The sequence below is a fragment of the Spermophilus citellus genome, assembly GCF_964194105.1.
Source record: "Spermophilus citellus genome assembly, chromosome: 11".
NCBI lineage: Eukaryota > Metazoa > Chordata > Mammalia > Rodentia > Sciuridae > Spermophilus > Spermophilus citellus.
In genome coordinates this window covers 110,708,489-110,780,577 of record NC_138192.1, presented here as the reverse complement: position 1 = coordinate 110,780,577, position 72,089 = coordinate 110,708,489, and the positions used below count along the sequence as shown (strand labels likewise).

The 72,089-nt window shown below is 36.7% G+C and overlaps 1 protein-coding gene across 3 annotated transcripts; it reads left to right on the top strand.

The window, feature by feature from the left end:
* The first annotated feature begins 31,385 nt into the window (after positions 1 to 31,385).
* On the top strand, positions 31,386 to 70,840 carry LANCL1 (LanC like glutathione S-transferase 1). 3 transcript variants are annotated; one of them, XM_081261668.1, is made up of 10 exons: positions 31,386 to 31,495; positions 31,739 to 31,835; positions 42,151 to 42,268; positions 55,336 to 55,543; positions 63,144 to 63,279; positions 63,843 to 63,989; positions 66,683 to 66,865; positions 68,512 to 68,688; positions 69,119 to 69,191; positions 69,807 to 70,840. In XM_081261668.1, exons 2-10 carry the CDS (start codon positions 31,755 to 31,757, stop codon positions 69,881 to 69,883), a joined length of 1,200 nt encoding a protein of 399 aa, XP_081117794.1. In that variant the 5' UTR covers positions 31,386 to 31,495; positions 31,739 to 31,754; the 3' UTR covers positions 69,884 to 70,840. The 3 variants fall into 3 exon arrangements, with proteins under 3 accessions (XP_081117794.1, XP_081117793.1, XP_081117795.1); XM_081261667.1 differs by having other exon boundaries at positions 31,397 to 31,521; XM_081261669.1 differs by having other exon boundaries at positions 31,398 to 31,835.
* Positions 70,841 to 72,089: the final 1,249 nt, after the last annotated feature.

Sequence of the window (72,089 nt, the reverse complement as noted above, 5' to 3'; positions counted from 1 at the left end):
ACATAAATATATTATATGATACAACAATACTACTGCTAGTTTTCTACTTGATAAATGACATGAAAAGAAATATGTTCTCACCATGACTTATACATGTATATCCATAGAAACATTATTCATAATAGCCAAAAATGTAGGAACAATCCAAATATTCATCAATTTATGAGTGGATAAATAAAATAGGATATATTAATACAAAGGGATACTACTCAGTCAAAAGAAAGAAGACTCTATTGATAAATTCTATCACATGGATAAACCTAAAAAATTTCATCCTAACTAAAAGAAGCTAGATGCAAAAGGCACTATATTGTCCAATTCCAGTCAGATAAAATATCCAGAAGAAGCAATCTATAAAGTTGAGTTTAGCTGTTTGAACTGGAGGTAGGAATAAAGATTGACAGCAAATGGCCATGCGTTCTTTTGGAGATTGATAAAAATGCTCTAAAACTGGATAGTAGTGATGGTTGCACAACTGAACATGTATCGAAAATCATTGGATTGTACATTTAAATGCATTGATGTTATAGTATGTAAGTAACAACTTAAGAAAGCTCTTTAAACAAAGGGTAAAACTTCCATTTTTTACTAACAGGGGCTGGATATACTTTCCCACACAAAACAACCAAAAAATAGCATAAATAAGATAATAGTTTTCAAGACTCTAAGAAATAGGTAACCAAGGATAGACTTCACATACTGCATACAAATGGTTGCCACACCTTAGTGTCTTGAAGATTTTTCTGGCTTTAGTTGAGGGAGAGGGGACTGACACAATGTTCAGTAGACCCCTAAATTTCAGAACATGAAACTGGGTCCAAGGGACAAAAGCAAGTAGAGTTCTTAGCAGAGTTATCACCATAGAGTGAGTTACCCCAAGAGAACTTTGGAGGTCTACAGACGGTGTTTTTCAAGTATTCAACATTGACATGTAAGGAACTTTCCCAAAATCAGGGGGGGAAACCACCTCAAAATATCAGACTAAAAATTTTCATAATCGACTGGGTTTTAGACATAGTCAGAAGAGTCATTTTTCAATAGTGGGGGAAGAGCTAACCCTAGACTAAAGGTAGTTAGTTTCACCTCAGACAATGTAAGAGCAACACCTGTAAGAAGTCAAACTGTTTTCAGGTAACTTCTTTTGTGTTCTAGAACAAAGCTCAGCAATATTTATATGAATACAAACATCTGTAGGACAAAATAAGTCACAATGTCTGACACCCAATCAAAAATTACCCGAAATGCAGTGAAGCAGGAACACATGACTCTTCCAAGGGCAGCACCCACAATGACCTAAGGACTTGCCATCAGGCCCTACCTCCTAAAAGCTCCCACCACTTCAGTCTTACCACAGTGGGGAACAAGCTTGCAATACATGGACCCCTGGAAGATAAACCATATCCAAACCATGACAATCAAGAAGGGTCAACTAGGGACAGCAAGCGTGGGCAGAAAGCAGGGTTTACAAAAAAGGCATGAAATTCGAGTTTATAAATTAACAGAAATAAAAACATAATAGGAGCAAATTTAGAGGAAAAGTAATAAATTGAATTTGGAAAATTTATGTTTGAAGGGCCTGTGAGTCATCCACAAGGAAAGGTTTAGTAATCAGAAATTTTGATCTGTTATTTAGGAATCACAGAATTACTTGTTTTGATCCTTGACCTTTATTTTGTTTGGACATTGTAATAATGAGAATTAGTTCAAAAAATTAAATTGCAGTGATTTAAACAAATAGTGAAACTCATTTCTCTCTCATATATGTTAAGTACAAAAGTTGGCCTGATACAAAGATTCCACAGAATCAGCTTCCTTTCCCAAAAGTTACCTCATGGTTCAAGAAGGTTGCTGGAGCTTCAGCCATGGTTACGTTATGATAGTTGGTCATTGGTAAGGTTCTCTGTTCATGATTTCCTGTTGTGATCTGTGTGTCTTTCAAGAAATTTGTCACTAATAATTATTAAGGTACCAAAGATTGTGAATGCCTTCCTAATCCTATTCAACAGGAAAAGAGAAAGAAGAAGAATAAAAGTCTCCCCTCCCTCCAGAGACACTTCCTATAAATTGAATGCTGTTCTACCTCATGGCCACCCATCTGTAAGATTGGTTGGGAACTTCAATCTTTAACCATTTTCTACTCACCTAAAAATCATGGCTTATTTTACTATGGAAAAAAATTATTACCTATTGGGTAATAATTAGCACTAAGCATAAGTACCTAGAAGAAATGGCTCCAACAGTAGACTCTCTTCCATTAAACAGCATGTAGTAGTAACAGCATCATCATAGGGATCACTGTGAATGCAATCTAATTTCTAAAACAGGAAGGCATTCACAATCTTTGGTACCTTAATAATTATTAGTGACAAATTTCTTGAAAGACACACAGATCACAACAGGAAATCATGATCAGAGAACCTTACCAATGACCAACTATCATAACATAACCATTGAAAGTCTATTGGTTCTAGCCATTTTTTAAAGGGGTGCATAAATAGATTCCATCACATAAATGTTATATTTAATGGCCTGATTCTGATATATAATCATGATACAAAATTACAAAGGTGATTTTTGTATGTATGTACAAATATAAAACAACAAATCCTATCATTATGTACGACTATAATGCACCGATATAAATATGGGAGAAAAAAGCAAATGACAAAGGTGGTTAACAGTCACCCAAAAAATGCAAAACTCCCATTTTTAATGAGGGCTGGGTTGACTGCTTCCAAATACAGCATAGATAGAACGAGTTCCAACAAATAAAATGATTGAAGAATTCCATGTCGTTTTATATCACATATTCCTGTAGAAAAACACTGCAAAGCCATATGTTCTTATTAGTCAGATACAAAAAAGAAAAAAAAAGAAAATAGGAAGAAACATCAATGAAGAAGAAAAAGGCTAAACTGTGTAAATGGAATAACTGCTATCATTTTTCTTTGCCATTACCTTGACAATAAAAGGTTCCTATGGAAGCTGCTGATTTATGGTCCTTTCAGGCAGTCACTGCTGAACAAAGCCACATTGATTTCCCAAGATCCAAGGTGGGGCAGTTCAAGGCCACTAACAATTGCAGCTCACACTTCTATTGGTTGATATCTGTGAATTGAATCTGACCCAGACCAAATTTATGAATGGGGCTGATCTTGGCCTACCTGTTTTATCACCAATAAATGGAAACTCTTACCTTACAAGAACTCACACCTGGGAGTGTACCCTGGACTTCTGACCCAGGCATGTATTACCTCTCTGGTTTGTAGACCTTAAGACTCTCTTTGAAGATTATGCACCAATAAAGTTCATTAATCTTTGATACAGCCAAATCTGTAACCGCTGAGAACAGTGCTATTGCAGCAAGAAAACTAAAAGGAATTAGGTAGAAAAGTCCAGTGTGCTTGCTCCCAGATTTTCCTTAGTTTAATGTTATTAACAAAGTGAGATTGGAAATTCCTTAATGAAATGTTTTCTCCTTTACAAAACATTATAAGGCAAATCTGCAGAGAAATAACAGAGGGACATACATGAGAGTAGGAAAAATTGGTGCCATGGACATGCATTAATTTATTTATCGAGAATAGAGAGAGGAAAAGAACATTGAAGAGAATGAAAGTTAATATTTTAATAAATAAGTGATAAAGAGGAAGAAAAGCCTAATATCAAAAAAGATAGTAAAGAAAGAAACTGAAAATATATTAGAGAAAGCAAAATCAAAGTCTTTACTATATGGCTGATGTGTATAATTTAAAAGTTTTCTGGATGAGGTGGCTTGAGTTGAGTTTTGAAGGACAAGTAAGAGGTGAGAGTGAAAAGCTCATGTGAAGATAGAAAGATGTGCATAACAATCAAAGGGTAATAATGGTAGAGAGGTAGCCAGGGTTGGAATCTCCAAGGGCTTTCTGCAATAGAATTTTTCTTTAGCCTGACAGCAGCTGAAGAAATGTAAACAGAGAAATGATACCAGATATGTGTTTTAGAAAAATCTCTAAGCCAAAAAGGAGGATATATAGGAATGTGGTCAGAGAGGAGACAGAAAATTATATAGGTGAGAACAGACAATGTTGAACTTAGGCACCGAGAAAGAGGGAAAGACAGTAGAACCAAGATGAATGAGGAAACAGACACTGTAGGCCTTGTAATTGACTCGATGAAGAGAGGGAGGGAGGGAGTGTAAGATATGCCATCTATGTGTCAGATTTGAGCTGGTTTTGTTTTCCTAAAATATGATCATCAGAAGAAAAAAGAGGTCCAGAGAGCAGAGAATATGTTCAGTTTGGATTATGCTCAATTTGAGCTGCCTGAGAATGAATAGAAAATTCAGAAGGCAATTGATGGGCAAATCTGAAATTCACCTTAATTCATGATGTAATGAATCACATAGAATAAGACCTTGAGAAATTCTTAGCTGAAGGATTACATTAATGGACAAAAATTGTTAAGAATTATTGAAATTGCAATGTATAAGTAATAATAATATACAAAGTAAGATATATAACCCAAACTATAAGAGTTATTAGTCAGTTGTAAGTTTAGCCAATAGTTCTTCCTCTCTAAGGAATTGATATTGACCCTTGACCAGTATGGCTCCAGGAATAGCCTGTCTAATAGTGTCTATATGTTGTCCTAGGTATAGCCCATTATTGCCTTTTTCCCATTAAGTTTGACCACAGTTTATTTCTAAACCTTAAGTTTTGCTTACATAATCATAAAGATCTTTGTATACTGAGCCTCCCTTCTTCAACTCTCCTGGAAGACTGTCCTGATTCTGCTGTTTCCAACCTGAGCCTTCTGGCTCTTGGGTAACTGTTCCATTGATATTATCATTCTTCTCTAGCAAAAACTGTATTCCTTCTCTCTTTTTAGTGGCTACAGTCTCTTCATGATTTATTTTTTGAAGCCCTAATGATGGGATGAGTTTCTTCCTTCTAGATTCCCCATTTGCAATATTATAATATTCTCCTAGAAATAGTTTCATTGGAGAATGGTTGCTGTCTTCTTTCTTCATACCCCATATCACATGAATTACATTAAGAACATATTGAATTAGGCAAAATGAATAGTTGCCTCTTTCCTCTAGCCTTTTCTTGGCCAAAAGAAATTAGGATATGGCTAATGGGGAAAATCTCCCAAATACCATCTGTTAGAATTTAATATAGTGTCCCCTGTCCCTGACCCCTTTCAGGTAATTTACAAGTGAATTTTTTTTAAAAAAGGTGAATACAGTGGCACATGCCTGTAATCACAGCTGCTGAAGCAGGAGGAAGCTGAGGCAGGAGGATCACGAGTTCAAAGTCAGCCTCAGGAATTTAGTGAGGCCCTAAGCAACTTAGCAAGACCCTGTCTCTAAATAATATATTAAAATGGGCTGGGGATGTGGCTGAGTTATTAAGCACCCATGGGTTCAATCACTAGTTCCAAATAAAAAATTAAAAAGAAAAAGACAAAGATCATCATTCTAATTGTTTGCTTCCCCAACTTATTGGGACTATGTAGTCACTGATGCCTGTCACAATTAGGAAGGATGTTCCCCCCCACCCTCCTCTTTATTGTTTCACCAATAAGAAGTAAGTATTCCACAAGGTACAAAGATCCTCCAGGATGGGAAAGAAGGTAACTTAAAGCATCTGCTCAATCTTATACTGTAAGGGTCCGGCGAAACGTCGGAGTAAGAGACCACAAGAGACTGTTTTATGCAACAGCAGAAGGGTGGGTTTATTTGGAGACCAGCATGCTAGGGTTCTCTCTATAGCAAAGAGAGATAGAGCCCTGAGAACAGCTTAAGCAGAGCTTATATACTTTCCTTGGAGAGGGCAGGTCGAGAAGTTACATTTTGTAGTTTGGCAGTTGGGGACAGCTCATTCTGGGAACAAGATTAGCAAACAGTTCACAGTTGGGGACAGCACATCCTGGGAACAAGATTAGCAAATAGTGTTTTGTTAAGCATATAGAAAAACGGAGTGACAAGTACCTATTTTATTAACCTTTCAATACCAAAAGAAATGCAATGCAAAAGGAAATAAATGCTTTCTTAATGATTAGTCAAGTGGAGAATCTATTCTTTATTTGTATGTGACTTCAATCCCTAACCTTTTAGAATCTGGATGGAGGGTTAAGATGTACTGCATCAGATCACCTGGACTCAGAGGTTTGGCCTGGTTAATTATCAGCTCTATGACCTTGAGCAAGTTACTTAATTCTGGTTTTGCTCAGTTTCTCATCATAAAATGGAGGTAACAATAAGACCTAGCTTGACATTGATATGAGGATTAAATGACATCATATATGCCAAGTGTTTATGGCAGTACTTACAGTAAGCACTTGATATATAGTAAGCACTGAATAAACCTTAGCTATTAGTATAGAAAACACTTTTTCTTATAGTTCTTGGTTTTTGCATGATTTGGAGTTTGAGGTCGGTTGTTTTGATTTTTAATAAGAAAGGAACCTGAGGCTTCCAGATGGAAACCAGAGAAGAGTAAACAAGGGGTCTTCACGGGTGGACACACACCATGCTTTGCTCCTTGTTCCAGGCAGTGACCCATCAGTATATGTCGCTTAGGGAGAAAGTAAACACAGTGGTATGTCCTGGCACCAAGAGCCTAGCATCTCCCTGAACCACAAACAGCTGGGCTGGAGCAAAGCCAAGGAAGGAATGTAATCTCTTTGGGAAAAAAAAAAATCACAACACATCTTCCTATTTTGATAGTCGCAGAAAAGAGGCTGCTTTATAGAATAAAGCAGCAAGTGTGCATTGAGATCTTCCAATGAAAGGAGCAGAGAAGCACACCCTATTATTGTGCAAAACCCCTACTTATGTGTATGCTAAGAGCTTTGGCCCTCACCCCAATTGTACTACAAAGAGGAAAGGATTCTGACTGTTTTTCCCTGATAGGGCGTAAAATTCTTTCTTTCTTCCTGGATTTGGCTGGTGCTGCTTCAGCTGTTAAGAACAAACATAACATTGCAGTGCTAGTCCCCTGCATAAGAATTTCCCATTGTGACCTGAATATGTTCACTCTTCTCAGAATGTCCTGTTGGAACCCATGCTTGGATTCTTGACATTTTTATCAACCAGATAGTGAAATAAAAATTTACCTACCATTAGTTCATTATAATCAGATTATAAATGTTAATTAGAGGCAGAAACCAAAAGGGGAGAGAGGAAGAAAGAGAGAGTCCACCAGTAAAGAATAAGGGAAAGAGAAGAGGAAAGGAGTACACACCTGCTGGAAGTAAGAAGAAAAATGTGAACTAATATTTATGCAAGGGGGTTCACCTTCTCTCTCCCTTCAGACACCAAAACGTTTATTTAATGAGTTTCTCTCTATCAACTTGTCAAGCAAAACAGCTGCACCTTCTGAGTTAAAGTGTTATGTCCCCACAAAGCTTCCTAAACTGGGATCTCAAGTATATTGCACAGGGAAAAGAAAATTCACAAATAACCAGAATCTCCTTCCTCCCAAGAAATGCCTGCGCCATCTAGTGGCAGAAAGTAATATAACCTCCGATCGGCCATCAACGTAATCTGCTGACTTTCTCTGCAGAGTTGGGAAGACTTAAATCAGCCACCTCCTCACAGAATGTCAGAGCTAAGCGAGACCTTAGTGAAACCAAACGATCTCCACTCTGGCTTCACAAAACAATCGAATGGAAAGCTTTTTAAAAATACATCAGTGCCTGGGTATCATGCCAAATAAAAGAAGTCAGAAATTCTAGGAGTTAGCCAAAGAATTGGGATCTTTCTTTCTTTCTTTCTTTCTTTCTTTCTTTCTTTCTTTCTTTCTTTCTTTCTTTCTTTCTTTCTTTCTTTTTCTTTCTTTCTTTCTTTCTTTCTTTTTTCTTTCTTTTATTTTTTAAACTCTTCAGGCCACTTAAGTTTTGAGAAACCCTGAGCTTCAGCTCTTTCCTGTTTTAAAATGTAGAAAGGAGGAAGGAGCAACACCCTACCTCCATCCTTTGCTGGAGGAACAGAGAAGGGAACCCAGTTCTCATTCAGATCATGAATTCTTATTAAACCAAGGTGGAAACCATGAGACTGTGAAGGGTCAGGGAAGGAGTCAGGAAAGAAGCACCCTAGACCCAGAAACTGCGACTTCCTTTTAGAGTGGAGTCCCTTTGTTCTTCTCCTCTTTTTTTTTCCCTATCCTGAAGTCTACCCCAAAACTGTGAAATTGTTCAAATTTTAGTTTGATTTATCAACATATTCATGCTGTGTTCTTAAAAAATGTATATTATAATGAAAAAAAGTATAAACCTCTCAAGATGAAAAGAATGCAGGTCTTTGGGTAATATGTTTTTCATCTTACACATTACACTTACTAAACATTTTGACAGGTTCTATGTGCACAAATTTTGCTGGCAATAAGAGGTATAAAGATGAATTCTTGTTTATAACTTGCCTCAATTCCAAAAAAGGCTTAGAAGAAAAGTAGAAATAAAACAGTACTGGACTGGCGATGTGGCTTACAAGTGGTTGAGTGCTCTCCGAGCTTGCATGAGGTCCTGCATTTGATCCCCAGCACCACACCTATAAATAATAATAACAGTAAGAATGACAACACCTTTTTAAATTTTTAAAATCAGAGTGAAGGGTAATGATGACCACATATAAGATGACATCAAGAAGAGTTAGGATACAGGAATATATTCCTTTCTTAAATCTTACACATATTTTGCTGGGTTTATAAGAGCTAATGAAAAAAAAAAGGGGAGATATCATCAGTTGCAAGATTTTCATTCCCTATTGATAAAAACATATCAGTTGCTCAGAACAAGAGTAGTTTTCTTTTGCAGAAAGTAAGATAAATAAGTAGCATGTAGTATCAGATAGCAATAAGTGCTATGAAAGAAAATAAAGCAGGGAAGATAGAGTTTAAGCATTGAGTAGAGTGACCAGGACAGATATTGCTAAGAGAAGGTGCCGAGCCATGTTGCCTTCTGGGGGCAGGCATCCCATGCAAAGAATAGCAATTATCAAAGTTCTGATGAAGGAACATGCCTGGTATATTTGGGGAGTAGCAAGGAAACTAGCTTGAGAGTACCTACAGCTAGAATTAAGTTTTATTTAGATTACATCACTTCTCTGTTTAGAATCCTCCAGTGGCTTCCTGCCTCATTTGGGGAGATAGACAAAGTCCTTCCAATGATCTGTACTGTAGGGTCCTACATCATCTCAAGTCCAAGAACTCATTGTCCTTATCTCCTGATGGTATACATGAACTGCTTACATTCAGACATCTTTGCACCTGGTCTCCTTGAAAGGACTCATTTCGTCTATTGGCTCTTATTTTTTTTATTTTATTTTATTTTTTTATTTATTTTTTATTGGTTGTTCACAACTTTACAAAGCTCTTGACATATCATACTTCATACATTAGATTGAAGTGGGTTATGAACCCCCAATTTTACCCCAAATGCAGATTGCAGAATCATGTCGGTTACACATCCACAATATTGGCTCTTATTTGTAGTCAGAGGATGAGTAAAGTCTTATTCAAGGACATCTGAGTACAGAAGCAGGAAATATTGATAACAAGATGTCAGCTGCTCCTACACAAGAGTTTTTCTGAGAGAAGGAAGAACAGAGGCACACTCCCAATTACTCACTTCCTCCAGCCCACCCTACCTGCCTGCAGTTACCACTCAGTTAATTACTATCAGGGGATTAATTCACCGGTTGAGTTAAAGCTCTCATAACCCAATCATTTCACCTCTAAACTTTCTTGCATTGTCTCACACATGAGTTTTGGGAGGACACCTTATATCTAAACCACAACATACATACCTTGAGCAAGTAGTGAATTCTAATCTTAGTGAAAAAGAAAAAAGGTAAGACAAAAGCAAAATTAAAATTGCCAGAAATATTAAAACACTATGTGAATCATCTGGAAATTGCTTTCCTCATTTAATAATGCATCTTTAGATCTATCTATATTCCTATTTACAAATTTGCTCATTCTTTTTACCCATGTAATGTGTTGCATTACATGGATGAAACAGTTTATTTTTTCATTCCCCTTTTGATGGATATGTAAGCTGCTTCTAAATGTGTAGTATTCTAGACATTGATGTATTTCCTTTCACAAGCTTCCTGTGCATGAATGCAAATATTTCTTTGGTGCAACTAATACAAATGAAATTGCTAAAAAAAAATGAAAGTTGCCTGCTAAACACTTCTTCATATATTCTGTTTCCAAAAGTCTAAGCTTGATTTAGGAAAATGAAAAGACCATTCTCCTGAATAGATTAAGTATGCAAGACAGAAATGTAAAGGAGAAATATTTTCCCTGGATTGAGATTTCCCTCAAGTAGAAGAGACAGGCAGAAAAAAAAAAAAAAAAAAAAAGATGGTCTGTATATTGATAGAAACTGTTTCCTATCACAAGGAAAGAAGGTGATTGCATGTTACTAGAAACTTTTTTCCTACCACTACTCTCTGGTGATGTAGGGAGTTATCATCTTATTATTTAAAGTTAAGATATTTTGTGCATTGTGGATTTTTTTGCATCAATTTGAATTTTGGCAATTTTACATTAAAATACAAATTATGTGATCACTGAGTTCTGTAGTAACTGTTAGTCCCAGCCCTATTCCCCAAGTAAAGACACATCACAGGAAGATGCTGGTTCTCCAAGTATGCCACTCTAGCGGACCCAAAGTGCCACACTAATAGAAGGACAGACTCCTCAATGGAGACATAACTTACAAAAAAAAGAAAAGAAAGAAGGGGCTGGGGTTGTGGCTCAGCGGTAGAGTGCTCGCCCGGCACGTGCAAGACCCTGGGTTTGATCCTCAGCACCACATTTAAATAAAGGAATTGTGTCCAACTACAACTAAAAAATAATTTAAAAAGAAAAGAAAAGAAAGTAATTCATCTTCTCCCCCAAATTTTACACTGTGGTACAATTTAAATCTGAAATGATCCCCCAAAGGAAGGCTTGGTCTCCAATGCAGCAATGATCAGATATGAGCTTTGGGGAATTGATTGGATCATGAAGGTGCCAACCCCATCAACGGATTAATCCATTCATGAATTCATAACTAAATGGATTATTTGGAAGGTGGTAGAAACTATAGCCACCCCATCGCCCTCACCTTCCTGGCTGCCATGAGGTAAGCTGCCTTCTTCCCCCACACCCTTCTGGTGCTGGCCCGAAACAGTAGACAGCCAAGCATGGTCTGAATCTGTGAGACAAAATCAATCTTTCCTCCTGTAAGTTGTTCTTCTCAGGTACCATCACACACAGTCTATAAGAACTTTACTCTATAGACTTAAGTGAATCATAAGAAAAAATGAGCTTAATAGAAAAATAAAAAAATGAGTTGTATTTCTTGCCAATCTGAGTTCATGGTCTAATATTTGCATTTATCTTGCCAATAATTTTGAACCCTAACTACACATAGAATCCCCTGGAGTGCTTTTAATCCATGGCAAATACTGCTTCAGGCCAATAATAATAATAACAACAGCAACATATACCAAAGATAGAACCCCACCCAAAGAGACTGCAACTTAACTGGTATATTTTAAAACTCACGTACTTATTCTAATGTAGAGCTAGAGCTAAACTTCGTTGCATTATGCAATCAGACATCAATGCTGCATGCCATGAACACCCTGACAATTAAGCCCAGTAGAAACCCAGCCATTAGGGCAGCTTCCTTCACTACCTTCCCAATCTTCCCTTCTTATATGATTTCAAAATAAATCTCATTGCATATTGCAAAGAAATATAAAGCAAAACTGAGTTAATTCCAAAAACTAGAAAGCATGGAATGAATATATATATATATAATCCATTCACCTATAACCCATACAGTGTCAATTCTTTTAAAAGTATGTTTTCGTTTATGCGATCATTTTTTTTCAAGATGCCAAAACCATTTTACAGTCAGAAAAATTAGGGAAATACGCTTTTAGAATAAGATAGCACAAAACTTATTTTAGTTTTTTATTGTGAAATTAACTTATAACTTAAATGTTTCCTCTGGCTATTCAACAGCATGAAAGCAGCAGACCCTCTTTACCTCTCAAAGCACAGAAGGAAAGCATTCCTTTCCATGCTGTGTGGCTATGGACCTGGTTTAGATTAGGTTTAACCCTGGTTTTCAAGGTGCTTGTAATCTAATAGACTCTTAGTAGTTGAGTATTCAGCATCATGACACCATGATGGATGTCCCTGAAAGAGCCCGTGAACCAGTTTACAACTTCTGACAGCTTTATTAACCCATCTGTTCACTCCTATGAATGAAATCATGCCTCTATAAACTACAAATGACTATCACCTCAAATGACAACACTGCAAATGAGATGTTCAACTTGAAGGAATAGTTGCTTGCCCCCAGGGAAATGTTACTGCCAGGATAAGTAGAACCAAGAGCAAACAGAAAAAGAACCACTTTTCCTATTTGCCAAATGAAACCAACAATTGACTTATGATAGTAAAGAGAAACAGCCAATCAAGAGGTGATTCAAAGGTTTCTGCAATAGCTCAAATTATTCTTTTACCTATTAACCCAGGTGACAAGGAGCCCCAAATGCATCACTGGTACTGGATTCCTTTGTTTTAAATAGTGCTATCTCCCAGTAGACTACATGTAAATATACACACTATGCCCATGTGAAGCATTATCACTTAACAATTACATCTAGTTAACTTGTTCATAATACTCAAAAGTATTGAACACCTGACTTAGAGGAAAGTTACACAAAAAAATATGGTGAGTGTAACAGAAAAAAGTTATCACTCTATAATTTGTTCTAGGATTTATTCAGATAGTGTTCTTGCTGCCATCTTCTGCTGATTTCACTCAGTTCTCCTCCAAAGAACCCACCAGTTTGCCCCCATTTGAAAATCTATTTGAAACCACTATTAGAACACTATCTGAGAGAAGCAGTTTATGAAAAATGACTTGGAAACTCAACAAAGGAGTTCTTAATATTGAACTCACAGAGAGGGATCCAGTGATAGAATTCAAAGAATCCATAAACTTGAATTTAAAAACAAATTCCATCATTTACTTTCATTAACAAATGAAAGTTAGTATTCCATTCAAACATAAATTCAAGGGGGGAAATCTTGATAGTATTAGCTGTTACTGTGACTTCATCACAGAATTTACAGATATTTCTATTTCTAATTGCAGTTATACACATTTTCAAAAACTGTAAGCACTATTACTTTGGGTTTATGATGATTATTAGATTCTGTTATGTAATGTGTAACACTGGATTCTACAAGTAAGCACACATATACTATATCACAATGTTTTATTTTTATAACTGCTTCAATGTGGTATTTTTTCTTTGAATCCTTCATATATTATATTGTGAATTTAAAAGCATTCTGAGAAGAATTGATACACTTCAGCAGACTGCCAATCATGACACAAAAAGTTTAAGAAAATTTGCTTTCAAAAGACTTCTCTTTTCATCCTCGTTTGTGCTAAATTTTTGTGTAGTCGTAATATATATCCTAAGTACATAATTTTCTCATGGAGTTTATAAATCCTAAAATTCATATTAGGAAGATAGGAAAGGAAACCAAAGTATCTTCTACTGGATTCTGTGCTACCAATAGCCCTCTGGGTGTACCTCATGTACCTCATGGTGAGGTACAGAAAACAGATATCCTTTATGCTTCATTCCAAATAATACATTAAAAATTTATTTTCTGCAGATGATCAAGCTTCAATGATATGAAATGTCATTGCTTTCACCAACATTTCTTAAAAAAGAAAAGAAATTATTCAGTACTCATATACAGTAGCTATCTCATTTCTGACTTATATAGTGACTTGCTAAAGGACTATGGCAATTAACTTAACCTTTTGGAACTTCTTCTCCTCCATATATACCAAGCATAAAGCTATGTGTCATAAAACTGTATAACTATATCCAAAGGCTCTTCAGCCATCAAATGCTACTATCACTTATGATATCTTTTGAGATTTCCAAATGATGAATGTTATAAAATTACAAAATTGTATTACACAGAAAAAGAATTCTGGAAGTATAGTGAAACCTAACTCTTGTCTATTAGTATATCATATCTAAACTCATATCCATGAACTGAACTCATATCCAGCAACTTTGTGGTTCCTGCACTGTCAGCAAATTCTTGGAATATCTAGTAACTCTCCATACCATAATGTTGGTGTAGCCAATGGTTAGTGGTACGCTATCTCCTGAGCCTCAGTGCTAACTAATTAAATCTCCCCTCAAGTCTCTGATAAGTGAAGGAGGTTAAAACAAAAGAGTGGAATGATATCACCATTCCTCAGGTTAATAAGCTCAAGGGAAAGCTTGGTTTTCCAACTGTCAGAAGACCACCAAGCTCCCAGCAGAGGATTCCTAAGACAGAGGCACCTGTGCAACTCCCCAGTGCTGACAGAAGCACCTGCAACTCATTTTACGGGGAAAGAGGTGGCAACTTGATACCTTAATAATGGAGGTGAGGCGGTCACTTTCCATTATCACAGGCCACTTGTAATGTCAGGGAGAACCACACAAATCCACAGCTATCAAATGCATGCTTTCACAATGCTCACAATTCTAAATATCCAACATCTAAATTGTTCCTGCAGGAACTCAACACAGGCGATAATTACATCTTACAAAGAAACAAAACAAAAGCAAAACACTGTCTTATAACCAATTAAACTCATTCAAGTCAATTATTCAAACAATCTCTGCCAATAGACAATTCAAACCTTCACTTCAAAACAATTTGTTTACAAACCTACTAATCGCCTCCAGAAATTAGCATCCTAGAAGCATCTGTAAGTATCTCACTTTGAAGCATCACAGCCCTGGGTAGAAATGTCCATCTTTGTCTCCAGAGAAATCTGCATCCGACAGATGAAGAATACAAGAACCATACAGTTTGAAGGGACTCTTCTGAGACATAGATTTCCAAGGTTGAGACAGAACTAGACTACCAAGCTAGGAGTCTCTCAACAATATTCTTATCTTGCACACAAAAAGTATAAACTAGCCTTTTCAAAAACTACATAAATAATAAGTGAGGGTAGAGGAGGTGTTGTTGAAAATGTATGAATAAAATGTCTGGGGCAGATACTGTACTTGGGAAGAGTGAAGAATAATTAACTAGGAAAATGTGAAAAAAAAATGATCCTTTAATGCAGGAAAAAAGCCATTTTATGGTGACCCCAATGTAGCAAGTTGTAAAGAAATATACTTTATATACAGTAGTAGCCAATAGCAGCAAGTTACTGATATAAGAAAAGGTGGGGTTTTGGAAAAGAAGGATATTAGAAAAGAACAGGATTCAATAGATTGAAATTGTAAAGTGTAGAATCAAAACCAGATAATTAAGGAGACAGAAGACAGTACAGGATTGAAGAATCAAGAATCTGGGCATGATGGTGCATACCTGGAATCCCAGTGACTCAGGAGACTGAGGCAGGAGGATCACAAGTTCAAAGCCAGCCTTGGCAACTTAGTCAGGAAAAACAGTAAAAACCCATCTCAAAATTTGAAAAATTTTACAAAGTGCTGGGAATGTGGCTCAGTGGTTAGATGCCCTTGGATTCAATACCTGGTACCAAAAATAAAATAAATAAAATAAAGTAGGAGATCTGGGAGTGGTGGTGGAGCCTTTAGCTCCAGCTAATCCAGAGGCTGAGGCAGAAGAACCACAAGTTTGAGGCCAACCTGGACAACATAGTGAGATCCTGACTCAGAAAAGAAAAAAAAAATTATAATGCTGGGATGTAATACAGTGGTAGAGCACTTACCTGGTATTTGCAAGGTCCTAGGGTTGGTCCCCAGCACTAAATACACAAACATGCATACAAAAAAAGTGGGACAAACCAGAAGGTTGCAGGTCTTGATAAGGTTTAAAATAACAGTACTGGGAGTAATGAAGTAAGGTAGCTATGAGGGATTGAAGGGGTAGTGAAAACTGGGTCAATGAATTTCTTATGTCAGAAGAAAATGAGTTCTGAGTAATGTGGAAGGCTGTGGCAAGGACATTGGAGTAAATAACTTACGTGGAAAATAAGAATAAAATTCATGAAGATGATGTCAGATAATTAAAAGGATGAGTTTTGTATAAATAATTCAACAGACTATGAACTAACTTAGAACTGGGATGACTGTACATTTCAGTTTGATTTGGAAATTTTTAGTCATCAATACTGAAATATGGTTTATGTCCTCTCCTGTCTTCTCCTTTTGGCAAAGCAGATGCTGGTCCATTTGATGGTGGCCCACAGGTGTTAGGCCCTGTTCACTGTTCTCATTCTTTTTTCTTTCACTCCATAGACTGGAAGATAACATATGATCTAATCTCAAGTTCCCTGATTCTACCATCTGGCTTTCAAATCTGCTATTGATTCTCTCTAGTGATTTTTTAAAATTTTCATTTGCTGTATATCCATCACCAGAAATTCCATTTAGTTCCCTTTAAAATTTCTATTTCTTTGGTGATATTATTATCATTATTATTATTATTTTGTGTGTACATATTTGCCTTTTTTTCTTCAGATTCTTTGTCCATATTTTCCTTTAGCACTTTGAGCATATTTAAGGTAATTTTAAAATCTTTGTCGTACTCTTCTAATGTCTGAACTTTTTGTGGATAGTTTATGTCAAAAATGAATGGGCCAAATCTTCCTGTTTCTTTGTATACTTTGTAATTTTTGTTGAAAACGGACATTTGAATACTATGATATGGTAACTCTAGATATCAAATATATGCCTTTATACAGAGTTTGCTATTTTACTTTCTTTGTTTTAATTGTCGAAGACTAATAGTCCACCTCTCTATTGATTTTCCTAACTATATTCGAAGAGACTATATCCCTTGTCATGTGTGATCACTAAAGTCTGCTTCTTAGTTTATGTTCAGCTAGTTATTTGAAAGAATGTCCTTGGATGCAACAAGCCAAAATAAAAATAAAATAAAATATATTTCCCAAGTGTTCAAGAAAAAAAAAATTATGCTAATAGACCAACAAGTGTATATGTAAGTATATATGTACTGTGTGGTCCAAATCTTAAGCCAATTTCATGGTAAAAACTGAATAATACTATTTTTAATGTTTCAAGAAATACAGATCTTGTTAGTTGTAGTCATGGCTCACCACTAAAAGAAGAGAACCTGTCTTCTGTTCCCAATTTTAATATTCCCTGTCAACATTAAATAGACCAGTAATTTCCCTTACTGGGAAAAAATTTTTTCTTCCCACCACCTTCCACAAGTATGTGGAATCTTTTTGTCTACAGATGAATGCACTTAACTTCACATCTGAAATGGAAGCTCAAGCTGCAGTGAACATGTCAGTAGTAGCATAGTTTTTAAATTTTCAATTTTCCAATAACATAGTATCATAAAATCACCTAGGTCATAATTCTTGATTTATTTGTTAAGTATATATGCATGTATGAGATGCAAAATTACTTCATTCAAAACTGAAATCCACCTACTAAAATTGTGTAGATTTACACTGATAATAAACCCATCATGACTGTGCAAGAAGGGAAAGAGGGGATTATGTCTAATTAAAAACTATGTCAGATGTAAGTTTAGGAGTATATGTATATTTCCATAATCTTGCAGAATATTACTTCTACTATTAAGGCTCTAGCTCTATGAGATTTACTAAATTGTGTTCCTGAGCAGCCACAGAATAACGTTGATAACTCTTGAATCTCCCCCCAAGTGTGAATTTTTTTTTCTTTTCTGTTTGTCCCTGCCTTCATTCTTTCCTTTCCTCTTTTATTCTTAAAATAACATGGATAAAAGTAGGTATGACTTATTTGTGGCTCTATCTCCCTATTTTATGATTTTTTTGGGGGAAAGGGTGCTTCAATTGCCATATCTTTGTTTCTTACCTAGTATTAATTTACTTGTTTCTATGACCTCCAAATTGGAAATGTCAGAATGCCAACAGGTATATGAATCAGGGAAGGGAACTTCCCAGCTATTCACACATAAAACTGGGGTAGCCTTATTTCTGGGTCACTCCCCTAGAATAAAGTCAATGTGCAAGGTGGAAAGCATTAATTCCCAAGATGTGTGGGGGAGGACCAAAAACCAACAAATATCCGCCTTTATTACATCCAACATGAACCATGCTCTGTCTTCCAAAGAACTCAGTAGACAAGAATTCTAAACAAAAGCAGTAGCAGTTGACTACTTCGTCCATCAAATTGGACTGATCCTAAGTGAAAAGGGATATCTGTTGGGAGATAGAAAGGAGAAGCTCTTACCCTTCAAACCCTGGAATTTACGCCCTTCAGAACTAAAAGGTAAGCCAAAATCACGATTATTTTCTTCAGGGTTGTTTTCACTGACCCCTTTGAGACAAGTCTTTCCAACATCTATAAATTTGCAGTATAGGTCCACCAAATAAATTTTCAAATATTAAAATTAATAGTTTTCTGCCTAAGCTCTCCAGTGAACAAATTTAAATAATTTTTACACTCTCTTATATCTCTAATTTCCAAGATTTATATAAAAGTAAGTCTGGGCTGGGGATGTGGCTCAAGCGGTAGCGCGCTCGCCTGGCATGCGTGCGGCCCGGGTTCGATCCTCAGCACCACATACAAACAAAGATGTTGTGTCCGCCGAGAACTAAAAGAAATAAATATTAAAAAAAAAATTCTCTCTCTCTCTCTCTCTCTCTCTCTCTCTCTCTCTCTCTCTCTCTCTCTCCTCTCTCTTTAAAAAAAAAAAAGTAAGTCTATACATATACACATATATATTCTCTCTCTATATATATATATTTGTATAACAGAAGGTGTTATGGTTTGGATGTGAGGTGTCCCCCAAAAGAGCTCACATATTAGACAATGTAAGAAGGTTCAGAGAAGAAATGACTGGGCTATAAAAGCCTTAACCCAATCAGTGAATTGATCATTTGATGGGATTATTTGAGTGGTATTTGAAGGCAGGTAGGGTATGGCTAGAAAGGATGGGGCATGGGAGAGTGATTTGGAGATATATATTTATTTGTATTTGGCAAGAAGAGCGCTTCTCTCTCTCCCTCCCTCCCCACTCCTCTCCTCTCTGATCATCATGTGAACTGCTTCCCTCCACCACACTCTTCCACCATGATGTTCTGCCTCATCTTGAGCTGAGGTATAAAGCCTGCAGTCTATGCATTGAGACCTCTAAAATCATAAACCCCTAAAATAAACTGTTTCTCCTCTACAATTGTGCTGGTTGAGCCCTTTAATCATAGCAGAGAAAAAGCTGATGTTAAAAAAAAATCTATTCATAAAGTGTATATATCTGCAGTATACTAAACTTCTGGACTTACTAGAAAAATCTCAGTAAACCTACTAGGGAAAAAATTCACTTTTTTCCTTATAGTTTATTTAAAAATAAGCTCTCTACTATTTTGGAGGGCTGTGAAATGCAATTATAAATCAAAAATAGGAAGAATAAGAGAGTGGGAAAGGGGAGATAGGCAGAGTTGTAAATGTAAGTTTTTAGCCTACAATTCTAAGAAACAAAAAACTACTTTCCCAAGAGGGATTTTTCAGTTATTGTCCAAAAGATGGGTAGAATTTGTATAGTTGCTGATAAATCCATTGGTTTATTTCTGCTTGCAGTGAGCCCTTAATCTCTGAAGGCAATGGTACCTATATACACAAAACATTCACTATCAGAGCAGGTGCAGTGAAAGCAGATAGAGGGGACAGGCAGCATGCTAATAAGGAGACAGCTGAAAAACCACAATCTGTCACGCCCTGGAAAAGAAATGTGGTCATGAGCAAATTCAGCCCACAATCAGACAGTTTTTACAGTATGGGTCTGAATGATAATCATGAGCCCAGATGTATGTTATCCTCCCTCGCTTTTGAAATAAAAAGGATGTTTTAGCTTCAACTGTGACCTCGAAGATGTAATAATACTTTGCTTTGACAACTAGCTTGTCTCCCTTCTATACCAGTAGAGGTGTGTTCTCTCCTCTAACACAAAAGGAAAAGTTACACCCAGCATCTGAAAAGTATGATTCAGTTCTAGTTTTCTCTTCTCTTTTTCTTTCTTCTCATTTAAGCTTGGAGAATAGCCAATTTGTGAAGCTTTAAAAAAGAATAATGCAAGCAAGGCACAGAGAAAGGTTGTGGAGCAAAACAGAGATTGAATAAAGAAAAGAAAAGGCGATTGCAATGCAGATTCAATTAGTTTTAAGTCCAAAGGTTTCCCACAGGTCCCCACCACAGAGCTGTACTGAGTGAGATGCAGATACCATTTTTTTAAAGAACTAGGACACATCCCCATAGTCCATGACACAGGCAGGAAAACTGATTTAGTGGCCTAATTCCATTCTCAAAATTCGAAGCTCAAGTATTGCAATGGTGCCTTCTGGGCATTTTCCTGACATTTCACTGATGCTAAACTGTTCTCTATTTCACTTTCTACAAATTGATACATATGGCTGGGAGCACAAACATGTGTAAAGGTAAAGTTACTATCCAAATGCTTGAATGAGAAAAACCAAACTGTGGGGAAAAGAATTCATAAAAGAGAGAGATTAGATTTAGCTTTGAACCAAAAAGGAGTATCACAATAAAACAAGCAACCAATAAAATAATATCAAACATAAGGACAAGAAGTCATTCAAACAATACCCATGTCAAGGCGTGAATTGGAGGAACAATCCTGTAATTTCCATCAACCTCCTCTCTCTTCATTCCTTAATGTGCACAACTGACGCTTTTCTGTCTTAGTCAAGTGTTTTGCAAATACAGGTTCAGACAACCCCATTGTGTTCTCCACCCCATAGCAGCTGCTTGAGTCACTCCCATTTGTAAACTACTAAACTGCCACAAATTCAGATGAATCAGATTGAATCTGTGACAAATGAAGTTCATTTATCATTTCTACTGTCTAGCTATAAGATAGCAGAGAGCAGCAATTCCTTCTGCTGAATATCTAAACGATTGAGGTCAAAAGACCACAGGGTAACACGGAAAAATACAGGTGGGGACACCACAGATAGAGCCATGTGAATAAAAAAGAGTGGCATGTGATTAAGTAAACCCTTCCAAGAAAATTATACGTAGCTTCTTTAAGGAAATGAGAGGGTAGAAAATTAAGAGTATTCTTGAGTTAGACTTCATTTTCTAGAAATGATAGTGAGGGACAAATAAATATGTGCTTCTGTATACATTCTTCTTTATATAGAAGAAGTGATTCATATACAGAGTAAATATTTAAAGCAAACAAAAATAGACACAAGTCAACATTATTAGTTTGGTTCCTGGAAACTGACTTGAGGTGGAGGCTTGCATGGAAGAGGTCATGGTATAGCGTTCTCTGAAATGAGAGCCATGCAGAAACAGATCAAGTGGATAGAGAAGATGACCCTCAATGCATTTGCACTAGAGTTGTCATCCCATCCCATGAAGAACTCTAGACCTAAGTTGTTCCTTCAGAGTGGTTCCAGACTGAAGCAAGGGACCTACACACTTGTTCTTCTATGGAGGAACAGTCAGTCATTACATGCTCTTCAAAGACGTGGTTAATCAAATGAAAAGACAAGCCCCAGCTTTGGAAAACATGTACAAATTATTTCTCCTAAGACTTGTGTTCAGAATGCTATTACGGAGACAAACACACTATTTAAAAAGTGGAGCCGGGGTGGTGGTGCAGACCTGTAATCCCAGCAGCTCAGGAAGGCTGAGGCAAGAGGATCACGAGTTCAAAGCCAGCCTCAGCAAAAGTGAGACACTAAACAACTCAATGAGACCTGTCCCTAAATAAAATACAAAATAGGGTTGGGGATGTGGTCAGGTGCCCCTAAGTTCAATCCCTGGCACTGCCCCCTCCCCCCAAAAAAAACGGGAGTGGGAGGGCAAATGATTTGAATAGACATATCACACAGCAAAAAAGGACACGTGGCTGACAAATAAACATTAAAAGGTTTTTAATAGCATAGGAATATAAAATTAAAACCACAATGAGATACTACTACAAATCCACTAGGTGGCTAAAATTAAAAGAACTGAACACATTCAGTGTTGGTGAGCATGTGGAGGAACTGAAATTCTTAAATCCTACTACTGGGAGTATGAAATGGTACAATCACTTTGTTAAACAGTTTATTAGTTTCTTAAAGTTAACATAGTTAACATACTACCCAGACTTTCCTCTTCTGAGAGAAGATGAATCTCAAGACAAACAAAATCATATAGCCATGCAAAGGCTTATACACATTACAAGAAGATTTGTTGGTAATGGTCAATGACTAGACACAACCCAAATGTTTAGTAATGGGTGATGAAGTAACACTGTGATATAATCATACAATGGAAAACAACTAAACAATAAAAACGATGGCTGTCTTTGTTCCCTGACTCATTAGGTGGGCAGTTTTATACCATGTGCTCCTGACATGATATGTTCTCTCCAGAGGCCTAATGCTAGTGGGTTCATTTAATCATGGATCGATCTCCAAAATTATGAGCCAAATAAAGCTTTCATATCTATCAGTTAAATGCCTCAGGTATAGAGATAGAAAATTGAATAACACAAGAAACTGGTACCAAAGAGAGGGACAATCTTTGCTGTTATTATACACCTTGAGATATGGGGGAGGCTTATGGATTTGGTTTATGGAAGGAGTTTGGAAAAGTTTGGAGAAGCAGGCTACAGGAAAGCCAAGAATGTTGTAAACAGAACTTAATGGATGATTCTGATGAGGGCTGAGAAGACCACAATGCTGAGAATGTGAATAGTAAATGTCTTCAGATGGAAATGAGGAACCTATTGGAAACTGAACTAGAATCCAGCAATGCTAAACCATGATCAAGAATTTGTCTGCGTTCTATTTATGGCTTGAGACTTTATAAGAGGCAGGAGTGAAGGTGATGGGTAATTTTACTGGTGAGTGCCACTCCACTGACCTTCTTCTTCCAACTAGGCCCCACCTCTTAAACATTGTACCACCTCCTTATAATGTCACAGGCTGACAACCAAGCCTTTGGCACGTGACACTCAGGGACATTTCAGATCCAAACCATAACAGTCGTGTACATCTCTACCAGTTTATTTGAATTCTACTCAAATATTCAGAGCAACCTAGTGTGTAGGAAATACAGCCTTAGAGCAGAAAGAATTACTTAGGAATTTGCATGGGATTTGTGACAGGTCCTGTGCAGTGGCCCAAGAGCCCTGATGTCAATAGGGTGCACGGATGGAGAAGAGGACATGGAAGGTTGGAGCCTTCTGGGATAAGATAGGGGGATAAGGGCTGTTATACATGCTAGCTCTCAAGTCAGAAGTTCTGGTGTCATCACTAGTATGATGGTGACATCATGTGTAAAGGTAGGATGATGTGTGGTGCTACTCAGAGGAGACTATTCCAAGGACAAAGGGAATAATGGTAAAGTGCTTGGTGACTGTGAAGCCCCTCTGAACAGCAGATGCTGCCAGTAGGAACAGGCTATGTACCAATCTCCTCTTCTAGGCCTTTTTATGTTCCTACCACCTACCTCAAATGCTCTGGGCAGTTTATGAACCTTTGCACACAGAGTGAAAGCAAACCTCTGGGTACCCACAGCATCTGGCTTAACAGTATGGAGTTTTATTAAAGAGCTTTGGCCCATTAAAAAAAGGTGTAAAATGAAATTATTCTGTCTGAAGATCAAGTGTAAGTTTGACAATTTATTTAAAAAAAAACACCAAAAACTTTCCTGACTAGTTACTCACCCTGCTCAATATATGTTTAAACTTCTAGTTGAGAGACATTTAAGTCCTCTCTAAGAAAGAAATCCTGGGAAATGAGGGTATATAAAACATCTTAACTGACTGCCAAAAGTAGTTATGAATGTTCTTTCTCTGAAAATATGCGAGTAAAATAATTACCTAAAGGTACACATTGGCATAGGTTAGAGTGGACAGACATTTCTTCTTATTTTCTTATTTTTTTAAATTGTAGTCAAAGAAATATTTGACAGACTATAATGCCCTAAATGTACACTGGAAGACATAATAATTCACAGAATTTCAGTCTGTTACCGTTTAGAGCCATGTTTCTATATTCAGGATTTTTTTCTTCTCTCACTGAAACCAACATATATCAAAAGTTTGCAAGAGAATCATACAAAGATTCAACCTAGTATGTAGGACCCTAATCTGAAATAGATTCATATAAAGATTTTTAAAGTGCAGATTCAACCCAAACCTTCCTAAATCAGAATTTCTGGCAGTGAGGTGTGCAAATCTGTATTTTGAATAAGCTTCTGAAGCAAAATAATGTGTGGTGATCGGTGGTCTGGAAATGGGGAGTTAACCAGGCAACAGTTTTGTCTGACCTAGGACTACAAGTCCTAGCCTTCAAGGGTTAAGAAATCAGACCTGAGAATTTCATTCTCACTTTCTCAGTCATTGCTGAAGACAGTTCCAACCCAGGCTTTGACAGAGTCCAGATGTAGTAAAAGCAAAGGACCCAGCCCTTTCCTGCTGGTACGGCCTGGTTGTCCCTCCACCTCCCTGCACCACAGCCAGACCAGTAATGTGCTCAGTTCAAGATGATCCCACAGGTGGTAGCAGGCTGAACCAGCTAGATTCATAATGTCCTTCTAGGTCCGTAAACTCTACTGCAAAATCCATATTACCCTGGTAAAGCAGCTTTTCCCACCTCTTATTATAAACTATTATGGATGCACAGTTACTCACCTATACATTTGAACTCTTGCCTCTGTGGCCAATGGAAAAAAAAAATGAAGTACAAATACCATGGCTACCATGCAAGTTGGAAATTTTTGAAGACTTTATTTTAAACAATTGAAAATTACCTATGTTAGGCAATTCCAGAACTTAGAAGAAACACCATAAGGGCCAGGCTCTCTGTTGGATGCTTTGCGGATCCAGAAGGCTGGACTTAAATGCTGAAGAACTCCTCAACAGGGCTTTGCTAAGACATCATCTATTCTGTGGGTGAGTTCTGTGTGGTTGGGTTGGGGAGGAAACAAATGAATCTACCTGATCAATGACTTCTTAAGAGGAAGACCCCAGGTAAGAGGCCATCCTCACCTTCACCATGAATTTCAAGCAGACAGAGAATGGAGGCTGCATGATTTTAACACAATACAGGTTCATATTTTCAACATTAAAGGCGAAAGCCTCTTTTTCATTTTGCCCACAAAGATGTAAACTATTCTGTTGAACAAGAGCCCTGCTCAAGTGTTAAATAAGTATGGGGGGGAAAAATAAACAGTGTAAATGTTTGTACATCTTTACCAACTTTCTGTACTCACAATCTTTTCAGTCTCCCAAGGAAACCCCAGATCACCTGTTTCACCTAATAGTGGCTTTCACCCAGCAGGTACATTTAGAGAAAGGAATCTGTCAGCACACTAATCAGAATCCTGAGACGGCAAGGAGGAAATGTTGCCAATGCCATGGAAATACAGTCTCCAGAATATTAAAAGGGTACCTTAGTGTGCCCAGGCTATATCTGTTTCCTCCACTGGAGATAGCTCAGTCAATTCATGAGTTCTGTACCATGAACAATACATAAAGTTGCCTCATTAGTACACAGTCTCAGCTAGATGTTCAAACAAGATGATGATATTAAATTCAGGCTCAGATAACACCTTCTTTAAAATGAAAAGGAAATACAATACCCTCTACAAGAAGAAGAAGACATGATACTCGGAAGTGTGTATGATGGGGGTTGGGGGACCTAAAAGGCATTTACCTGGTGTGTGTGTGTGTGTGTGTGTGTGTGTGTGTGTGTGTGTCATATGCATGTTTAAGAGAGGAAAATTTTCAGAAAAAAAGAAAGACTATGTAGCTTCACGGTCTATCTTCTACCATAGATCAATGATCCAGCTGCTAAAATAAGTTAAAGAGAATATACTGGAGGAAATAGAAGGTGTAAGGATGGGGAGAAGGAAAGACCACAGTAACATAAGAATGTTGCTGTTTTGCCAGCAGGCAGGTAGTATCCACTACTGGAACTTCCATTATGTGTTAGAGACCACTAAATGCCCATCAAAGTCAATCCCCGCTTTGTTCCACCAGAGCTAGACATACAGTTGCTCAGAAGACTTCATTTCAAAGCCTTCCAGGCATCTAGAAATGGTCATATGACTTAATTCTCACCTGTGACAGAGTGAGATAAAAGGAAGTTACAATTCTGAATGGTCACATGGAGCAAAATCCACCCTGAGCTAAGATGAATACATTTCTACTTCAAGGATTGTGTTCGGGGGCTTCTTTATAGCCATAATTTAGATTTTACCTGCATGCACCATGAAATTGAGGGGTCTTAGAATGAAATAAAGGGCCCTTAAATGATATTTGTTTTCTCTGTTTAATATAAACCTTCCTAAATTTCTAGAAGTATTCTCTTTTAAAGACTGTAATACAATTTTTATTTCCTGAGAGATCACACAAGACTGCTTCACAAATTAAGAAGAGGAATGTTTTAGTCAGCTATTTCACTGCTGTAACTAAAAGATTTGACCAGAACAACTGTAGAGGAGGGAAGCTCATTTGAGGGCTCATGGTTTTGAAGGTCTTAGTCCATAGAAGGCTGGCTCTATTCCTCTGGGCTTGAGAAGAGGCTGAACATCATGGTGGAAGAGCGTGGCAGAGAGAAGCAGCTCACATTGTGATCAGAAAACAGAGAGAGAGAGACTCTACCAGATACAAAACACATACCCCAAAGCCACGTCCCAATTCCCACCTCCTCCAGTCACACCCTACCACCTTAGTTACCACTCAGTTAACCCATATCAGGGGATTAAATCACTGATTGGTTTAAGACTCTTGGAACACAGTCATTTCTCCTCTGAACCTTCCTGTATTGTCTCACACGTGAGCTTTTGGGGGACACCTCACATCCCAACCACAACAAGGAACATCATTAAAATCATTCTAAATTTATCAAAAGTGGAAAGGTTCTTGAGAAAATATGACAGTGAAATCTGTGTTAATCGCATATGTGTTCCACCACCATGACTATAGGTGAAAGCATAGACTTTTATGGACCACCTTGTTGCCCCCAAGTTTATATGCTGACGTCCTAATTCCCAGTACTACAGCATCTGGCTATATTTGGAAATGGGATCTCCAATGTAGTAACTGTGGTTAAGAAATGTCACTGGAGGACTGGGGATGTGGCTCAAGTGGTAGCGCGCTCGCCTGGCATGCGTGCGGCCCGGGTTCGATCCTCAGCACCACATACAAACAAAGATGTTGTGTCTGCCGAGAACTAAAAAATAAATATTAAAAATTCTCTCTCTCTCTCTCTCCTCTCTCACTCTCTCTTAAAAAAAAAAAAAAAAGAAATGTCACTGGAGGGGATTCTAATCCAATTATGATCATGTCCTCTTGAGAAGAGATTTGGAGCCAGACAACACAGAGTAAGGACAACCAAGTGAAAACAGAGGGGACAAGCCATCTACAAGCCAAGGAGAAATGCCACAAAAGAAATCTACTCTGCCGTCATCTTGATGAGATCAATCTTGGTAGAGTACCTCTATCCTTAGCCATGAGAAAATAAATTTCTGTTGTTTATGCTATTCAGTCTCTGATACTTGGTTATGGCAGCCCTAGCAGACGAATACAAGTACTATATGTCAATCACAGGTACCAAAGAGGAATTCTTGGGGTTGATTCTCCAACAAAAAGGAAGGGAGGGAGAGCAAGATCATATGGTTTTCAAAAATTCATATTTCTGGGTATTCACAACAAACAGAGGACTTATTCATGCTTTGACTACATCTGAACTTTCATCTGAACATGAAGATTCTCAAATCCCAGTGTCAAAATTGATGGATTCAGCTTCATCAAAATGAAGGAGCTAGGGCTGGGGCTATAGCTCAGTGGTAGAGGCACTGAGTTTGATCCTCATCACCACATAAAAATAAATAAAGATATTGTATCCATCTACAACTAAAAAAAAATGAAGGAGCTACCATTCAATGAAGGATACTCTAGAAAAAAATAGAAGACTAAAGAAGATATTTGCAAAATCTAAAGCCAAAGGAAATTAATATTTGAAATATGCCTTTCAAAAGAAATCAAACTCCTGCAAATTGACAAGAAAATAATGCAATAAAGAATGTGGTCCGGTAAATCCCAGCTGCTTAGCCAATCTATAAATAAAGCTCAATACCATTTGCAACAAAAGAAAGGAAACTTTAAACATTTATGAGATTCAATGTTACCTATTAGAATGAAAAAATTAGAATTCTAAATAATACAAAGTGCTGGAGAGGATATGGAAATGACAGAAAATATTAGAGACTATTGGAGGGAATATAAACTTGTCCAGTCGTTCTAAAAAGTAATCTAACATTGTTGGGGGAGTATGAGAATGTTCTATGATCTGGCAGTTAGCTTCTGGATGCATATATCTCAGATGTTCACATACCCAGCTCTATAAGAAAACATACCTGGATATTCCTAGCTGTGGTATGCTAGAAATAATGCCCATCACTCAGGAAAAGGATTAGTAAAATGAGATAGAAGCTGCTATGGTTTTGATATGGTTTCAGTGGGTCCCCCAAAACTTCATGTGTTGGAATTTAATCTCAAATGTGAAATAGTAAGAGGGTGAAAACTTAATCTACCTAAGGTATATTAGAGGTGAGCCTTTGGGAGAGATTAGAATTGGATAAATTTGTGTGGGTGGAGCCCTTAGAACGTAATCTTGGTGAATTTATAAGAAGGAGCAAGAAGAGAACACACGTGCGTGCGCGTGCGCAAACACACACACACACACACACACACACGTGATGCTCTGTGTCACCTCAGGACTCTGCCATCACCAGTTGTGGTTTCCTGAACTTGAACCAGAAGCATGAGCCAAACAAACCTCTTTTTCATACCTTAATTAGTCTGTGGTATTGTGTTATTGGCAACATAATACAAACTGATATAAATGTATACTATGAAACTTTTGTACAATTATCTAAAAATAGCAAACTGTACATAGAGTAATCCAGATAGATCTAAATATAGGTTATTGAGTATTTCTTGCATGATTTCACTAAACATGACATATTTTTTCAAAGGACATATGAGTTAAACATTGTACTAGTTGCCTTCTGGAGGAGAATAATGGGCAGGAAGTAGAGACCAGTAAGGAGACAAAAGAGGGTCTTGAATGCACTGATGATGCTGTACTAAATCCCAAGGTTATAGTTAAACCAATTCTGCACCAGCATTTTCAACACATATGCAAAAGTTCCCTGAGAATTCACTAACATTATTCTAGCAAGCCATATCTGCAATGGGGATATTGGAATAAAATCATATGATCTTATTAAACATTTTTGGTTATACCAATTGGGTTATACCACCACCACAAAAATAGGATCAATTTTGTCACGCCCTCACCTCCCAGGGAACAGACATTTGTCACCTGGAAGAATCATCACCAAGCACCACTTGGGGGGCTGGAACTGGAATCTAGTGGGTAGTGGGAAGGAATACTGCTGAACAGTGAACAAGAAAGTCCCCCCAAAAGAAGCATTTGTTTCAAAACATCAATAGTGTTGAGGCTGAGAGCCCCTAATCAGTCTCATGTTATCCATATAGTATATGCTTTTTCAGTCATGGGAGGCTGCCCTCCAAGCTAACATGCTCTTTCTTCCCTCTCTCCCTGCCTCCTTCTGCTCTTTCCCTTTTCTTATTTCATGCTTTCATTATGCTAGCTGCTATGATATGATGCCTTGCTCCCCCTATGAATCTTAAATGTACTTAAATGTTGAAGAAGGAGAAAGGGTTAAAGTGAACAGGCAGGAAACTTGGGCTCCTTCAGGTCAGGTTTCTATTCAGCAGGGATGAGAAGATACAGACACAAAAGAGGCCTCATCAAGGTCAAGTTGACTCCTGTGTAGTCAAAAAAAAAAAGAAAAGAAAAGAAAAAAACTGGGGGGGGGGTAGGAGTGACCAAAGAGCAAGTGAAGAGTTCACAGACACTAAGTGTCTTATCCAGGATTGGGGAGGGGGCTAGCTCCATTAACCCTTACAGATCCATATAAAACCTTAGACAACAGCCATTCTTTGATATCCCTCTCCTGGGACTCCTCCCCTTTGGAAGCTCTGTTCTTTTTTATCACTCCAATAAATCCTATTACTTTGGTATTACCCTCGTGTCTGATTTCATTCTTTGAATTCACAAGGAAAAAAACCCAAACCCCATGTTCCATGCTACAATATGACACTTCAATATGATTTTAATTGCTCATATAAAGGCCATGAGTAAGATAAAAATTCATACTAAGTTCTTAATTATTAATGAAAGCAAATTGACAAATACCTCTAATTCCTTTTCCTTTTCTCTCATATGAGTTGCTCCTCCAAACAACCATTTTTTAAAGATAAGAACAATGTTCAGTTTCAGATTCACTAAAAGTCTCTACTAAATCTTCCTGAATTTGGTGAGGTAAAGGAGCTAATATGTTTTTCTGGGAGAGCAACAGTTAAAAAAAAAATCTGAGAAAGCTTAGGATGGCAACCACAGAGGGACAAACTTGGTCCAGAGTGAGCATAACTGGAGTGGGAGCTGAACTTCAACAATTGAAAGTAGAAGGCTAGGATCCTTCACTAAATAAGGGGAGGAAAAGGAGTGACTTTGCCATTCAACTGGAGTCCAAAATTCTCTGAAACAACAGAATGGGCCTAATGTGTTCCAGGTGGGATTTAAGGGTTTTTTCTTTCCCTCCCTCCCTTCCTTCCTTTCCTTCCTTTCCTTCCTATACTGAAATTGTGTTTTGTAAATCTTTTGCTCGGTTTGCCTCATTTTTTAAGGGCTTCAGTATCTATTGTTATGGTCCCATTTGGGCTATAACAAATTCAATTGTGTAAGAGCTGTGATTTAGGTTTTTATAAAGTCATTTCCTGAAGTTTTATCAATTGTCACTTGAGTATTCACATGGCCTCTAGAGTGCCCTTAAGTATAAATTATCCCCAAAGCACCTATTATCCCTTTTTTCAGCATTTCCTTGTTTTTGTTAATGGTGGTCCTGTTAGTACTTTTGTTTCTTTTCTTTCTTCTTTTTCTTTTTCTTAAACAAACATAAAGGTTTAAAGGTCTGTAGAAAGTCATTATAATGCCAATTTTATTTACTCAGAGCAGTAGTAACATTGATATATGTTGAGATCTCAAAACAGTCTGTTTTTCCTTCTCCAGATTTTTTTAACCAATTATTATAAATATGGATTTGAATTCGCATTAAAAGAAGAGTAGAAACTATTGGGCACATGTGTATTTCTTTTTTAAGATGTCCTCACTGCTGCTACCCACAAATTAAATTACCTTGCATTATCCTTTAGTAATCACACTCTTGCCCCTTTAATAAACTGAAAGCAAGGGGGCGGGCCTTGGCCGCGGCGAAGACTCTGATTGGTCCTGCTGGCAGGAAGTGGGCGGTGATTGCGTCGCTTCTGTTGTTGTCAGAGGCTGCGTGGTGTGAGGCCCAGGCGGAGGGACGCTTCAGGCCTCAGGATTCCCCGCTTGCTTTTAATCACAGGCTTGGGGACGTGGGGTGCGAAACGGGTCCTCTTCATTTCGGTGGGTTTCGGGCCGCGGCAGCCTTTTCGCTAAGGTGCCGTGCCCTGGCGACTCGACCGGGGCCCCTGTGTCCACTCGGACCGCTGATACCGCCCGGTTGCCCCGGAGCTGCCGGGAAGAAGCTGCCAGGAAGGGGTTTCAGGAGCGCCGGCTGCCGCCCTCGCAACTCGCGAGGCCCCTTTCTCAACCTAGGATCTTTTTTCCCCCTGTTCTGCAGGCTCGCTTCCGGCAGCATGGCTCAAAGGGCCTTCCCGAATCCTTATGCCGATTATAACAAATCTCTGGCCGAATGCTACTTTGATTCTGCTGGGAGGGTGAGTTTGGGGTGTATCTGCCTGCATCCCTACCTGCCCGTTACACCACCCTCCAAGCGTTGGGAAAGGAGCTCAGTTTTGCTTTAGGCGGATGCCATTCCCATTTTTAAAAATGTGATTTGAGGACAAATATAAAAGATAACTTCAACATACATGAAATATTTGTTAAAGTGCATTCTTTGAACATGTTGGCTATAAGATAAAGTTATTAATGCTATTAATAAAGAAATAACCTCAGTCTCTGGGAATATAAATTATTAAAATTGGCGGTTGCACAGTTTGCCCTGTGTTTGGCACTTCTGATACATTTTGGTTTGCTTCTTAAAAAGAGGTGAGGAATCCTAATGGTATTCATTGGTGCCAGGATGTTATTCCTTTATGACTGTACACAAGTGTGGATGAGGTAATAATGAGAGCAAACTGATTGTGTGGTAAGGACGCTTTTAAACTAATAATGCAAAGAGAAAGGTGGAAAATACGCCTGAAATTATTTGACACCCTTTCCAGGACATCTCCATGGCTGAGGGGAAAAAAAAACAGAAGGTTGAAAGCACTTGCTTTCAGGAGCCTCTTTTTTCTTAGGCCTCTGCTTAATAATACTTAGTTTGGGAAATCCTGAGTTAGATTAGACACATCTTTTTTTTTTTTTTTTTCATATCACTGTATTTCTTCAAAAGTTATCAGTCACACACACAGTTTTATATAATGATCTTACAGATTTCATATCTGTCAAGTTAACTTTATGCGTCTCTTTTGGTTCCTCCCTTAAGACACTAGTTTTATAGATTAATTTGGGTCAGTAATGCAGGTAGGAGGGATAGAAGGTGTACTATAGAAGGCTACCCATATGTGTATGGAGTTAGGGTCAATCTGATAATTTAAAAGCCATTATTGAGCTGCCAACAAGGCTTTTTTTAATCATTATCTTGAAGTTAGGTGGATTCCCATTGGCCAGATGGGCCTGCATTCTGCCTAGCCCTCCAGATCTGGAAGCTGAAGTATATGCCTTGTCTTGTTAGAGGAGGATGTGTTGCTTCATGCTAGCTTGGCAGAGAAAACACTAGAAGATGTGTCCCAGTGATAGAAGCCTTTAATAAAAATGTAACTTGCTATTTAGGCTACTTATCAATTACATACTTCTTATAAATTAATTCACTTCTGAGGGGAAAACCCCACAAATCTAAACTCTGGCCCCCAAATCATAATGTAATTTATTGTCTTTCAGGTTTTTTTTGTTTTTTTTTATTGGTTGTTCACAACATTACAAAGCTCTTGACATATCATATTTCATACATTAGATTGAAGTGGGTTATGAACCCCCAATTTTACCCCAAATGCAGATTGCAGAATCACAACGGTTACACATCAACAATTTTACATAATGCCCTATTAGTAATTGTTGTATTCTGCTACCTTTCCTATCCCCTACTATCCCCCCTCCCCTCCCCTCCCATCTTCTCTCTGTACCCCATCTACTGTAATTCATTTCTCTCCTTGTTTATTTTCCCATTCCCCTCACAACCTCTTATATGTAATTTTGTATAGCAATGAGGGTCTCCCTTCATTTCCATGCAATTTCCCTTTTCTCTCCCTTTCCCTCCCATCTCATGTCTCCGTTTAATGTTAATCTTTTCTTCCTGCTCTTCCTCCCTGCTCTGTTCATAGTTACTCTCATTATATCAAAGAAGACATTTGGTATTTGTTTTTTAGGGATTGGCTAGCTTCACTAAGCATAATCTGCTCTAGTGCCATCCATTTCCCTGCAAATTCTATGATTTTGTCATTTTTTATTGCTGCATAGTACTCCATTGTGTATACGTGCCACATTTTTTTTTATCCATTCATCTATTGAAGGGCATCTGGATTGGTTCCACAGTCTAGCTATTGTGAATTGTGCTGCTATGAACATCGATGTGGCAGTATCCCTGTAGCATGCTCTTTTAAGGTCTTCAGGGAATAGTCCGAGAAGGGCAATAGCAGGGTCAAATGGTGGTTCCATTCCCATCTTTCCCAGGAATCTCCAAACTGCTTTCCAAATTGGCCGCACCAATTTGCAGTCCCACCAAAAATGTACCCTTTTCTCCACATCCTCGACAGCACTTGTTGTTGTTTGACTTTGGCTGCCAATCTTACTGGAGTGAGATGGTATCTTAGGGTGGTTTTGATTTGCATTTCTCTGACTGCTAGAGATGGTGAGCATTTTTTCATGTACTTGTTGATTGATTGTATGTCCTCCTCTGAGAAGTGTCTGTTCAGGTCCTTGGCCCATTTGTTGATTGCGTTATTTGTTATCTTATTGTCTAATTTTTTGAGTTCTTTGTATACTCTGGATATTAGGGCTCTATCTGAAGTGTGAGGAGTAAAAATTTGTTCCCAGGATGTAGGCTCCCTATTTACCTCTCTTATTGTTTCTCTTGCTGAGAAAAAACTTTTTAGTTTAAGTAAGTCCCATTTGTTGATTCTTGTTATTAACTCTTGTGCTATGGGTGTCCTATTAAGAAATTTGGAGCCCGACCCCACAATATGTAGATCGGAGCCAACTTTTTCTTCTATCAGACGCAGAGTCTCTGATTTGATATCAAGCTCCTTGATCCATTTTGAGTTAACTTTTGTGCATGGCGAGAGAAAAGGATTCAGTTTCATTTTGTTGCATATGGATTTCCAGTTTTCCCAACACCACTTGTTGAAGATGCTATCCTTCCTCCATTGCATGCATTTATCCCCTTTATCAAATATAAGATAGTTGTAACTTTGTGGATTAGTCTCTGTGTCCTCTATTCTATACCATTGGTCCACCCGCCTGTTTTGGTACCAGCACCATGCTGTTTTTGTCACTATTGCTCTGTAATATAGTTTGAAATCTGGTATCACTATACCGCCTGATTCACACTTCCTGTTTAGAATTGCTTTTGCTATTCTGGGTCTTTTATTTTTCCATATGAATTTCATGATTGCTTTATCTATTTCTACAAGAAATGCCATTGGGATTTTGATTGGCATTGCATTAAACCTATAGAGAACTTTTGGTAATATCGCCATTTTGATAATGTCAGTTCTGCCTATCCATGAACAGGGTATATTTTTCCATCTTCTAAGATCTTCTTCTACTTCTCTCTTTAGGGTTCTGTAGTTTTCATTGTATAAATCTTTCACCTCTTTTGTTAGGTTGATTCCCAAGTATTTTATTTTTTTTGAGGATATTGTGAATGGAGTGTTTTTCCTCATTTCCGTTTCAGAAGTTTTGTTGCTGATATACAGAAATGCCTTTGATTTATCCGTGTTGATTTTATATCCTGCCACTTTGCTGAATTCATTTATTAGTTCTAGTAGTTTCTTTGTAGACCCTTTTGGGTCTTCTAGGTATAGAATCATGTCATCTGCAAATAGTGATAATTTAAGTTCTTCTTTTTCTATTTTTATGCCTTTAATTTCTTTCGTCTGTCTAATTGCTCTGGCCAGTGTTTCGAGAACTATATTGAATAGAAGTGGTGATAGAGGGCATCCCTGTCTTGTTCCAGATTTTAGAGGGAATGCCTTTAACTTTTGTCCATTCAGAATGATGCTAGCCTGAGGCTTAGCATAGATAGCTTTTACAATGTCAAGGTAAGTTCCTGTTATCCCTAGTTTTTCTAATGTTTTGAACATAAAGGGATGCTGTACTTTGTCGAATGCTTTCTCTGCGTCTATTGAGATGATCATATGGTTCTTATCTTTAAGTCTATTGATGTGGTGAATAACATTTATTGATTTCCGTATATTGAACCAGCCTTGCATCCCAGGGATGAATCCTACTTGATCATGGTGCACAATTTTTTTGATGTGTTTTTGTATTCGATTCGCCAGAATTTTATTGAGGATTTTTGCATCTAGGTTCATTAGAGATATTGGTCTGTAGTTTTCTTTCTTTGAGGTGTCTTTGTCTGGTTTCGGAATCACGGTGATATTGGCCTCATAGAATGAATTTGGAAGAGCTCCCTCTTTTTCTATTTCCTGAAATAACTTGAAAAGTATTGGTATTAATTCTTCTTTAAAGGTTTTGTAAAACTCCGCTGTATACCCATCCGGTCCTGGGCTTTTCTTGGTTGGTAGTCTTTTGATGGCTTCTTCAATTTCATCCATTGATATTGGTCTGTTCAAATTGTGTGTATCCTCCTGACTCAGTCTGGGCAAATCATATGACTTAAGAAATTTATCGATGTCTTCACTATCTTCTATTTTATTGGAATATAGGTTTTCAAAATAATTTCTAATTGTCTTCTGTATTTTTGTAGCATCTGTTGTGATATTGCCTTTTTCATCCTGTATATTAGTAATTTGAGTTCTCTTTTTTTCTTCTCTTCGTTAGCATGGCTAAAGGTCTGTCGATCTTATTTATTTTTTCGAAGAACCAACTTTTAGTTTTGTTAATTTTTTCAATAGTTTCTTTTGTTTCAATTTCATTGATTTCCGCTCTGATTTTAATTATTTCTTCCCTTCTGCTACATTTGCTGTTGTTTTGCTCTTCCTTTTCTAGGGCTTTGAGATGAAGTGTGAGCTCATTTATTTGTTGGTTTTTTCTTTTTTTGAGGAATGACCACCAGGCGATGAATTTTCCTCTTAAAACTGCTTTCATTGTGTCCCATAGATTCCGATATGTTGTGTCTGTATTTTCATTTATCTCTAAGAATTTTTTGATTTCCTCCTTTATGTCTTCTGTAACCCATTGATCATTCAGTAACATATTGTTCATTTTCCATGTGATGTAGGATTTTTCCTTCCTTCTTTTATCATTGATTTCCAGTTTCATTCCATTATGATCAGATAAAATGCAAGGTATTATCTCCACCCCTTTATATTTAGTGAGGGTTGCCCTATGGCATAATATATGGTCTATTTTTGAGAAGGATCCATGTGCTGCTGAGAAAAAAGTATATCCATTTGATGATGGTTGATATATTCTATATATGTCAGTTAAGTCTAGGTTATTGATTGTGATATTGAGTTCTATAGTTTCTTTATTCAACTTTTGTTTGGAGGATCTGTCCAATGGTAAGAGAGGTGTGTTGAAATCCCCCATAATTATTGTGTTGTGGTCTATTTGATTCTTGAACTTGAGGAGAATTTGTTTTATGAATGTCGCAGCACCATTATTTGGTGCATAAATATTGATAATTGTTATGTCTTGTTGGTGAATGGTTCCTTTTAACAGTATATAATGTCCTTCTTTATCCCTTTTGATTAACTTAGTCTTGAAGTCGATTTTATTCGATATGAGGATGGCCACCCCTGCTTGCTTACAAGGACCGTGTGCGTGGTATATTTTTTCCCATCCTTTCACCTTCAGCCTGTGTATGTCTTTTCCAATCAGATGTGTCTCCTGGAGGCAGCATATTGTTGGATTTGATTTTTTAATCCATGATACCAGCCTATGTCGCTTTATTGGAGAGTTTAAGCCATTAACATTCAGAGTTACTATTGATATATGGTTTGTACTTACATCCATGCTTGATTATTTATCCTTTTTTTAAAAAATTTAGTTTGTTTCTCCATGATTATCTTTCCCCTCGCCCTCTGTCTCTACCGAGGCACTTCCTACTGATGGTTTTGGTTATTGTTTTTCATTTCTTCCTCGTGTAGTGTTTTGCTCAAAATGCTTTGCAATGCTGGTTTTCTGGCTGCAAATTCTTTTAACTTTTGTTTATCATGAAAGATTTTTATTTCGTTGTCATACCTGAAGCTTAATTTTGCTGGATACAGAATTCTTGGTTGGCATCCATTGTCTTTCAGTGTTTGAAATACATTGTTTCATGACCTTCTTGCTTTCAGTGTCTGTGATGAAAAATCCGTTGTTAACCTTATTGGTTTACCCCTGAATGTAATCTGTCTCCTTTGTCTTGTAGCTTTTAATATTTTCTCTTTGTTCTGTATATTGGATATCTTCATAACAATGTGTCTTGGCGTTGGTCTACTGTGATTTTGTGTGCTCGGTGTCCTGTATGTATCTTCAATTTGTATATCTGTTTCCTTTTTTATTTCTGGAAAGTTTTCTGTAATTATTTCATTCAGCAGGTTACTCATTCCCTTGGTTTGAATCTCTGTACCTTCTTATATCCCGATGACTCGTAAGTTTGGTTTTTTTATGTTATCCCACAACTCTTGGATGTTTTTCTCATGATTTTTTACCAGCCTTTCTGAGTTGGCTAGACTCTTTTCAAGATGATATATTTTGTCTTCATTATCTGACGTTCTGGCTTCTACTTGCTCCACTCTGTTAGTGATACTCTCAATTGAGTTTTTAATTTGGTTTATCATTTCCTTCATTTCTAGAATTATTGTTTGATTATTTTTTATAATCTCTATCTCCTGATAAAGATGCTTAACTTCTTCTTTTATCTGTTTATGTAATTCATTCTCAATGTGTTCTTTCGCTGCTTGAATTTGCTGTCTTGTATCCTCTTTAAGGTTCCATTCCATCTGTCTAAGGTGTTCCTTGAGTTCTTTATATGACCATTTTTCTGATGACTCTAGGTCCTCCTGAATATTTAGGCTGTCCTGCATTGTTTGTACTCCTTTTCTTCCTTGCTTTTTGAAGCTGCTCATGTTACTTCTTGTTCTGTTTGACTGCTGAGTTACTGTTTACTCCTATAAATTTATTAGATGCTTGGGAGGAAAGGTATTAGAAGGGAAGGGAAGAAGTCACTAAAGAGAATGAGAGTAAGCAGGTAAAATTCAAGGAAGGGGGATAAGATAATTGAAAAGAAATGAAAAGACAAAAGAAGAAAAAAAATAGGAAATAAAAAAAAATTTAAAAAAAAATAATAAAAAAATTAAAATTAAAATTAGAAGAAAAAAAATTTTTTAAAAAATTGTAAAAAAAATTTAAAAAAACAAGAAGAAAGAAAATGAAAATGAAAGAAAAACCCAAATCAAAAAAAAAAAAGAAAAAAAAAACTAATAAGTGCAGTCTTAGAGTTTGATTAACTTCTCTTCCAGTAGGTGGCGCTGTGCCTACCAGGCCAAGTTTCTCCTGTCAATACGCGGGAACCAATCACTGTGCAGCAGCTCCTCCCAGACTGGGCGAGTCTCCAATCCTGAGTGCCTAGGGCCTCCTCTTGTGTCTAGTCACTTCCCACTTTTCCTCTAGCCAGGCCCCTCTCACGGGTGCCGCTCACCACAATACTGGGTACACGCCAGGTCTGCTGCTCCCGGGAGCACTGTTTTCATGAACGACTGGGCACACTCTTCCAGTTTGCCATTCCCTCAGACCCTAAGTTTGTAGAGCTTGGGGCTGAGAATCCTCAGTGAATTTTACTTGCCCTCCGGTAGCCACGCCCCCGGTAGCTGGTGTAAGAGACTTCAGCTGTCAGCACTGGTGGGAGCGGTAGTCCGCGCCGCCGGTTCCGCGCCACCTTTGATTCCCTCGGTCTGGCTATCATGCTCACGGGAGAGCTGGGAGAGTCCCTTAAGGTTTCCCCAATGTGTGGAGAGGGAAGGCTAGGGAATTACACACCTGTAGCCGCAGGTGACGTCAGTTCTCTGCCATGGTGGTATCTCTTGCAAATGGCGACAGTTCGTTTCCCTTTGCCGGGCGACCAATGCAACGGGTGGGTCCTTACTGTCTCTCCCAAGCCCCGTTTCAAACCTGTGGCCACTACCTATGAAGGCTCGGTAGGCATTTACCTCCGTAGGATGAGAAGGGCTGACCAGTTGTTTCAGCCGGATGGATTAGTGCTGAGTCACAGCTGTTTGTCTGCGGGAAGCAGGCGAACGGGAGCTTGAATTCAGCAGATCCGGGCTCAGTGTGTGTTCTGAGAGGCCCAGACTGTTCGCCCCAGATCCATATCAGCTCAGCATTGCCTAGTGATCCTGAGCAAACAGATTTAGGTTGTTTACGACTCCCTATGCCTGCACAGCTGAAGAGGTCAGAGACTTGATCTCTCTGCGCCCGCCGCCATGTTGGAATCCTTGTCTTTCAGTTTTTGGACAGATCCTACAAAGAAACTAGCATACCAGTTCTAAAATTGTTTAATGTTGAACTCAAAAGATCAGACAGACCCTGGAGATCTGTCCTCCTTCGTTTGTTAACATAAAGATTTCATTCAATAAGAAACTCTTTTGTTTTCTGGCATCTGTCAGGAATAAAGGACTTTTAGAGACTTTTCATGTACTTGCTAGAGTTTGAATAATTTGGTGGTCTGCCACATGTAATCGATACTCTCAGGCAAGTCACCTTTATTAAATGCAGCATGTTCCAAGTAGAAAGTATCGTCCCTTTCTCAGGTTGAGGCAGTCTCATTATTCTTGGCCCCTCAATGTAAGGCCAGGCAAGATGATAAATTATACATGATCTATGTACAGAAGGTGGTGTATTCTCACACTCTTCTATCTACTTGAGATTTATAGACCTTTATAATAATATTGAAGTATATTTTATCATAATAAACTTAATTCCCAAGGCTAGTTGAAATCTTAACCTTTTGACAGAAATTATTAAATAATGGGAATATGTCTGTCAAACAATGTGGTTTCATCTTCAGATCCTAAAGTTAGGAATCATAGTGGTGCTTCAGAGTAAAGCCAGATGTGGTTGAAAATCTGATCAGCCTTATCAATAGCGCTACTAAGAAGTGAATCTTAATGTCTTATTATTATTAACTTTATACTTCCTTTTTACCTTTTATGCTGTTAAGATACTCATTTTTTAAAAATGGGATTCTGATGACAATAGGCAGTGGTTAGATTTGTTTGTACCATACTCACAAGGTAATATAAAATATTTGGATCTTTGTGATATTCCTTTATATTGTTTTGAAATTATATTGGTTTGTGAAATCCAAGTCTGAGAATCACAGGAAGTTCCTAAAATGTTTGATAATTTAAAGTGACTTTTTAAGACACTCAAAGATTCTATATATAGAACTTTAAAAATATTTTTCATATGCCTGTAGGAACATAGTTGCCTAACATCTGTAGGCCTTCATATGGATGTTACGTTTAACCCCAGACCTCCAACTTTAGTGTACTTTCAATCCATATCCAAGTTATTACTTGTCATATACCCTTGGCCTACTAAAAAAAATTGTAAAAATGTCAACATTTATGTCTGAGAAAAAATGTAACACACAATCTCATTTAATCCTCAGAATACCTTTTGAAATTGGTAGGGCAGGTGTTATTGTCCTGACTTTATGAAGGTTATTGAAACATAGAAAAATTATGAGGCGGACAAGATCATTCAACTAATAACAGGGGAGGATATAGCCAGGTTCATTGATTCAGCAGTATTTATGAAGCCCTTTCTTTTTGCCAGGCACTTTCCTGGGTATGGGTTTTGATGGTAGGTTTGACAAGTTCTTTCTACTCAGCTTGAGGTTCCTGATATGCATGAATTTGTTTTGCTTTCTTTATACTTTTTGCCAAAAAAAAATTTTTTTTTAATTTTCCATTATTTAAAACAACAAAAACACAAGTTTCTTTTGAGGATTTATGTTATTATGTTATAACTGCTTGAGTCCAGTGTTGCTGTTAAAAACAACACCTTTAATTCATACTTAATTTAATAATGACTTTACATATAAAAATATTGTTTCAAATAATAGATGATCCCTATTAGGTGGAAAAATCTTTGAAAACATTTAACTTAAAACATATTTCTTGTCTTGAGTAGAAAAATGTAGTAGTACTTTTAAGTTGTGTTAACATGTTAATTGTAAAGTTCTCCCGGTAGAAAAATGTGGTCTAGGTGGAAATGAAGTGTCCTCCAGGAGGTTGGGTGGCCCATGTTTTAAAATTTTTTTAAATTTCTCTCCCCATCTTATACTAGAGATTGAACCCAGGGGTGCTCTACCACTTGTCTACATCCCCAGCCCTTTTTCTTTTCTATTTTGAGACAGGGTCTTGCTGATTTGGCCAAACTATCCTCCTATTTCAACCTACCAAGTCACTGGGATTACAGGCGTGAGCCACCACACCCAGCAGACCACGTTTTTTCTTTTTTCTTTTTCTTTTTCTTTTTCTTTTTTTTTTTTTTTGTTTGTTTGGGGTGGGTTTTTTTGTTTTTTTTTGTTTTGTTTGGGGGATTTATTTTGGGGGGGGGGTGGGGGTTACTAGAGATTTAACCCAGAGCCACATTACCACTGAGCCACATCCCCAGCCCTTTTTATGTTTTATTTTGAGACAGGGTCTTGCTAAGTTGCATAGGGCCTCACTAAATTGCTGAGTCTGGCTTCGAACTCATAGTCCTCCTGCCTCAGCCTTCCAAGTTGCTGGGATTACAGGCATGGGCATCCAGCTCAGACCGTGTTTTTTAATATTTGTTTTCCCTTAATACCTACAGTTGACTCCTGAGTTCTCACAGCGCTTGACCAATAAGATTCGAGAGCTCCTTCAGCAAATGGAAAGAGGCCTAAAGTCAGCAGACCCTCGGGATGGCACTGGTTATACTGGCTGGACAGGTACAGAGTGCTAATGAGCTGGCATAAGCATTGTATATGAGATCCACTGTGTTACCTTTCAAGTGCTGTCTGGCTGAGTGGCACACCTTTCAGTGCTTCTTGCATTTGCCTGTGAGTCACTGCCTTTAGGAGATGCTGTGTTCTCAACTCAGGCTTCTGGGCTGTTACCAGTTCCCAGAATTTATGGCATGGTAAGCATACTGCCCATATTCATGCCTAACATTTAGATGGCTAGTAGCTTTCTGAAGTAAAAAACTGATTTTAAGCATTACATAGTAAGTTTGGAAGTGGAATTCAGTGGAAAGAGATTAAGAAAAGTTTCAAAGCATAGTACCTGTAACAGATAAGAAGGATTTATCCTCAGGGAATAAAATATGTCTAGAAGTATCATTTATCAAACAGTTGTCCTGTAACAGGGATCTCTACAGCACACAGGGTAAAGTATTGAGTTCATGAATTAATTCATATGATCATTGCTGGTTGTTTTGCATTTGCTGTGTACCTATGTCAAACACCTAAAGCTTGGGAGAAAATTGGGAACGAATAGTACATTGGTGTCAAAAAAAAAAAAAAAATGAGAGAGAAACCAAGAAGGAAAATTGAAGAACTAAAAATAGTTGACCTAATTTAGAGAGACAAAAGAGAGAAGCTATGTTATAATGTTGAAGAAAGCATAGTCTTAGAGACCCAGTGTTTCCCATTTATTTTGATGAATGGAGGAACAAGTTTGTATTCTAGAGCTTTGCATTTGAAGACATGATGCTTTTCATTAAAATGTAGGTTCCTGGATCATATAGCAGATATTTTGATTTCCTAGGTTATGATTGGGACCCAACTTCCATTTTACAAGCATCAGTGTTCCTGTTGCAGATAGTGATATATGAAGTGCAATTTAAGGGCTTCTTTATGAAAGAAATGTATAACAGCAATTTCTTAGCAATCCATTTTAGTAATAAGTGATTCTGTTTTTCCTTACAAGGATAGGGAAGGCAGATAGAATCAGCAAAGTTATAATTTTGGGGAGCTTTAAGATTAGTATTTTACAAAATAAAAAAGAATGGACTAGATAATGTTGAACCATTTGTCTTAAGTTTAATGATTTTGTGGATTTTAGAAGCTTAACATTGGAACTGTTAAGATGAGAATAAAATGAAGGAAGTTACCACAATTGTCATTTGTTATCTGCTGTTTTCCATATGTGGTGTAATTAGTAGATTAATCTCATTGGGGAATATTACTGTTCTTTATTTAAAATTATCAGAATTTGAATAAAATGGGACCAATACAATTCAAGTTGTTTTTAGCTTTCCTTTTGATTACCACATGGTAATAATATATAATGCCTAGACTTACAAATCTTTTCCTAATATATTTGGAGTTTCTGTTATTTTCCCTGGCCAAAGAGAAGAGGAGAGAGAAAGGCTGAGATAGATTATTAGACTTAATTCTTGGACTGATTACAAAAGAATGACTTAACCCCTAAATCAGCCATTCAGATGAGCTTATATTGTTACTTATTACAAGATATCTTGCTTTAGGAGGAAAAGAAGTGGGGACTGATTTCAAGTATTGGACAATGTTAGGAAAAGCTATTATTCAGACTCCCTAACTGCTAGAGCTAGTTGAGAAACTAATTGAAAGTTACACTTTCTAGGCTGGGGATGTGGCTTAGTGGGAGAGTGTATGCATAGATTGCATATGCAGGGTCCTGGGCTCAATCCCCAGCACCACAAAAATGAAAAAAAAAAAAAAAGAGTTAGGCTTTCTGTAGAAAAATAAAATAAATTTCACTCCAAAATAAAATGCAAGTTGTTTGTTTTCTTGGCTGTCTGGCATCATCTCCTTTGAATGTCAGTGTCTTTTATCCTTGAGTATCTGTGATACTCATTACTGGCTCCTGAAAGCAGCTTATATGGCAAGTATCTGAAGCAAATTGGTGTACTAAGCCATTTAGGATATCTTCAGTTTCTTGTTGTTTTATGATGTAACATAAAATCTTCTGGATAAATTTGCTAATGGCTTTCGAGGCAAGATTCCTAATGTCCCCTAATCGAACACTGTTAAAAAGCCATTATTCCCATATAAAATAGACTGTCTCCTCTAGTGTTTTGTTAAGTTAAATGCTTCCCTGTTTCAGTGTTGAGACAGTCTGAATGACATAAAGCTCTGAGGTTCACAAGAAATTAAAGTTGATTTGACCACAGAAGATCATAATATTAATGCCTTTTCCCATTATTTTATAGTTTACCAACTACTATCTATTTGTAACTTCAATTTATTACCAAAAAATGCATCCACAAACAACACAATCAAAATACTTGATGTTGGGTGTCAAAGCAATGTTTATATGATGATATATTTGTATGTTGCTTTCTACATGCCCATGTTCTTTCTAAAAATGATACTTTTTAGAAATCAAGAATTATAGCTTTTTAACTTTGTGCAGCAACAACTTTTGCACCATATTTTTATAAATATTACCTTATTGTTTGCACTTATTTTTTACTTGTCAAAAATTTCATTATTTGGGCTGGGGTTGTAGCTCATTGATAGAGTGCTTGCCTTGCATGCATAAGGACCTGAGTTCGATCCTCAGCACCACATAAAAATAAATTAGAGAAAAGATTTGTGTCCATCTACAACTAAAAAATATTTTTTTAATTTCATTATTTGGGGAAATTTTAGCTTATTATAGAAAACCTTTACAACTTCCTTTCTTCAACATTGATATTTATTGAGCATTTGTTGTCAGTGTGCAATGAAAGCTTTTGCAAGTTATCATTATATATAGTTTGTGTGAGAAAACTACATGATTATAATTAGGATTTTAAATTATTGTGTTGAATTTTCTTCTCCAGTAGAAATACTGTTTGATACCTATTGCATTCAAACTGGGGATACATTTGGTTCAACTGCTTATACTCAAAAAAATTATGGTGGTTTAGATAAGGTTTTTTTTTTTCTTTCATGTAAAAGGAGCTGAGAGAGGGTTAATAAGATAGCCTTAGGATGTTAATGGGAATGCAGGCTTCTTTCTGCTTCATCATCCCTCAGCCACTAGGTCTGCCTTTTGATTAAGATGACCATTAAGCCAGATGTGATGGTGCATGCTTGTAATCCCAGTGGCTCAGGAGGCTGAGTCAGGCAGATTGTGAGTTCAAAGCCAACTTCAGCAACTTAGCAAGACCTAAGTAACTCAGTGAGACCCTGTCTCTAAGTAAAATACAAAAAAGATCTGGGGATGTAGCTCAGTGGTTTAGCGCCCCAGGATTTACTGTCCAATACCAAAAAGCAAAACAAAAAAAAGATGACCATTAAAAATTCAGCCATTATATCAGTTTTTCAGACTCTTGGAAGAAAGAAAAGTTAAAGAAGAATGCATTCCTTATCCTTAAAAAGACATTGTGGAAATCCCACTCATTATTTCAATTCTGCTTAGCTTGCCTTGGCTGGAATATAGTAACACAGTCTCTTTTGTTAATAAGGAAAGACGGTAAATGTAGTCTGTTAACCAAGGTTTTGTTACTTAAAGGAGAGTGAATTTTGAAATAAAATGCAGTCATCTCTGCCGTAACTCCTCTACATAGCAAGAAAAGTGATCCTCTCTTTTATTCCAGTGTTTTGCACAAACTATTTAAATGACAAATCTCAATTTTTCCATCTGCAAAAGGATCTCTAACTTCTGTCTACTTTGATGGGAAGGGAATTTTTGTAATAAATTTATCAATATCATGAAGTAGTTTGAAATGTGCTAAGCAATATTTTGCCAGCTGTTTGTTTCCTGGAAGATTCATTTTGTTTCAGAACACCTTTATTCTTTTTTAAGTCTTTTTCTTCATTTTAATTATAATCTTTTTTGTAAAGCCTAGAACCAAAACACCAAGTCATGAATGATTTTTCTAAAGGTAGGTATAACTTAAGTCTAGAAGGAATTGCAACTGGTTCCAGACTTAATACTGCAAAACATTGCTCTTTTTCATCTTGATTAAACAGTTGTCCATTGTGCTTCCTCTCAAACTCTTTGCTGTTGTGGGATTCTAAAGTCCTTAATTTGTTTGTACCATTGCATCAGTCCATATTAAATCCAGTGGTTACACATCTGTATTTCTACTTCATAACTCTAAAGAAAGCTACGAACTAGGCTGCCCATCTTCACAGTGCGTTGTTCACGCTGTGTCTAGATTTATCTTCACTGTTCAGTTGATCTTGAAGAGTTCTACTGAAGAGATGAAGCAACATTTAGGCTTAATATTACACACATACTTAAAACCAAAAGCCTTTACTCTTTTAGTTTTTCCCGTTGTCTGTCTTTTGAGCAAGAAATGAGGCCAACATTGATGGGGGTACTTATTAAAATTTCTTCTATAACATCTCTTTATGCTATATGTGCTTTGGAAAATAACCATTATGATTAGAACTTTACCATCTTGTTTGTTATGGTTTACTTCCCAGTAATACTGTAGTTCCATAGCTGAATGCTGGTTTAGTTCAAGAAGATTAAGATTTGAAATAGAAATATTCTAAATAATTCACATATACAAAATATTTGCTTGGTAAGGGTGATATGTACAGGTTTAAACCGAAATTTAAAAGAAGCAAGTGATCACTTTAGAAAGTACTGTACATTCACTTTGCAAACTATTTAACAAGTGAAATTAACTTGGCTTTTATTCTTAAATAGAAGCAGAGAATGAGATATAGTGACAAAAGTAACTAACAAAGTAAATTATTAGAATTCAAACATTTGCCACTGAAGCTTACATATTTATACCTATAGGTTATCCTTGTGCAGTATCACAAGCTGAGTCAAGTTGACTTGCAGATAACCTGACTCTTACCTTTTTCTCTTTACAACAGAGAAGTAAAAATGCCCTGAACTTAGGAAAGAGAAAAGGTAGAATGTTTTAAAACCCCAAAGCTATCTCATATTTTCAAGTGAGGCAATTTTTGCCACAAATCCCCCTGATCTCTCTCATTGTCATCCAGGAATAAGGCATTGTGATTAATCAAATTTTCAGACAGTGTTGAGAGGTAACAGATTATTACTATACATTAATGTTCAGAAAAAGGATTCAGTAATTTAATAATGAACTATATTGAATAAATTTTTGTTTTCCAAGGGAATGAGGGTCATTGGTATGCAGTTTCATATATAATTTGATTATTGAAGCACAGGAGTAAAGATCAAAACATAATTCATCTTAAAAGTTACTAAGACATTTGAATGATAGAAGCAAAAATGTGTGTGAACGTACACCAATAACTAATGTTATATATTAGGTACAATCCTAATTGTTTGCGTTAATTCATTATTCTAATTCTCAGAACACCTCCATGGCATGGGTCCATCTCACAAACAAGAAAAATGAAGAAAAGCAAGGTCAAGTACCTCTCAAGGTTACACAGCTAGTAGATTACACAGTTAGAGTTCAGCACAACAAACTTGGCTCTTGAGTCCTATTATTTAGCCTTTGAATGAGTGTATATTTGCATGTATTTTCAGCTTCTACATTTTATTCTGTACATTTCATAAGCAAAGATTATTTACTTAAGCTATGAAATGGAATAATCTGAGCAATGACGACCCGATAACTCATGTTTTACAAACATTTTAGAAATGGCTAATGACAAGTCAGATTTAAGTGTTTTATCTAAAAATAAAAATAAGAATAATTCCTGGTGAAGCAAAAAAGGAATTTGGAAGGAAAGAGGAAAAGAAGCCTTATTGAACAGCAAGAGGAATTCCTGTTAAGTCTACAAGAAAAAGGTTATTTAGTAGTTATTTACATGAAGTAAATCCTGGAAAAACATATGGGCAGTTTGCAGCTAGAAAAATGAAATCTCCAGCATTCTTATATAGGTGTTTTTCCCCATCCCCTAATCCTATGTTAATATATTCAATATGGTCTCTGAATATAAAATTCATTGGTCAAGACTTTCCTCATAATTGCTTGTATTTGAAAAGACTTGTTTGAGGATCTTCTCAAATGCATTATCATCCATAACCTGAAATCAATCAGTAGTTTTTACAGCTGTTAATAATTGATATTGTAAAGAAACAACCTCAGTTCTTTTCACCAGCATCCTCTCTTATAAAATTTAGTACACTGAAATATAATCTATCATTATATTGATATATGACACATGCCAGCAGTAAGCATGAGTTGTTCATTTTTACCCTAATTCTCCTCCCAGTAGATTTACAGGAGTTCTTTACAGTATGTTCTTTCAGCTAGAGCAGCAGGGGAAGCATTTTGGTTATTTAGGTACTCAGTTAAGAACTTCTATATGTGACTACATATAACAGCACACAGTGCAGAAAAATAACAGGTGTGGAGGCCCTGTAAAATCAAATCCCATCAGCTACTTAGTGGTCCTTGTCCAGAGATCCATGGCATCTGTGGCACAGAGACCAGAACACTAGCTTGTCATTGGACTGGGTTTTGTTCCAGATTGTGGGTTCTGGGGAGTATCGAGGAGGATTTTTAAAATGCTTTATATGATGGAAGGCACAAAACACTAGTAAGGAATTATTATAAAGGATTAAATGAGCAGATGAAGTGTTCTTGAGTTAGAAATAAGCATTTTCTGGGAAAGATTGCTCCCGTTGCAGATAACTTAGTAGAAAAGTAAGTAAACCCAAGGGGTGTCTTATCTCACTAGGGTCTTTAAGGAAAAATGAGGGAAAGTACTAGCTCACATTTAACTTCATTTTTTCCATAGTCTTAACTATGATTCCAAAGGGAAATGGTAATCAGCTCGCACTTCAAAAAAAAAATATCTAGGACTTCAGGGGTTTTATTTTTAAAAGGCATGACCCATGTTTCTGTAACCAACTCACAAAATTAATGAGGCTAAGATTGGCATATATTTCCTCTTTTCAAGTATTAGATAACATTTTAAATAAGAGGCTGTGCAGCACAATCCCTAGAGTAATATTAACTTGCAAGTCATTATAGTGTTTCAAGATGCTGTTTCTCTGATCTGCCAAATGTATAGCCTTTGAGCTATGGCTTTAGCATGTGGCTCTTAGTTACTGCTGACACCATATTTATTTGAAAGGAATCACTCTGGCCAGGTGTCTTCTATTTGTAATTTGATCTTATAAGTAGCTCTGCATCAGAACCAGCATTTCAGTGTCTAATTTGAGCTCTGAGCAAATGTCCTTCACCTTCATGAGAGGCAACTATCCCTCCTCCCAACCAGAGCTGGTAAGGCACATGGAGGGAATCAAGGGTGTGAATCCACACCGGATTTATTAAAGCCCTTCACAGCAGCCACTAGATAGATGACTAGGCCAAGAGCATTGCCTGCTCTCTTTCTAGCTGTGCTGTGTATAATGTTCATGTCATTGTTCTGTAAGTTACCTTAAATTACTAAGACAGAGGCTTGAAATAAGTGTAGGGTTTAAACCTCACCAGTGAAGCACAAAATGCAGGATGAAAGTATAGAGAGATCAAAAGAAGTGGTGGGAGGGAAGGAAGACATATCTAAGCAATTTGACTTTTACAGACAACCCAAAGAAAGCTACAGCTGTGTCTATGTTTTTCATCCCAATAACTTCAGCACTAAGTGCCTAGCCAGGTCCATAGTCAGTGTTTAATAAATATTTGTTGGATGGATGATGGATGGATGGATGGATGGAAGGAAGAAAAGAAGGAAGGAAGGAAGGAAAGTGCCCTGTGATTGCTACTCCAGCTACTACCTGTGCAGACTAAAAAGAGTGAAGATGTGCATGACAGTGTGGGGAACAAAAAAGAAGAAAGTGAGAGCCTGAAGAAAGCACAGACTTTTCAGAAAACTAATGAGAGAGGCCATAATGTAGGGAACACTATTCTAGCCTCATGGATAAGAGAATCTGGGAGGGAGGAGAGATGCAGGAACATGGGAAAAGAGAAGAGTATATTTCCTCCACACTGTCCCTTTAAATCAGGGATCGGAAAGAGGGCAATGTGACTTAACATCTAATGGGATTGGGCATTTATTATTGTTATATGCCAGGGACTATTCTGAGTGATTAGCAAGATTCACAGTCATTCTGTAGAATAATTACTATTATTTACGTTTTACAGATAAAAATGCTTGTATATAGCAAGTTTTTGTGAGTTGAGATCACACAGCCAGAAAGTGGCAGAAGGCAGGCTTCAACACCAGCATGGAGAATCTATGCTCTTAACAGCTGTTAGGAGGAGGGATTTATCACCTATTATGGCAGAATAAAAGACCTAGTGCTTCCAAATTTGACATGTACAAAGCAGTGAACTTCAGTCACCAATGGAAGGAAGAGGAAAGTTTAATGTTTTCTTAAATATTTTCTCCTTCTGCACAATTAGCTCTGAAAATAAATGACACCTCTTCTTTGACAAAGAAAAAACAACTCCTTTGTTTTGCATAATATTAAAATAAAGACACAGAGTCATGACTAGTTTTTTCCCAGCTTACCTGTACTTAAATACTGGAGTATATGGAAAGCCAGCAGCTCATATTGCTCAGCTTTAATCCAGCAGCTGAGCAAATGTCCTGATCAGTGTGCAGTGTTCATACCCAGGTTTGGTGGCAAGTACGGTGCCCAGTATCAACAGTGACAGGGAATGGAAAGCTGCCCTAATGACAGCTGTAATTTTTTTGACGAAACAGAAATGAACATATCCATGCATTCACACACAAAATTGGAAAATAGTTCAAAGATTAGAAAGTACTAACCTGATGTAGAAAAACAGGTGATCCTACTTCATACTTCTTATATGCCACCCCAATGCAAAAAGAAGAACACATAATAATTAATTAGCTTTTAAAGTTTCAACAAAGGAGCAATGTATTTGAACTTCAATTATAACCTCCCTCTCTTAGGAAGTATCTTTCTTTCAAAACTATTGGGTATTAGTTGACCACCACCAGTGGCTCCCACAGAGGTTAAATCTAACCTGATTTTTCCTATCAGAGTACATCAGGGGAATTTTTAAAAACCTCTTTCTTGCAAGGAATTACCTTGTAGAGCTGAAGTACCTTGGCAAAGGTTTTTATAGCACTATAGGCAGGTTGTAAAATAAAGGAAAAATGTTAAGGAGTGATCTGTAGAATGCAGAATTAAAATGTTTTGAGATATTCATCTATCTGTGGGGATTTTTATCATCTCCATATCATTTGAGATACAGCAAGGTTTTTGATTGGTCAAGATGAATAGTACTAATGATTCTTCAGAAATTCAAAGGCTTAGTATTAATTACTTCTCAACAGCTGGCTGTATTTATAGTACTGCTAAGGATAAGTAGCTGAGTAAGGAAATTGCAGATTTAGAAATGTCCCTAAACAATTTACCCTCCCTTCCCAGAGTAGTAGCTGTAGAAAGAAATGGAAGGTTCAAAGCTTCTATCCTGACAACCAGGACTGATGCCTGTCAACAGCAGTTTTACTTGGTCCTCACAGTATTTTCTTTCAAGTAAATTAGTTAACAACATTTCAAAACCAAGAGATTCCTAGGATGAACTATGAAGCAGTACCAGACTTTATGAACTTCTTGTACAGAATTTCTAGAACATTCTGCAGTGGTGGAAATGTTCCTGTGCTGTCCACTGCAGCAGCTACTAGCCACATGTGGTTATTAAGCATTCAAATGTAGTTAGTGTGACTGAGAAACTGGATTTTATTTTATTTTTAACTTTTTTTTGATAAACTAAATTTTAAATTTTGTTCACTTTAAATAGCTGATGTTTCTATAGCCACTGATGAGTAGGACCATTGGCATTGAACACTGCAGTTCCAGGAGAGCCAAGCAGGCTCCAGGAGTCCTAACATCAAAGTAATAAGTATATGGGCTTCTCCCAGCCTCTCAGATCACAGAGGAAATGATAAGCAGGTTTTCTTTGTTTTGTCTTGTTTTGTTTTTAATGAAAAGTAATTCCCACTTGCACTGTCTTTTTTTATTCAAGCTGCTTCTAAATTGCATTGGGAATCATTGAGTACTTCAGTTAACACGGAATTAAGATGGTATCCCAAATATTTTATTGATCACCTTTAATGACTTGAGGATTGATGGAGAAATAATGTCTACTTAGATTTTGCTTTACATATTTCTCAGCATATCTCTCTTCTTATGGATTACTTTCTCTTTTAAAATATACCCATATGTTTAATATACTCATATGTTTAAGTCACATATGAGTATATCTAATAAGATAATGAAATTCAGGCAGAAAATCTTAGTTTTCATAGCTTAATGATAGTTATGGAATAGACCAACAATAACAACAAAGAACAATATTTAACTTAAATTTTATTTTAATGAAAATTTCAAAACATCCAGGTTCAAAAAAGGAAGGCTTTTATTTTTAAAATAAAAATAATTCTAAAAATCTTAAAACAATTGGGAGTATATGTTTATAATTAAAAGCATTCAAAATTAAACTCATATAAATTGTTTTTGGTCGAGAAGAAAAAGTATAGATAGAAGAAGGAAGCATATCTCAATTTTTCAAGTTTTTGCTTGACAAATAGTTCACAAGGAAATTTTATCTGACATTCAAACTTAAGCTCAAGAATTTACTTAAGTTGGCTGTTGGCATATTTTAAAGAAGTAGAATATTCTGTGATTAAAAATAAAGAAAATATTAGAAAGATGAATCTCTGTTCATCATCCTTTGTCAAACCTGGTGATGACTGTTGCCCTCTTTGGGGGATGGCACCATTGCCCATTCAACTGTGGAAGGTAGACATTTGGGAGACAGCATGGTGTCTCCCTCTTAGTTATCCTACCAGGTGCTGTTTATTTTTTACTTTTCAGACCAATACCTTCTCAGTTCATTCTTATGACATCTCTCCTGCACACCCACCTGCCTATTGTCTCACTCCCACTCCTGAAACATCCCCTTAACTGCTTCTCCTGCATCCACTGTTTCAAGCCTTACAGTGTAGCTACAGTGAATTTAAGAGAAAACAAATCTATTTATGCTCTTCTCATGATTTAAAATGGTGTGTTTCAAGTAATACCTCAAATCTTTAATTAGCTAAAAGATCCTATATGATCTGATCTAGCTTCTGCTAACTTGCTAGCTTTGAAAAGAGCCATATTCTTTAAGGTTAGGATTAGTAGTGTGTGACGTAATCACACACTACTAAAATAGTAGTAGTGCTCTTAAAATAACAGTAGCTTTAACACAGAAGTTTATATCTTAGGTTAATAGCAATCCAAACACTGGTGTAGTAAATTCATTGTTCTCTAGGATCTAGGCTGCTTTCATCTTGACATTTTGCCATCCTCATAACACAACTTCCAACTTTAAGGTCAAAAGTGGCTGTTCTAGCTACATCATCAAACCTTCATTCCAGTCAGCACAAAAGCAGAAAGGGAAAGAATTGGTAAGTCCCTTGAAAATGGGATACATAGAATAAAAAAAAATTAATAAGACATGAAATGTCTTTGACTTATACATTCTGTCTTATTTTCCTGACCTTGGCTGATTTGTAAGTATGCCCAAAATAATTTTTCTAATTGGCAACATTCATCATTTAAAATCCTTTTCACCCATGGGTGCTTTGTGACAGAGAAGGTGAACACTAAACTGAAGATCAAGTCTAACACCAGGCCCAGAACAAGAGGGAGAAGATAAATTAAACATGAGTATATGGAATCTCAGAAACTTAGATAATTCTCTGCTGTTCAGAAAGAAAAAGAATAAGTGAAATATTGTGAGACTCAAAAAATGACTACATGTTTTTCGTGAGAAATACTTCAAATCTTAAAATTGCATGCCTTAATACATTTTGTTTGTTAAGTATTGAGGCTAAAAGGAATTGTTGCTCGTGAGAGACAAAGGTCTGAAAAGGAAAACAATCACTGGACTTGTATTTAATCACTTTTTATTTTCTCAGATCTCGGTCATGTTATTATCTGGCTTTTGTGCTTACATAACTTAATTAAGCAAGTTCAGGCATCAGTGGGAATAGGAGAGCAAGATGAAAGGGTAACAATTTAAATGGATTGCCAGCATATGCGTGATATGGATGGAGATGAAGCCTATTAAGGACCTCATTCAAGGAAGAAGCTCTTGACATTGATCATTTGTGAAAGGGAATTTTTTTTTCTTACCCACATACTTGGTTTTGTACACTTGTCTACAAACCTTAAGCAGTAGTACATCTGATCATCAACTTGTGGAATTACTAACACGGAGCCACTTTGAAAGAGCAGACAAGGTTATTAACTTTTGTAGGAAATGAAAATTTGGCCTTAATATACATGTGAAATTGAGTTGTCTGTAGCACAAAGCTTTGGAGATTACCCATGCAAAATGAGAAAACTATCTAAATTTAAAATTGTCCTCAGTACAGTGAAATGTAATTTTGCAAACCACATTTTTACTGCAGTGAAATCTGTGAAGAGATTGGCTCTATTAATTTAGATTTAAACAGAGGCTCCGTGTCTTCTAAAAATGGTAAATGAGATGGAAAATGTACTTTAAGGAGAAAAAAGAGTTTTTGAAAATGCTGCAGGCAGGCAGGCTCCATACTCCACATCTTTGAGTCTACTCTGAGACCAGTTGGCTTCAGAAGAAGGTCTTGATCTACTGTGACAGGTAGTTGGAATAAGGACATGCAGACAACACCTCAGTTACAGGTAGCAGGCTTCAAGAATAGGATAAGAAGCAAATCAAGTAAAACCCAAAGCTGAAGTCACTGACAGCTCTTACTTAATAGTAGGTAGCTGAGTCCTTGACAGAAAAGAAAAGATTAAAGAGAAATTGAATGTATTTTCTCAAATATCAAATAACTTTCTTACAATCCCTGCCTGAAAAGATAGTGTAGGTAGGGGATTTGATGACACAAACTACCTTCTCACACAAAAGTTTTTTGTATGAAAAGAAATTTAGTTTTCCAATCCCTACTTTGAGTTTCTTTAGGTTACAAGGACAAAACATGTCTTATTAATTAAATCATTAATTAAGTAGATTACTATGTTTTGGGGACCATGATTTCATAACTTATCGTTTAGCTATCAAGAATACATACATGCCAAAATAAAATCAGTTGTCCTTTCTTCATCTTTACATTGTTTTCTTTTTGCTTTCAAGGTATTGCTGTGCTTTACTTACATCTCTTTGAAGTGTTCGGGGACCCTGCCTACCTCCAGATGGCACATTGCTATGTGAAGCAAAGCCTGAACTGTTTGACCAAGCGTTCCATTACCTTCCTTTGCGGTGATGCAGGACCCCTTGCGGTGGCCGCTGTGCTGTATAGCAAGATGAACAATGAGAAGCAGGCAGATGATTGCATCACACGGTAATGTTTTTTTGTAAGGATTATTACCTAGACGTATTGCATTTTGCATATATCAGCAAAAAAACATTCTAGTGAATACTTTTCTTGGCAGATAAATTTTATTCCTGCATTTGATCAGTTCTTATATATTTTTCCTGTGTTGTAGTTAAGAAACAACCATTGTAATCCCTATTTTATTGCAAGATACAAGACATCGTCATGTTCCAGATTAAACATGAGTTCAGTAACATTTGTGAGATCAAAAACCTAATCAAGTGATTGCTAATCCAGCATCAGAAATTCAAAGAAATGCATTTAAATTCTTGCATTTAAGCCTAGAGGCATCCTAAGGGACCACAACTAATTCAAGACTGCCTTTCTCAGGGACAATGCCATGTAAATCCAGATTTCCATTTTTAATACAAGTCATGGCACTCCACTGGAACCTTATGAATTATGAATAACTAAACTTTTGTATTAATAAACTTTATTTGTTGCCTTATTAGAGTTTATTGAGCATGCCTTTGAATTTACTAAGGAATCTGACTGCCATGCAACTCCATGTAGGGCTCATAGGCTCCCACTGAGCATGTTTACACTAACAGGAGAGTTGCAAACTCAGCAGCATTTTAATCAGTGATTATCACTGAGTTGTCCATGGTTTTTCATGCCCAGTATTCTCTACTATAAAATACCACCCAAATAACATTATCATCACCAGTAAAGTTAGTTAAGGATCTCTTAGTTAAACAGTTGGCCTTCCATATCCACAGTTTTACATCCATAGATTCAGCTGTGGATCAAAAATATTACAAAAAAATTTTCTTTTGTACTGAATAGTACAGACTTTTTTTTTATACATATTGTTATTCTCTAAGCAATACAACTATTTACATAGTTTTTATATTGCATTGAGTATTGTAAGTAATCTGGGGATGATTTAAAGTAGATGGGAAGGATAAGTATAGATTATATGCTACTATGCCATTTCATATGAGGGTCTTGAACATCCACAGATTTCAGTACCCACCAGAGAAATGGGAACCAATCCCTATGAATACCAAGGGGTGACTGTACTGTGTGGTGGTGTGTATTTCATCAACAGGCTTTTTGGACATAATTATGTTGTATTTAAAGAAAGAAGCATTCATGCCCATATTGTTTAACCACACATGTACACAAATTGGCAAAAGCATACACAAACAAATTCTCCCTCTTCCTTCAATTTTTCTTTATTATATTTTTCTATTTTTATCTTATTACTATTTTCATATTGTAACTTTCACTGGAATTTTTTATTTTTTACTTTTTTTTTTTTTTTTTTTACTGGGAATTGAACCCAGGGATGCTTAACTACCAAGCCATATCCCCAGCCCATTTTTTATATTTTATTTAGAGACAGGGCCTCACTAAGTTGCTTAGGGCCTTGCTAAGTTGATGAAGCTGACTTTGAACTCACAATCCTCCTGCCTCAGCCTCCCAAGCAGCTGGGATTATAGGCATGTGCTACTGCACCTGGCTTCCACCGGAAATTGTAAGAGAAGGAGAAAATGAGTGGGTCAAGGAGTCTTTTACTCTATAATGCTTTGTTAATAATTATATTAAAAAATCCCCTGAATTGACATGTTTTAGTGAGCTCTTGCATCACTGTGACCAAAAGACTTGACAAGAACAATGTAGAACAGGAAAAGTTTATTTAGGGGCTCATGGTTTCAGAGGTCAGTGTCCATGGTTGGTCAACTCCATAGCTCTGAACCTGGGTTGAGGCAGAATATCAGAGTGGAAGGACATGTCAGAGGAAAGCTATTCAAGACACTGCAATCAGGAAGCAGAGAGCTTTGCTCACCATCGACAAAATATAAATCCTAAAGGCAATCCGAGCCATTGACATATCTCCTCCAACCATACCTCTTACAGTTACCACCCAGTTAATTCATAACAGTGGATTAGGTTAAGGTTCTCATGACCCAATCATTTCATCTCTAAAAATTCTTGTATTGTCTCACACATGAGCTTTTGCAGGACTCTAAACCATTTTTTTATGTATAACTATGCTACATCTATTAAAGGTTATAAATTATGTAGTACAACTTATTTAGTGTATGTGGAAGAAAAAACTCTAAAATTGTATTTCAAGGCTGGGAAATATTTAGGATAAAAACATATTACCAAGCTTGACCAAAATGGCAAATGGAATGATTGCTTTAAAGTTTAATTAAAATATGTTCCGTCCATAACAATTGACTTGTGTGAGACTAACCAATACAAAAGCTATTCTATACTTAAATTTGAAACACAGAAACTACCTTTTTTCTTTTTTCTTCAGCAGTTTAAAAAACCTCACAAGGTTCATAAGATAGTCTTATTCAGTGAATTGCTCCTAAATACCATCAAATTAAATTGTAGTGCTCCCATATTTTACAGATGATGCCACCATTTCCCAATATATGTGCAGCCAAATAGTAAGAGTTTGCTGTGTGAGGAATGTTAATGGTATTCATTGAAAACAGGGTATTCAGATTGGGGATTTTATTCAAACACTAGTTAAACAAAATTAAATATACACCTCTACTGGCTGTTCAGAGTCTTTAGTAGTTTATGTGCATAGAGAAACACTGCAACTCTAGAGAGCAGCATTTACTAAACTTACATAGACACCTGTCTTCACACATCTTGAAGACCTAGTCTAAGAAACACTATACCAAACATCAATGTTGGTTTATTAAAATCAGAAGAATGAGTTAAGATTCTGTTTTTTCTTGATAATCTTGGTAACAAAATTTTTTATTTTTTATATCTTTTTATATTTTTTATGAGATTTTCAAGAATATAACTGGAAGACTTGTTAAGGTTAAAAATTAGGAATACAGATATACGACAGAAAAATATACTATTTAGATTTTTAAAGTTCATGGTAGAACAGAAAGAAGAATTATTTGTATATGCTTGCTTTATATTTCAAATTTCCTCCCTTTCAGCGGAATAATTTATAATTTTTATGGTTTGATTTTAGAAAATTCAAAATTATTTGGTATCAGTAGGTATTAAATAAACCTACATGCTTGTTTTACTTTTTACCAACCTCCTTCCTCGTATCATACCCCTTTTGGGATTTGTTGTAGAGGCTGTGTTGTGCTCCACTGCCAATATCAATCATATTCTAACTCATCTTTCCTTGCCTACATTTCTTTTATGTAATGGTCTTTCAAAAATCTTAATTTTGAGTTTAAAATCCAAAAGGACCTCTGAAATCATAAAAAACCTAATTCTTCAACAAAGAAACTGAAATTCAAAGAAATTAAAATTTTTTCCTTGGGTAGAAATCTTAACCTTGGGCCTTTGAGAATCTTGTGTTTTTGTTGTTTTCGGGGAGGTGTTGTTTGTTTTGTTTTGTTTTGTTTTGTTTTTAGAGAGAGAGAGAATTTTAATATTTATTTTTTAGTTTTCAGCGGACACAACATCTTTGCTTGTATGGGGTGCTGAGGATCGAACCCGGGCCACACGCATGCCAGGCGAGCACGCTACCGCTTGAGCCACATCCCCAGCCCCAGGGGGGTGTTTTTTTGTACTAGGAATTGAACCCAGAGACACTTAACCACTGAGCTACATCCCCAGTCCTTTTTATATTTTATTTTGAGACAGGGTCTCACTAAGTTGCTTAAGGACTCTCCAGGTTGCTGAGGCTGGCTTTGAACTTGTGATCCTCCTGCCTCAGCCTCCTGAGCCATTGGGATTACAAGCATGCATCATCATGCCTGGCTGACCATTTTTACTTCTCTGGCAAGTGTCTCTGACTCCTCAAAAGGAGTGTGTATGTGTTCTTGTTCATATTGTCCTGCTGATGACCAAGGGGTGGAGGAGTGGACAACAGTACATAGTATCACAGTTGGTAGTTCTTTCCTACTGCCTGATATATATCATATCCACTTTTACCCTTCTTTCTACACAGAGGCATTAGTACCACAGCACAAATAGAAAGCATAGCCTGTTAGGTACCCAATTAGGTGACAAACCTGACATATTTAGTGCTTTAGAGCCATACTTAGACTGATGAAGAGCTTTAGCTTTCTAGACAGGAAATGTATCAACTTTCTGCTTTTGTAGTGTGATGGGTCAGAAAAGAACTACTTTTTTTTTTTTTTTTAACTTACAAACCTTTTGATATAATACAAAACCAAAACACTCTCCCAATAACACCCTGAGGAAATACTGCTAGTTCTGGGATAGAAGTAGCCTATTTCTAAATGTCTTTATTTTTCCTTCAGTGACATTTCAATGACTTCCTTTTCTCTCTTTTAAAGATTGGTTGTTATTAATATCAACATAATCAAAACAAATAAATGGAGCTGGAACAATATGCTTGCGGGTTTGAGAGTTTACAAAAACACAAAATAACCATTATGATTTATGAATGCTATTATTATTTTTTCTTAGCATGTGAAACATGCAGTCAAAAGTCCAACTGTTGCTAACCTCTGATTCAACTGGTTTAGTGATATGAATTAAAATCCAGGAAAAAAAATGAAATACTTCCCTTATTACCCTAAAATCCATTGAACAGATACTTTGAGCATATTTTACTTGTAAGTATATGAAAAGTATTTGCTACTTGCTTTGAACAACCTAAATTAATTAGAATACTAATTTTGTATCGCCACCTAATGGTAGTATAAGTGATAACATTGGCAAAGAGAAAGGAATGGCAATTTCTAATTTCAAGCATTTTATTTTGACAGGAACCTCATTAGCAGTAAAAGAATAATTGTTCTGAGTAATATATCCATAGTGCATGTTTGCTTTAAAAAGTATCTTAAATTCTCCCTTTTGAATAGTTCTTTGATTCCCTTTTCAAAAACAAATCAAAAATGCTTTTTAAAATCTAAATTCTATATAACTCAGTGCATTTATATTAAAATGATAATAGGTTCTTATCTAAGTGCAAACATTCTGTTTACTGCAGCAGTTTTAAACAGATTTGTGTCTTTATAATCTCAGTGATACTAAGGGTACCATATCTGGTTTGAGGAAAAAAAGAGAATTCTTAATAAATGCTTTTGAATTCTTTTGAAAATTAGGGATGTATATGTGTGTGAATGTGTATACATATTTATATGGTAGTGAAATAGAAAACATAGTGGCCCATAATTCTGCCACCCACATAGTCATGAATGATGATGAGCAAAGGTTAAACAAAGTATTATGAAAAAATACAAAGAAACATCTGACCATGGTGACCCTGTTTCTAACATAACCGCTGCTCCACTGTGAGTTTATTGCTTATTTTTTAAAGGAGAAAAAAATTACATGAGCCAACATTTGCATATTAATTTGAGATGCCTCAGTTCTCAAGGTGTAATGTGAAAAAGTTGTAACTTTTGCAATAACTGCAACTAGCCATGCCCTTTCAAACTCCTCTTTCCTATTGGGAAGGAAGTTCCCTTGAAATCTCCTTTATACCTTTTTCTTTGCCTTTGTTTCATCACTATTAGCTGCTTTCAGTCACTAAAATCATCTAATTCTGTCTTTTTGAAACATATCCTCTTCATTTTAAATGTTAAGCATATCTTTCCCCTCAAAGCTTATGGAAGTAGTAAAGAGGGAGGATTATTTTCCTTTTTACAAGTATGCTCCCTGTGGAGCTGAGATTCTCCACTCTCTCTGTTGGTGTACAACCTGGTGTTTGTTTACTTGGGTTTCTTTTATTCTTGTTTTTTGGTAAATATTGGTGGCCCCATATATTAGCAGGGGGAGCTGTATACCTTCTCAGCTATACCCTGACCTCTGAGTATGTTAAAATGAAAGTATAAGTAGTTGTACATTCTGCCAAATGTGCAAACATTTGTTAGAAAGAAGATCCACATACATACACACATGCAGATAGTTCCCTACCCTGTTCTTATACCTCAGAGAAAGCCACATCATCCTCAGACCCTTCTTAGAGTAAATATACAACTTATTTCAGTCTGTAGCTAAGCGAGTATATACATCCCCCACTGCACTTTCAAAATTCTGTGTGAATAGCAAAGACATTTCTCTATCACATTTACTCCTCTACCCACTGCTAAAAGGAAAAAAAAGTTTCATTCTCAGAGTTTAACTATCAAATGTGATTTCTTTTCCAGTCTTATTTACCTCCATCTTTAACTTCCTCCTATCTTCTGATTCCCTGGGGCTTCCCTCTTTGGTCCTCTGGGAAGAAAACTTCAGACTTTAGTTATCCTGCTCTGCCATATACTTCTCATGGCTGCCTGCATCTGGGGCTAGATGATGTGGAGGATAGAAAGAGGAGTAAAGCGGTGAGGTTCACCCTTCCCCCAGGGGAATACAGCTCCTCATATCTGTGAGAAAGTTTTCTTCCTTTGGAGTTCTGGCTCCTGTGAGTTCCATTGCTTTTACTTCTGCTGGCAACATAAGATTTCCTGTAGACTGGAGCACAAGAGAACAAAGAAAAAATTATCCTCCCTCTCCAGGCATTAGGCTCTTCCTTTCCTGTTCATCCTTGAGACAGAAGTAAAGGACTGCTTTTAGGGCTATCAGCCCACAGGGAGCCACCTCTGGGCTTTGGGCCAGGGGCATACCAGAGGGGAAAACATGACAAACTTACCTTTAGTTTGGTGGATCTTCAAATTATGGTCTTCTTCCCCATTCTGCCTTCTTATATTTACTTTTCAGGGTTCTCAAATAGCTGCTACATGTTTTCTGTCCAGCTTTGGGAGACTATATTTAGTGGGAGAGGTATGATTGAGTGTGCTTACTCCATCTTACCTGGGACAAGTAACAAAAATAACTTTTATCTGAGAAACTGAACTGAGTTTGTCAATAGAGACCTAATAAATTATAATACATCCACTTAGCTCAACAGTCCTCTGTAACTGTAAGAAGGAATCTGTGCCAGTATGTAATGGTTGTAAAGATGTGTTATTCAACAAAGGTGTAGAACATGGTGGGATATATTTATATTTATAAATATGTGTTTTTATGTCTGTATGTACATAAAATAAATTTAGGAATACATACAAAAAAAAAATTGGTCACCAAGGTTATTTCTGAAGATAAGAACTAGAAGGCTGAGAGACTGGAAGACAGGGACATGATACTTTTGTGCCATCTACATGTGTTGTCAATTGCAGTAGATCAGGCTGCCATACAGATTCTTCACATTAAGGAATAAACCAAGGAAGGAGAGGAGTGGGATGCAAAAAGCCTTTCATTTTAAGGAAATAGTGGTCCTTTGTGTGTTCATGTAGTCCTTTCTCCAGGCTGCATGCTCTGATAACCAGCAGTTTGGTTTCTCTGATGCCAGCTGCCTAAGTACTAGTCTTAGGATATAGTTCCATGAAGAACTAGGAGGTTCCAGGCAGCCTCAACCACTCACTGTATTCTTTTCCTTTGATTTTTTTTTGTATGCTCCATTATAAACTAAAGAAAAAAAATTTAATTGAGGGCTAAATCTTTGAACCCAGATTGTATACATATATATCTTTATACAAATGTGTTTTATATGCATAAAATATCTATACCGTGTGTGTGTCTGTGTGTGTGTGTATTAATGTAACATTTTTAAGTATTCACCAGTAGCAATCCCTGTCAGATAATTTTAGGCATGTGTTTCTATTCCTAGGCTAATTCACCTAAATAAAATCGATCCCCATGCTCCAAATGAAATGCTGTATGGACGTATGGGCTACATCTATGCTCTTCTTTTTGTCAACAAGAACTTTGGAGTTGAAAAGATTCCTCAAAGCCATATTCAGCAGGTACCACAAATTGATGCTTTTTAGAAGTCTTTTTGGGAGCCCATTTACTTGCTCATTGCCGAACCTATTACCTTTGTCTTTCCAGTTAGCACATCCTCCTACTTAAGAAAGAGGGTGTATCTTGACCTTTAGAAGTCAGACACAGAGGACCAACAGTAATTCACACTAAATGCTGCTGGAAACACTGGGGAGGGACTTGAGTCAGAAGGCCACCTGCTCCATTTGAGAGTTTAGAGACTCTTTCAGAGGAAGGTCAGGGCTAGATTTCACCCCCCAGATGCAGATGTCTCCTTTTGTGCCTGGAGGAGTTTATGCTTTCCTTTGACAAGTGAATTCTTGTAGCACTAGTAAAAAGAGTTCAAGATCCTCCTTGTCTTTCCTCACTTCATTTCTCACTTCTCTGAGACACTTACTTCTCTTCAGTTGAAGTAAACAGTGCCCCTCCCTGGCAGAAGTTTAATGTACCACATTTTTCAGTACCTCATAGCAAAAAGCTCCTTGCCTCCACCAGAAAAATTTTTATTCTAATTGTCTTGTTATTTCGGTTGGCTTTCTCTCTGTAGATTTGTGAAACAGTGTTAACCTCTGGAGAAAACCTAGCTAGAAAGAGAAACTTCACTGCAAAGTCTCCACTGATGTATGAATGGTACCAGGAATATTATGTGGGTGCTGCTCATGGCCTGGCAGGAATTTATTACTACCTGATGCAGGTAATGGATGAGTATGGTGAGACTTTAAAATTTGCCTCCCGACTGACACGTACACTGTATTGGGTAGGAAGACAGACCCTACAGCTTTGTTTTATACTTCTGGCAACTACAGCAGCATGTTGCTTGACCCAAATAATGGTAACTTTGGCCTCAGTGCATTTTAAAGTGTATAAACTTAAAGACACTGTGCTTTGAGTTGACATTTGATTTGTAGGTGACCATACCTTCCTACCTATTGCCACTTATGATGACTAAAGAATTTTGACCTGTAATTCTATATGAAGTGCCCTTTGCTCTTCTCTTTCAGCAAATGCCTTTAATTAATATATTCCCATATTATAAGATAAAATCCACTGAAACAAATTTTCTAGGAGTGAAACTAAAATCAGTAGAAAACAAATGAGTATATGTTACCTGTAGTTCTTCAGTGAATTTTGAATAATATACCTGAAAAACAGCTGAATGTATTCTGCCCAGCTAGGCGCAGTGGTGCACACCTGTAATCCCTGAACTGGATAGACGAGCAGTGAAGGCCAGCCTCAGTAACTTAGCAAGACCCTGTGTTAAAATAAAAATAAAAAACTGAGGATGTAGCTCAGTGGTAGAGTGCCCCTGGATTCAATTCCCAGTATTATAACAACAACAACAAAGTGCTACATCTAACAGTTCTTGGATCCTGTTAATATTGGGAGACATCAACTAAAGTCAGATAGACTTAGAAGTCACTGTAGAAACATGACTTGAAGAGGTCAGAAAAAAACTTCTCAGAGAATGTCATTTTAGGGGACTTAGAAGCTCTCCTTAAAGAGGATTGGTACTTATGAATAAGAATTTATGTTAAAAGAAAATAAATTCTTAGTGGCAACAGAGGGTACCCCTCATCTTCCCAGAGCACAGTGTGGTGTAAAGTGCTTCATTAATATGTTCAAAATGAGTGCTTGGATATACATATTATCAGCTGGTTGAGTAGCCAGCTATAATAATACAAAATGTCAGGTCTGCTTTCTCTGACTCAATAATGAAAATAGAGCTGAAAAACTCAAGGTTATTACTGATTTTTGAATGCAAAATCACAATTTGTATGTTAGTGCCAATCAGATGTCAGCTGTAGTAATTATTCTGCACTTCTCAATTAGAAGTTTTATGATTAGGATTTTTGACAATTTAGACTTGAAGTTCCTTTGTTTTTCTAGCAAACTCCCTCAGTGGCTCTTTTTATCTAGAAGTACATGTAAATTATTAAAAAGTTTACAGGGAAGGAGAGTTCATGTCTTCTGAAGTTCAGGGTGAATTAAAATCATATGTGTCAGTGACTGGATTACTTCATTGACCTTTCTCTTTTTTATTAATTTTTTTAAAATTCATATGTGGCAGCAGAATATGTTATAATTCATATTACACATATAGAGCATAATTTTTTGTATCTCAGGTTGTATACAAAGTATTTTCCACCAGTTTGTGTCTTCATACATGTACTTTGGATAATGATGACCATCACATTTCACCATCATTTCTAACCCCACACCCACTTCTTTCCCCTCCCACCTCTCTGCCCTATCGATATAGCTCAGTTGGTAGAGTGCTTGCCTCATTGACCTTTCATTAAAACAGGTAATGAGAGGACATCTACTCTGCCTCTTTTTCGTTAGTTGTAAAAAGAAATATGAAAATCTAAGTACTGACTTTTTTTCATTTTCAGGTTATTATCTATTTGAAATGATTTCATTTTTAATCCTGAAAGTTCATTTAGTAAAAGCCTCTATATCAATAAAATAAAGCAATATTATTTTTAGGCCATGTTGGACAAGTTTACTCATTCTACACTAACACTTTAAATTGAGCTTTAACACTATTTCTTATGTAAAGTATAATCCATATGTCCCCTGAAGAACTTTTAAAATCTTGTGAAAGATGTTTCATCAATATTGCTTCATTCCCAGCACTGCCTCCTGCCTATGCTTCACACCACTGCCCACCCCACATGCCCCACCCCCTGCCTGATAAAACAACACTTAAAAATGATTGTTTAAGTAGTGAGCAGTGCATTGAATTAAAAGTATCAAAAACGGAAGCTAAAAAATTGTATCAAGAGTTGCCATTCATATGCTTTATATCAATATGTCCTATAAATCTGTATATCATTTTGTGAGATAATGCTGTATATAGATGAGTTTCAAATCCTCTACAGAAAGATATGATTTAAAGTTATGCTATAGTTTGGTATCAGATTCCATGTCTCCTAACTTGTAAGTGTCCTTTTCTATTGAAAACATTACCTGACACTTTCTGAATATAATAGTGAAAGTTGTCCTTGCTTACCTAATGAATCTCTTTGTGAATTTTAGAGCATGTTATAGGTATTGAAACTTTAGGAAATTTCTTCTACACTCACATTCTCAAGTGTTTACTTAGGAAACTTACTTATATGTATGCAGATAACAACAAATGCTGAAAAATAATACATACAGAAGACCATAAGCATTGACTGATGGCCAAGTTTTATTTTGATTTAAAAATTATAAAGTGAAATCACAAAAGATTAAAGCAAAATTATGCACTAGGTGAAATTCAAAGCTTTTTAATGACTCTTTATTCCTTTTGGTCATGTTTCTCTACTGGTTTAAAACTCATACTGAGTCCTGAAAAAGTCTGTTCGCTTCAGCAAAACTAACAATTTTCTTTCTTATTTTTAGCCCAGCCTTCAAGTGAGCCAAGCAAAGTTACATACTTTGGTCAAGCCCAGTGTAGACTTTGTTTGCCAGCTGAAATTCCCTTCTGGCAATTATCCTCCATGTGTGGATGATAATCGAGATCTGCTTGTCCACTGGTGTCATGGAGCCCCTGGGGTGATCTACATGCTCATCCAGGCCTATAAGGTACTGTGTACTTTCTCATTTGAGAAAAAATTGGAAAACATAACTAAAATTTTTTTTATTTAAAATGACTCTTACAGTCCTTAAAAGAGTAATATATAATTCATTTGTTAGACTTAAAATCACTTTGCTAAATGAATTATTGTCTCAGTATCCATTGTTCCACAGAAGACATTATTTCATAGAACAAGAGACTGCTTCACTGACAGAGTAACCAAGATTATGACATCAGTGACAGAGCCAAAATAATATCCCAGAGGCTGAATTATAAATAGAACCCTCATCCATTGCTGATGGGAATGTGAAATGATATGGCTTCCATGGAAAATGGTTTAGTGGTTCCCTCACAAAATTAAACATTTAATTAACACATAATCTAGCAATTCTACTCCTAGGTAAAAATACCCAGAAAAAACTGAAAACAAAAATTCAAACAGATTTGTATGCACCAAATCAGTGTTCATAACCGTTCCTCAGCCAAAAGGTGGAAATTATCCAGGTACCCACCAACAGATGAATAGATAAAGAAAATATGCTATATATGAGTCTTAAAAAATATTGAAATTTTAATATATACTGCCACATTCATAAACTTTGAAAACATGCTAGGTGAAACAAGCCAGATACAAAAGGATAAATACTTTATGATGCCATCTGTATGAAGTGATGCTGGGGTCTTGGGGAAGGGAGTAGGGAATGGGGATTTATTGCTTATAGGTATAGAATTTCTGTTGGGAGTATTAAAAAGTCTTGCACATGGGTAGTAATGATGGTTATATAACAAGGTGAATGTAATTAGTACCACTGAATTATATGCTTAAAGAAGTGTAACTGATAACTTTTATTATTTGTACATCTTACCACAATAAAAAAAAATACAAATATCACTCCTAAAAAGGCTGGTATGGATGGCATTGCCACAATCAAAGAAAAGGTTTTCAATTGAGGGGAAAAAAATAGAAGTAAACTAAGACATGTATAACCATTGGTCCAAATCAAATATAAGTTATGTCTGTAGGCTATAAATAGGCATTGGCATCTCATAACTAAGCAAGCTTTTAGTATATCAAATTCTACGTTTCAGAAAGTCAGATATAATAGAAGGGCTTTTAAAACTGCCTTATTCTGCTTTTAAGGATTTGCAATGGGATATTAAAAATACCTACTCAAGAGTATTTCTTAAGTCTTTGTTCAAAATATAGCAGGCAATAAAAGATAATGAAGGTCTACTTGTATTGTTCTGATAGTTATGTTTATAATCAGTTTCTTCCCCAGTATATAAACAAACTTCCTATTTAATAGTAGCAATATTACATACAAAAGTTAGCATTTGTACTTCTGAGAGTGACTCATGATGATAGCAAGTTTCAAGTTAAATAATGCTGCTTAAATGATCACACCCCTATACACAGACACATGCACATAAAACAAGACCATGTAGACAAGGTCAGGCCCAGTTAATTAAAAAAAAAAAAGCAAAGCCAATTTTAATAGTTTTTTACTACCGGTATAACACATCTCTGTCACTAAATCCCTTGCCTTTCTTGTCAGGCCCTCTCTTTTCTTCCCCTACTACTTCTTTTTTCATAGCAGGAAGGAACCTTCTTTTATATTCTGTATAAGAAAACTCACATTCCTTGACTCTTCAGGTGTTCAAAGAGGAGAAGTATCTCTGTTGTGCCTACCAATGTGCAGATGTGATCTGGCAATACGGTTTGCTGAAGAAGGGGTACGGGCTGTGCCATGGTGCTGCAGGGAATGCCTATGCCTTCCTGACTCTTTACAACCTCACACAGGATGTGAAGTACCTGTACCGGGCCTGTAAGGTAGGGTTCAGACTGCCAGAAGCAAAGTAGCTTCAAAAAATTGAGGGAAGCACTTTCGTTCATCTCTTGATATTAATTTAATTTTTAAATCATGAATCATCTGTAGGTAGTGAACGTTGTTTAAGAAAAACCTTCAAATGCTGTTTGGTTGAATTTAGTATTCCTTTTAAAGGGCATAATTCTACTCAAAAGCATTTATGTGAGAAAAAAAGGAATAGGGTGATCTTGTTGCTGCTTCTTCCATAACCTTGATAATCTGTGGCTTAGACCACTCATTATATTTCCTTCTAAGCTATGTATGAATGGCATTTATCTCTTTTCTCCAACTTGATAGTTTTTGACTTTTCAGAATAACACTTAGGGGCAATATATCAACCTCTAGGGTCACTGAAACAAATTATTCTAGTAACTTAATTTGATCTCATTGCAGTTTGCTGAATGGTGCTTAGATTATGGAGCACACGGATGCAGGACACCAGACACCCCCTTCTCCCTCTTTGAAGGTATTTTTCACACATTACTTATATGCCTTATAATATCAGCAGCTACTTCTCTGCTTGGTAATGTATTTGAATTTGAGGTGTATCAACAAATTAATTTGATGATCATTTCTTATAGTACTTACTAATACAAGAGGTCAGTGTTAAAAATCACTACATGTACTAGCACAGACCTAATAGTGGTAGTCATAATGGTGACCACCATTTATGGAGCCAGGCACATGCTGAGCATTTTGCAGATGCTGTCATAAAATCATTTCAGCAAAAACATAAAAGCATGTTATTCTTATGTCACAGTTAAGGAGACTGAGACTCAAGAGAGGTAAGTGGCCCATGGTGCCATGGGGAAAGAACTCACATGTGGTAAATGACAGGGCAGAGACTTGAACTTGTATGGTTCCATTCTCTCTCCTGTTTTCCCTCTGGATAAAAAGACTAGGCACCTCACAGGGATCTCCTGTAATATAGAACTGTAAAGTATATAAATATAGACTGTTTCCATTTCATTTAAATTTTTGCCATTAATACTCTAATGTTGTTAATGCTAAAAAAAAAAGTAACTCTATAAAAATGGGAGTCATTTGGTGTAATAACTTTTATCTCCTTCTCTTCCTTCAGGAATGGCTGGAACAATATATTTCCTGGCCGACCTGCTAGTCCCCACAAAAGCCAAGTTCCCTGCATTTGAACTCTAAAAGGAAAGCATACTCATACCCTGCAGCTTACAGCATGACCCTTTCTGTATATTCAATCCTGGTCTAAGTGCTTTCATTGCTTTTCAAGGAAACAGAATCAAACTATGTGCTTGATTGAGTTGGGTTTTGTTTTCCAGAATTTGTCTTTAGTTGATTTTTTTTATTATGTACTTTTATTTAAAAGTATGCAAGGACATCTGTTAAGTTTCTTCCAAAAGGAAGGACGGGTGATAAATACAGTGTTTTGTGGTCATTTACATGTATTTTAGAATTTAGAGGAAAATCTTATTTAAATTTATGAATATAACCATCTGTTACTGTTCTAAAAATGTTTGAAAGAAACTAAATACAAATAAACAAGGTTACATACATGACCATGATTGAATATTGCCCTCACCTCTTCTGTGTCATATATTTCCTCCAACAGGAGGGTGGGCAGCTTTATGACTTGGTCTTTCTCTAAGTGGTTGATTATAAAAGGGGACAAAATATAACTATATGCTTCCAGGTGAAAAACTTGCAAGAATTATAAACTAGACTTGGGACCTTACGTACCATTTTTCAAATTCCTGATGTCTTTTTGGTCTAGAAACAGACTTTCAAATCTGCCTCTTTATCAAAAAGCATCCAGATACTGTATATGCCAGCCTTTTTATAAAAAACTTAAAATGTGATGGTTGTCATGAACTTTCTGATGTGTAAATTCAAGATAAACTAATAACAGCTGTTTATTGTTTTCTCTAAATGAAAAAATACAGTGTATTTTCAAACTATTAAATTTGTTTGCTCTTTGGTATTCAAATTAATTAGATCACAAAGCTGATTTTCTGTGGGAGAGCTCAGAATCTAGTCTGCTATGTTTGATCTAAACTTTGACTTGTATTTTACTTACTTCCAATGTCTGTGCTTTAGTGCTGGTTGTTTGGTACAAGCCATAAAATATATTCCGTTCTATTAGTTTATCTGAACATTGGTCTTTTCACTGAAGAATACAGCTTCTACTTCTGCTTAAAAAAGGGTGGGAAGGGCATTGCTCTATAGCCAGTAACTTCAAAAAGAACATAAGCTTTGGATAGAAAATTGTGTTCGTTAAGAGAAATTACCAGAGGTCATGCTTTTAACAAGTTAATCTTTTCATATCCTAGGCTAATAGTTCCTCATTTTCTGAGATACTAGAATCAGGTTTTTACATGGCAAATGAAGACTCCTGGTGCTTCAGAGTTCTGTACAATTGTATTGACGGAATCCTCCTCCTCTCTCCCATAGCTGCCTTTGCCAGGCCTGCTTAGACTCCTTGGGACTGTTTTGGGAACATTTTGTAGCTTTAAAATAACAGGGTCTGAGAATTTTTAGTGTGCCTATTTCGTGGCTTTCTTGGTCACACACACTCAAAAAAATGCTATTTTGCCCGGGGCGTGGGGGGTGGAGGGGAAGAATCCCTACAGAGTGTATGCTGGTTCCTTTTGTTAGTAGTCCCCTGTTACTTTCTGTTAAGCACCACAATAACTAATATTATTGGAAATTGTCCTGCTCTCTAAAGGCTACTTGACAGTAGGATCTAAAAAGTAGCCCACTGCTTAGTTTTTAGGATTGGTTACTCCCTCCGTGACTGGTATAAGTCAAGAGACTTGTGCCTCTTAGATTTCAGAAGTGCTTCTAGTAAGTTCGTGCAAGCTGTGCCTTTCTTGTGCAAGTTTCAGACCAAGGGTGTCAGCCCTTCCAGGAATAAGTACAAGTAGTGCACAGCAAACCACATTTGCCTTGGCCTGGGGATCCAGCTTGAGAGAAAATACAGCTCATTTGGCTTAATTAAATGTCGTATCATATTGTGTCTGTACTTTTAACTACTGGAGTTACTAACTAAGGGGAAAAGAACCAAACACTCCTTCTGTGAGCCGGGGAGACTTGATCACAGTTCTTAGTATTTTACTATAATTTGATCCCAGGAAGATATCAAGGCAGGGAGGAAAGCATTTCAAATAAGATTCTTGTTAATATTTGAATTATACTTTAGCAGTTGTTATCCATTCACAAATTCATCTATTCAAGTGTTTTCTTTTTTTTAAGGGTTTTAAGATTATTATTAAACTGACAGGATGTTTGTGCCATTGTTTGTTTTATTTATGCTTAAGAGCTAAGAAAGTTTTGATAGAATTTGAAATTCAGGCGGAAGTTACAAAGACAAGATCTTAAGACCGTGGTAGAG

Coding starts and splice junctions, on each gene's coding strand:
- LANCL1 (XM_081261668.1), top strand. CDS start 31,755: ATGGCTCAAAGGGCCTTCCCGAATCCTTATGCCGATTATAACAAATCT. Junction 31,836..42,150: donor ACTTTGATTCTGCTGGGAGG/GTGAGTTTGGGG, acceptor TAATACCTACAG/TTGACTCCTGAGTTCTCACA. Junction 68,689..69,118: donor ACCTGTACCGGGCCTGTAAG/GTAGGGTTCAGA, acceptor ATCTCATTGCAG/TTTGCTGAATGGTGCTTAGA.